The sequence below is a fragment of the Brienomyrus brachyistius genome, unplaced genomic scaffold, assembly GCF_023856365.1.
Source record: "Brienomyrus brachyistius isolate T26 unplaced genomic scaffold, BBRACH_0.4 scaffold41, whole genome shotgun sequence".
NCBI classification, from domain to species: domain Eukaryota; kingdom Metazoa; phylum Chordata; class Actinopteri; order Osteoglossiformes; family Mormyridae; genus Brienomyrus; species Brienomyrus brachyistius.
This window is the reverse complement of record NW_026042316.1, coordinates 2,433,567-2,504,323: the sequence shown is the minus strand read 5'-3', so window position 1 is coordinate 2,504,323 and position 70,757 is coordinate 2,433,567. Positions and strand designations below refer to the sequence as shown.

Below are 70,757 nucleotides of genomic sequence, written 5' to 3'. Positions count from 1 at the left end.
TTCACCATCCCTGGCCAGTTGTGTGGAAGTTAACAACACTTTAGTCAAACAACAGACTAACCAAGTCTCAAGCTTCAAAAAGGGAGCTGCTCATTACCTGAAGAAAAGAGGAACATAAGAAGTAGACTATAGCTCAGCTGACAACGTATATCACTCCCATTCCTTGCTGATGATGGGAGGTCACTGAGACGAGGTGAGAGAACTATATAGAAAGTCAGTTGGCTCCTGCTGACACCCAACAGTGTGACACAAAACGAGTGGCATTGCAGACCTCACTGCTAAATATGGAAAGAGGAGAAATATTTATGTAAATAAAATGTAGAGCATCTATAATAAAAGCACAGCTATTAGGTGCTAATGATCCAGTTCACACCCAAGATGCCTAAGCTTGCTCAGGTCATTCCTGTGATGTAACATGGACCGGCAGGTGCAATGTACTCACTGTGTGCAGTATGAACAAGATGGTTCCATACAGACAGGTGACCCCATAGAAGCGCATCTCCAGGTTAACAAAATCCTTCACTCAGACACTTATGCTCAAATGCTGTTCATAGACTTCAGTTCAGCTTTCAACACAATCATTCCACAGCAGCTGACTAAGAAACTGAGCCTGCTGGGCCTGATCACCTCTCTTCGAAATCGGATCCTGCACTTCCTTACAGAGAGACCTCAGTCAGTGCGGATCGGGAGCAGCACTTCCAGCACCAGCACACTGGGCACTGGAGCCCCCCACTGCTGTTAACTCCGATGACTCACAACTGAGCAGCAATGCACATTTTGAATCACATCAGCAACATCAGGCTGATGACAAGACTGTGGGTCTAGTCAATAAAAACGATGACTTAGCATATAAAGAGGAAGTGCGATGACTATCGGACTGCTGCAGAGCCAACAACCTGTCTCTGAATGTTGACCAAAGAGATGGTTGTTGACTTTAGAAGAACACAAAACACAGAGTGACCACTCTCTGCTGCACATTGATGGCTCATCTGTGGAGATCGTAGAGAGTACCAGATTCCTTGTTGTCCATCTGGCGGAGAATCTCACCAGGTCCTTCAACATCAGCTCCATAGTAAGGAAAGCACAGCAGCACCTCTACTCTCCACGGAAGCTCAGAAAAGCCCATCTCCCATCCTCACACTCTATCAGGGAACTGTTGAAAGCACCCTGAGCAGCTGCATCACGGTCTACTTTGGGAACTGTGTCGCCTCAGATCGCAAGTCCCTACAACAGATAGTGATGACAGTTGAGAAGATCACTGGAGTATCTCTCCCCTCCATCACGGATATTCACACCACACACCGCATCCGCAAAGCCACCACCATTGTGGATGACCCCACCCACCCCTCACATTATCGTTTCACCCTCCTGCCTTCTGGAAATAGGTCCCGGAGCATTTGGGCCTTTACAGCCAGACTCAAACAGCTTTATCCCCCATGCCGTCAGACTACTGAACTCTCAGGCACTAATCTGATACCACACACAGATACACTCATTAACACACTTTATTATTTAACTACTATTTTTTATCTTATTGTAGCCATGTTTACAGTTACTTTTATTTATTTTTATTGCTACCTCATTGCACAACCAAACTGCACCTTATCAGTATTGGGTTTACTGTGCTGTTTGTGCTCATTGGTGTCAGTTGTCCTCTCTTTTTGCACTGTCCAGCAATGTTTGCACAGTTTTTGCTCATTATGCACCATACAGTATGTTGCTAGGCTGTTATGTGTTAGTCTTGTGTTAATTTAAGTAGCACCTTGGTCCGAGGGAAACAGTGTCTTTTGTAACTGTACTATACTCAACTGTGTAAAGTTAAAAATAACATTAAAGACCTACTTGACTTGACATTTACTAGTAACAGGTGCTAAAGTGAAATGACTTGCTTCTGGGAAAGATCTCCAGCTGAAATTCTCTACAACAATTATGGGAGAAATATGGGAAGGACGCGGCGTCAGACCTGCCCCAGTGGGACGAATGTGGTTTTCCTAGAAACAGCAGCTTCAGTCCCAATCAGATAAGCCAGATGCGTTTGAAATTAGAGGAACGGGATCAGACTGGTTGCTCAGGTATTAATGTGGTAGAACTAAAACGGAGACAAATTGGAAGGTGTTTCAATTGTGGGAAAATGAGACAAAGCAGGCAGAGGAGATGCGGGTGGCAAAGAAGCATGAGATAAGGAATGCAGAGAATGTGGATGAGGGTGAGACTCCTGTGAAAACTGTGTATTGAAAATTAGGGCCACAGTATTGTCATCCATCCTGTCAGGGTATGTGGAAATACACTGAGGGTAAATGGCCTAATGCAGGAAGTGTCTTAATCCTATAACATCCAGCTGATTCAGGCTGTGGGGACAGTGTGGGACTGCAGTCTTCTGGCTGGGACCTTGAATAAATGAATGAATGTTACATTTATACAGCCCTTTTCTAAGATACACAAAGCGCTTTACAGAAGCACTGGGGAGCCACTTCATCCCAAAGGTGAGGCAGCAGGAGAGGGGGCCCAGGCAGAGAGAACAGCCAACAAGAGGGGTGCTTCCACAGACAGGACGGGGGCCCCGGCAGACCAACGCTGACGACTCCTGGGACCAAGTCAACAGAGCAGCAGTCGTCATTGTGACTCACCCTCATACATCCATCCATCCATTGTCCAAACCGCTTATCCTACTGGGTAGCGGGGGGTCCGGAGCCTATCCTGGAAGGATATGGGCACGAGGCAGGGAATAACCCAGGACGGGGGGGCCAGCCCATCGCAAGGCACATTCACACACCATTCACACACACATGCACTCCTACGGCCAATTTAGCAAGAGAGAACATGCAAACTCCACACACATGTGACCCAGGCGGAGACTCGAACCTGAGTCCCAGTGGTGGGAGGTAACAGTGCTAATCATTGCACCACCAAGCAGCCCCACCCTCATACATGATTTCTGATTTTTGATTTTAATTCCCTTTTCTGTTTTTGGCAACATATAAAGTGCTGTGAATGTCACTGTCAGATTCTCACATCATCCTCCAGTTGTCCCTTGTCACCCTGGATGCACATTGAATGTTTGGTAAATATTTTATCTTGTAGTGTTCCTGATTTTTTCCTGTGTTTTAATTTGCAATTCTCAAATTTCATGACTGGCATCCGTGGGGACGATTTATTAAACCTGCTAACTCTGCACTTCAATTTCAAACTGTTGGTAACATGTGTACATATTTTTGTCTGATCTTTTCACCACCAGGTGGCGATATAGCAACTCCAGAGTTATTGATGGCTAGAACAAAAAAAACACAGTAACACAGAGGTGTAGCTAAAAATTCTGGGCCCCTGACAGAATGTCACCTTGTGCCCCTCTATCGAATTTTACATACTGGGAGAGAGATTTGTTGAGCCATCTTCCAATCTAATCCAATCCAGCTTTATTTGAAAAGCACTTTAAACAACCTTATGGACCAAAGTGCTGCACAAAGGAATAAATAAAAACATTCATACACTTAAAAACGAAGTAAAAGAAATTTAACAAAAACCAAAACATTAAATGTGAGTAAAAGGCCATTAATAAAATTTAAAAAAATCAATTAATAAATAAAAGGCTAAGATTAAGATAAAATTTACTATTAAAATTAACATCTCACAGCGTGTCAAAGGTGAAGGAGAAGAGATTAGAAGAGATTTAAAAACGGACAGAGAAGAGGCCTCTCTAATGTGAAAAGGCAAATCATTCCACATTTTAGGAGCTGCGACAGCAAAAGCTCGATCCCCTCTAAGCTCACGCTGAGTCTTAGGAACCGTCAGGAACAGCTGATCAGCTGACCTGAGAGAGCGGGTGGGGGTGTAAGGGTGAAGCAGCTCACAGAGGTCAGGTGGAGCAAGACCATTGAGGGTTTTAAAAGAAAATAACAGAATTTTAAAATGAATCCTAAAATGTACGGGCAGCCAGTGGAGTGAGGCTAAAATGGGGGAGACATCCTCATATTTCCATGTGCGGCAGCATTTTGAACCTTCTGGAGGTGAGCAATAGTGGAGCCTCTAACCCCAACATAGAGGGCGTTACAGTGGTCCAAACTAGTAGTGACAAAAGAGTGGATTACTGTCTCAAAGTGCTGCCTAGAAAGAATTGGCTTTATTTTGGCCAACTGCCTCAATTGTAAAAAGCTTGACTTGACAACTGACCTTATCTGAGTGTCAAACTTAAGGTTGGTGTCGACTTTAACCCCTAGGTGTGTGATGACTGGTTTACAATATTGTTCCAAGGAACCTAAAATTACAGTGGATGTCAGAGGAGTGGAGTTACCAAAAACCAACACTTCTGTCCATTATCTCCCCACTTCCTTGTTAGTTACAATATTTGTTCTGCATTACTGTACTGCTTTGGAGCCTTTTGATATTAAGGTGAATAACACAGTGAAAAAAGAGACAGATGCATTGACAGCAGTTGTGGCCACACTTTGGACTGGGAGTGTAAGAGCAAAGGAAACTGAATCCACTATGTTCTGTCCTGTAAATTTTTATTAAACAACACATGACACACATACGAGTCCTGTTTTAACTTTCAGGGCTGATGGTCTGCAGCCTGGCTTGTGGTCTACAGTGCAGCGCAGGTGCAGTCACTGTGCTGAGCCCGGCGTTATAGTAACGATGCAACCTTTCACACTGACCAGTGAGAAATAACCTTGAAAATGACTGTGCTCTTTGTGGTTCTCCTTTTTTCTTACCACCAAGCAAAAGACTAAACATATTTTCTACTTATCAGTTATCAGAAATCAGAAATGTCATGCAGTAATCAGAGGTTAGACAGCAAGAATGACTTTTGTATTTTTATCTTTTGTCATTCTTTTATCCAGCGACTACTACTTCTCGTCGCGCTCTGGAGAGGGTGGGACCTGTCCCAGGAAGCACAGAGCACAGTCCCTCATGGGATGCCATTCCACACAAACAAACACAATTAAGATGGTCAGATTTGCCTCACTGTGTGATTTTGACTGATAGATGAACTAAGTCTTGTGTGTATAAAAATGTGTAGATTCTTTTAACTTTAACAATGAGATTCAGCAACATGACCTTATAGTGTTAATGACCGGTATCTTACTGGTATTAACTGAATTATGCAAAATTCTACATTATTCTGTATTATTGCACCCAAATTGTTTATACTGACTAAATGTAATTACTGACATCCTGGACATACTGCTTTTTAGGTTTGAATTTAAAATGTTAGTAGACAAATTCATGCTGTCAATAACATCTCACTTGCTCACCCCCTTTTAGATAAAAATACCCTTTGTGGTTTTTCTAGTGAAGCAGAGGGTCTGAGCTGAGGACCTGACGGTTGTGTGGTTTTCGCTCACTGAGACGAGAGACACAAACACCCTGCTCTCAGTCGGTCAGTCTTCCTGTAAAATGCGGCGATGAGACTGCTAGTGGAAAATTACTGACTGCAGCGTCAGCAACACATCTAAACAGCAGCACAAACAAAATGTTCCACAAATGCAGGACATCTGTATGCTTACAGCACACATCAGACACGCTGACCCTCAGCACTGAGCTCCTCCAGGCTCTGTGCTCTCCCCCTTCTCGTCAGTCTCTACACAAATCACTGCTGCTCCAGTGAAGATCCTGAATTTTGCAGGTGATACTACTGTGTTTGCCATCATAACTGAAGGCGATGAGTCTGCCTACAGACTGGAAGTCGTACAGCTGACCATCCAGTTCTGAACTCACATTATCCCAAATGTCCACGGGCTTAGACTCCTCTCATCATCAGGGAGGAGCGTCCCTTGGCACTGTAGAGTAGATGGATGAGAGCAGGCTGATAACAAGGCTGTCATCAATTTTATGTGACACCTCTCACCCCCCCAGCAGACTATGGAGGCCCGGGGCAGCTCCTTCAGTAAGAGACTCAGACACCCAGCGTGTGACAGAACGGTACCGCAGGTCATTGGGCCCCACAGCAGTCAGGCTTTATAATCTGCACTCTGCTCATTGAACTTTTCCCCTGTTCACTGTCTTCTGATACAGTTTCTATCTGCTGCTGATCTGCAATATTGTTCCTCCTTATTCACTGATGTGCAGTGTTGCATTGAGCCAGTGCATTATTCCCTGTGTGGCAGCTTCCTTTGGGAGGCTAATATCTGGCACATGAGCAATAATGTTACATGCAATAGGATTCTGTATAAGTTAAGGATTGTGTATAAGTTAATTTTAATATTCCTATAATATTCCTCTGTATGTAATATATTCTTATTTTTTGTTTCTATTATTACCCTATATTTATATATACATACATTTCTTTTACATTCATAATGATGTTGTTTGTCGTTTTGTGCCCCACTGCTCTTGTAACAAGCCTCAGTCTTGACTCTCCCTTTTAAGGTCTTGGCCTTAAATCACACTCGATATAGGTGGTGTCGTCCCCATCACCCTGACCAGGATACATGCTGTAAGATTAATGGATGATGTTTATCTGTGTGATGAAAAAGAATGTGAATAAAACAAAAATGTACCATTATAAATGGGAACCCTAGGATGTGTGGTGGTTAGAGATGTGGACTGATGAGAATTTTGCTTTTCTAAAGTTCTGTTGTGAAAACTGTACAGTCTGTTCCATGTACAGGGTAGTGATATGTAGCAATCATGTGCTCCATTCAAATGTCCAGCTGTATGAATAATAATGGTGGCTTGTTTGGATAAAATAACTTAGGCTGAATACTTCAAAGCGTGACCTGGGTGAGGTAGAGAGGAAACAGGGTCTTACAAGCAGCAGGTATTGTTCTCTCTGTGTGGTTTTTACTCTTTGCAAAGTGAGCCCAGCACAGTGCAGTCAGTGGGTCAGTCTTCCTGAGCTGCATCTAACCAGTGGAAACATCTGCAGCACTGCAGAGAAGCACTCAGCAGACAAACAAACCAAAACAGCTTACAGCTGTATGTCACTTTTCAATTGCATGTTGGGAAATAGACTGTAGAGTAAGCAGTCTTGATAAATGAACAGTAATGGGAATTATGCTCCTACTTTTTGTGTTTATTGTGGGGGCAGCACAGTGGCTGCGTGTACATGTGTGCCCTGTCGATGCACTGGCACCCCCACCGGTGTGGAGTCTGGCCTTGTGCCCTGTGTGGCCCACCCACCTGCCAAACTATGCATGATAAGGGGCTGGAAGATAGATGGATTATATGAACTGTAAAGTGGTAATGTCACGATCCGGGTTGTGCGGGTAATGCGCACGGGCAGGCGAGCGAGCAAGAAGCAGGCAAGGAGCCGCAAGTCGGGGAAAACTGGGGATTTATTAACGAACGGGACGGACAGGACAGAACAGCGGCTCGAAGACTCACTAGCATCAATGACGGACAATGAACTGAGGCAAGACTGGGACTGAAATAGACAAGACAACAGAGTACAGCTGGGTACAATCAGGGAAGCACATGTGGATAATCAGGGGGGCGTGGCACACACGAGGATCGGGCTCCGTAAAATCCCGTGATTCAGTCTCAGAAGCACTGGCTCCCCTGCCCTCCTTCTGAACATTATTAAAGCTACACCCTGAACCCTCTGTGTGACTGACATGAATGAGAAGCATCTTTATTCATAATCTCTGTACCGGAGGTCAGAATACAGAGTGTCATTATTCCCATCTTTCTTCTGTCTCCTGGGTTTTGGCTTCTTAAGGTTCAGGGCAGCGTAATTCAGTGTGTCCTCGTCATGGCACTGGGGAGAGAAAGATGGCAGAATTGGATGGATGGAAATCGGTTTGCTATTACTTATTTTCACAAATAGCACTTAAATGCTGATCCCAGGATGGAAATCAGTCTGAGGTTCATTTGTTTTACTGACGATTTGTAATTTGAAATATTTATTACATACTTGCTTGCGTGACCATTCCACTTTTGATATATCACTGTTCTTTTCATCTGTTTAAAATATATAACACATCAATATATTATTTAATTTCACGCGGTATCACAGTGGTCAGATAAAATTCCGAATTTTCAAGCAATCAACATCCTTTTTGTCTCAAAAATGAAAGTAAAAATGACTTCTGTCAATGTAAGTGTGCATGTTTGGATATGTGTTATTTGTTCTCATATATCATATATAATAAAATTGCTATAAAGGAGATCTTGGTAATAAAAGTTATTGATATGCAACTTATTGCAACATGTATATTTCAATAGATTTTGCAAAATATGAAAGATATAATACAAAAATGTAAATCTTACAGTACAAAAAGGTTTATATAAATAAGGTGAGATTTAATAATGGATTTTTAAACTGTGTTACTTGCAAGAGTGGTTTTAATATGAAAATTTTATCTATCATAAAACAATTTTATATTTCTATAATTTGTTAAAAACTACATTTTGTCCTTCTTCTGAGTGTATAAAGCCGGGCAGCGTACCTGCACAGTGTGTACAGGGCAGTTTACATCTTATACAAATGAAAGCAACGTTCAGAATAATGCTGCAAGATAAAACTATCAGCAAGTCAGAGTGAAGAGGATCCAGCAGCTTCTGAAAGCCTGTAACAACGAGATAGATTTCAGCATAATGATATAGAGACACATTTCCCATTTGCTTACATTACATTAGTTAAAGATCAAATTGATAATAAATTAAAGTAGATTTCTTGTAAAGTTGTAAATTTTTAACACATTTTTTTAATATTTAGCATTTTAACATTTATTAATATATTATTTAAATAATTTATTATTATATTATTTATTATTAAAGATTATTTAATTAACAATTATGTAATTAAATGTAAGTGCATATACACTTAAATTAAGAATTACATTACTTTAAATAGTATAAGAAATAAATTTATGTCCAAATAGCAAAAAAAAAGCAAAACAGAAGCAGATATACTCCCCACACTGGGTGTTACCATCTATATCCAGTTGTGTGCTGTTCCCAAACATTATCTCCCCACACTGGGTGATACCATCTATATCCAGCTGTGTGCCGTTCCCAAACAGCATCTCCCCACACTGGGTGATACCATCTATATCCAGCTGTGTGCCGTTCCCAAACATTATCTCCCCACACTGGGTGTTACTGTCTATATCCAGCTGTGTGCCGTTCCCAAACATTATCTCCCCACGCTGGGTGTTACCATCTATATCCAGCTGTGTGCCGTTCCCAAACAGCATCTCCCCACGCTGGGTGTTACTGTCTATATCCAGCTGTGTGCCGTTCCCAAACAGCATCTCCCCACACTGGGGGTTACCGTCTATATCCAGTTGTGTGCCGTTCCCAAACAGCATCTCCCCACACTGGGTGTTACTGTCTATATCCAGTTGTGTGCTGTTCGCAAACAGCATCTCCCCACACTGGGTGTTATCGTCTATATCCAGCTGTGTGCCGTTCCCAAACAGCATCTCCCCACACTGGGTGATACCATCTATATCCAGCTGTGTGTCGTTCCCAAACAGCATCTCCCCACGCTGGGTGTTACCGTCTATATCCAGCTGTGTGCCGTTCACAAACAGCATTTCCCCACGTTGGGTGTTACCGTCTATATCCAGCTGTGTGCCGTTCCCAAACAGCATCTCCCCACATTGGGTGTTACCGTCTATATCCAGCTGTGTGCCGTTCCCAAACAGCATCTCCCCACACTGGGTGTTACCGTCTATATCCAGCTGTGTGCCGTTCCCAAACAGCATCTCCCCACGCTGGGTGTTACCGTCTATATCCAGTTGTGTGCCGTTCCCAAACAGCATCTCCCACACTGGGTGTTACCGTCTATATCCAGCTGTGTGCCGTTCCCAAACAGCATCTCCCACACTGGGTGTTACCGTCTATATCCAGCTGTGTGCCGTTCCCAAACAGCATCTCCCAACACTGGGTGTTACCGTCTATATCTAGCTGTGTGCCGTTCGCAAACAGCATCTCCCCACACTGGGTGTTACCGTCTATATCCAGCTGTGTGCCGTTCCCAAACAGCATCTCCCCACGCTGGGTGTTACCGTCTATATCCAGCTGTGTGCCGTTCCCAAACAGCATCTCCCAACACTGGGTGTTACCGTCTATATCTAGCTGTGTGCCGTTCGCAAACAGCATCTCCCCACACTGGGTGTTACCGTCTATATCCAGCTGTGTGCCGTTCCCAAACAGCATCTCCCACACTGGGTGTTACCGTCTATATCCAGCTGTGTGCCGTTCCCAAACAGCATCTCCCACACTGGGTGTTACCGTCTATATCCAACTGTGTGCCGTTCCCAAACAGCATCTCCCACACTGGGTGTTACCGTCTATATCCAGCTGTGTGCCGTTCCCAAACAGCATCTCCCCACACTGGGTGTAACCGTCTATATCCAGCTGTGTGCCGTTCCCAAACAGCATCTCCCCACGTTGGGTGTTACCGTCTATATCCAGCTGTGTGCCGTTCCCAAACAGCATCTCCCCACACTGAGTGTTACCGTCTATATCCAGCTGTGTGCCGTTCCCAAACAGCATCTCCCCACACTGGGTGTTACTGTCTATATCCAGCTGTGTGCCGTTCCCAAACAGCATCTCCCCACGCTGGGTGTTACCGTCTATATCCAGCTGTGTGCCGTTCCTAAACAGCATCTCCCCATGTTAGGTGTTACCGTCTATATCCAGCTGTGTGCCGTTCCCAAACAGCATCTCCCCACACTGGGTGTTACCATCTATATCCAGCTGTGTGCCGTTCCCAAACAGCATCTCCCCACACTGGGTGTTACCATCTATATCCAGCTGTGTGTCGTTCCCAAACAGCATCTCCCCACACTAGGTGTTACCGTCTATATCCAGCTGTGTGCCGTTCCCAAACAGCATCTCCCCACACTGGGTGTTACCATCTATATCCAGCTGTGTGTCGTTCCCAAACAGCATCTCCCCACGCTGGGTGTTACCATCTATATCCAGCTGTGTGCCGTTCCCAAACAGTATCTCCCCACGCTGGGTGTTACCGTCTATATCCAGCTGTGTGCCGTTCCTAAACAGCATCTCCCCATGTTAGGTGTTACCGTCTATATCCAGCTGTGTGTCGTTCCCAAACAGCATCTCCCCATGCTGGGTGTTACCATCTATATCCAGCTGTGTGCCGTTCCCAAACAGCATCTCCCCACGCTGGGTGTTACCATCTATATCCAGCTGTGTGCCGTTCCCAAACAGCATCTCCCCACACTGGGTGATACCATCTATATCCAGCTGTGTGCCGTTCCCAAACAGCATCTCCCCACGCTGGGTGTTACCGTCTATATCCAGCTGTGTGCCGTTCCTAAACAGCATCTCCCCATGTTAGGTGTTACCGTCTATATCCAGCTGTGTGTCGTTCCCAAACAGCATCTCCCCTCACTGGGTGTTACCATCTATATCCAGCTGTGTGCCGTTCCCAAACAGCATCTCCCCTCCCTGGGTGTTACCATCTATATCCAGCTGTGTGCCGTTCCCAAACAGCATCTCCCCACACTGGGTGTTGCCATCTATATCCGGCTGTGTGCCGTTCCCAAACAGCATCTCCCCTCACTGGGTGTTACCATCTATATCCAGCTGTGTGCCGTTCCCAAGCAGCATCTCCCCACACTGGGTGTTACCATCTATATCCAGCTGTGTGCCGTTCCCAAACAGCATCTCCCCTCACTGGGTGTTACCGTCTATATCCAGCTGTGTGCCGTTCCCAAACAGCATCTCCCCACGCTGGGTGTTACCATCTATATCCAGCTGTGTGCCGTTCCCAAACAGCATCTCCCCACACTGGGTGTTACCATCTATATCCGGCTGTGTGCCGTTCCCAAACAGCATCTCCCCACACATGGCCACGGCGCAGTAGTAAGTCCCAGCATCGGAGAGGCTGAGGTTCCCCTTGGGGAGGCTGTAGACGCAGCTCCGTGTAGGAGATCCAGCCTCAGGGCTCTTCTCACACTCATCACTGCTGTTTCCGTGGCTATAAATGACTCCTGGAAGGGATTCTCCTGATCCATGTCTGAACCAGTAAACACTGTGTTCTCCTGCACAGCTCCCAGTCTCTATCGTACACTGCAGGCTCACAGAGTCTCCTGGCTGCAATGTGTCAGACACAGGCTGCTGTACCACAGTCCTGCTGTTGGAGTATTTACCTGAAAAGCAAAATGTTGATGATGACAGCGCTTTGAGAGCCACAATGGAAAACACAGATCCTGAAAAATATTTCTTGCCGATTTTAGAAATATTTTGGAATGGATGTCATGTTGTTCTATCTATCCATAAAATAAGTAACTTCTTGGAGAATAGTTGACATTCTTGTCTCTTTTTGTTGTATAACTATGTATTAGTATATATTCAGTAACACTTTACATTAACTGCACCTACATTATACATTTACAATGCATTCATATAACATTCATAATCACCATGTAATTCGTATACCTTAATATCCTAACATACCTTAACAGCTTTAATATACATTGATAACATTATATGACAACAAAGATTATATTATAACTGTAACACTGGCCCAAGAAGTGGAACGGAGATCCAGATTTGCACGCAGCCAGAAGTTTTATTGGCAGCACTAGTACGTAGCAATGAAAGGGGCTAAGCGAGGAGAATGGTCGAGGGGCAGAAGCATGTGTCCGAAGCCGAAAGAGGAACAAACACGGGACACGACAACACAGGGAAAGAGTACCAGGAGAAGCCGGTCTCAGCGGGGCAGGAGGTTCAGGTTCGGGAACGGGTCTGGGAAGAGGAAGAGGAACAGACAAGGTAAGTACACTGGGCGGACGGAACATATAGGAAGCAACGGGGAGACGATAGACAATAGATTGCTCAGCATGGCTCAATAGCATGGCTCAATACTTCGCAATGTCCCGATGGAGCTCAGTGCTTAAATACATTCCGTCATTAAGCGTTCTACGGAGCACCTGGCTGGTCCCGCCCATGTGGGCGTGATCGAGACGGGCTATTCGGTGGGTTCCGCCTGCATGGGCATGACAATAACAAACATTATATGATAAGAACAAACATTATAATTGTATAATCATATGTTTGATGTTAGTGCATGAAGGTAGATGAATTTAATTAATTTCAATGTAAAGAAATGAAGTGTGTTGTCACGCTCGGCGTCTGCGGGTGAGGCGCACGGACGGGGCGAGCGGGCAGGAAGCAGGCAAGCAGGCAGAATCAGGGCAAACGGGGATTTATTCGAATGACGCGGACTCGGGAACATGGCACGCCGACTAACATCAATGACAGACCAAGGACTCGGGTAAGACACGGACTGAAATACACAGGACTGATTGAAAATAAGCAGACACAGCTGGGTACAATCCGGGAAACACACGTGGGTAAGCAGGGGGCGTGGCACACAGGAGGAGCCGACGAGCAGGGCATGACAGAACCCCCCCCCCAAAGGCGCGCTTCACCGGGCGCGCCAGGGAGGAGGCGACAGACGGGACACGGGAACCGGGACCTGGAGCAAAAAAAAACAGAACCATCAACGAGAGACGGGAAACAGGACCGAGGCACAAAACAGGGCAAGCGACAGGACGTAAGACAGGAGCTGACAAAGGGATGGGAAGGCAGAGAGACAGATCAGGAAGGGAGAAACAGAGGGAACAGGAGGAACAAAAGGAGCGGGAGTGACGGGAGGGAACGACGGGAAACCAGGAGCGGAGCGGGGCAGAACAAAGGGACCAAGAACAGAGGACAGCGGGACAGAGGCAGGAGGAGGGACAAACACAGGCGGGACCGGGGCATGAAAGGGAGAGAAGGAGGGGGAACCAAGGGGAGCCCGAGGGAAACCCAGCGGGCGACGGGCGGCAGCCGGAGGGGCCGCAGGCGGCCGGGAGGCCGGAGCCGGAGGGGACCCCGGAGGGGCCGAGGAGACAGGGCGAGGGACCCGCGGAGGGGCCAGGGAAGGAGCAGGAGGGAGCACCGGGGAAGGGGACGAGGGAGCTGGAAGGGGCCAGGGCGAAGGCAAGGCGAGGGGGGGAGCCGCCGTAGGCGGCGACGTCCTCCGACGGGCCGAAGGTGGGGGCCCCGCAGGCGACCGAGGAGCCGCCGTCGGGGAGCCCCCCGGCGACCGACCAGGCACCGGAGGGGGGAGCGAGGCAGGGCGACGAGGCACCGGAGAGGGACCCGCAGGCGACAGCCGACCCGGAGGGCCAGGACCCGCAGGCGCCAACCGAGCCCCAGCGCAGGCGAGGCAGGGCGAGCCAGGGGGCAGGGAGGGCGGGACCCCAGCCCTGCGTCTGTGTCCCCTCCCTTTACGGGACACAGACATGATGGCCCCAGGTCGGGGTCGAGTTCGCCGGGGCGAGGGAGAAAAAGTCACTAGTGCGGTCCCCGAGGGGTCCCATTCAAGCTCCTCCACCTCTGAAGAGGTAGGAGCCAAGATGGAGTCCTCTGGGACCACCTCAGGGACTAGGGCGACAGGACTTGGAGCTGCAGCAGGGAGAGGGGGCGCCTCTGGAGCTGCAGCAGGGAGAGGGGGCGCCTCTGGAGCTGCAGCAGGGAGAGGCTGCGGGGGCGCCGGGACAGGAACACGGTCAGGCTGCGGGGGCATCAGCCCGGAAACTGCAGGCTGCTGCAGTGGGGGCGCCGGCCCGGGAGCTGCAGACAGGGGGGGCTGCGCAGGCGGTGGCTGCGCAGGCGGCTGCGACGGCTGCGTGGGCGGCAAGAGCAAAGGGAGCTCCTCAGGCTCGGCTATTGCCGCAAGTCGCGGAGGCGGCTGTCCCAGCTGTACCGCGACCCGGTGTGCTCTCCGGACCGAGGAAGCCGCTTGGGAAGGCAGCTTAGCAGCTTAGCAGCGCTCATCCATGGCATCCATCAGGGCATGACATGTGTAAAGTGTATTTTATATTTTCATGATTTTCGTGACTATCAATATCCCTCTGGCTTATGTTGACCATTTTGTTTGTCTATTTTTCAAACATTAAATAAGAAGTGTGCACCGCAAAAGGAATTACTTGGTTTCATTCGGTTTCTACTATTTATTTTCTTATGTGTTGAAAAGTAAGTTTTTCCTTTCTACCATAGCACTACAGCAAAAAGCAAGACATCATGGCAAATGCAATTATGCTTTATTCAAATAAACATGATTACATTTATTATTATATTACAGTTGATTAGCATAATATCTTCAAAGGTTTCATGATTTAATCTGCAATCTTCTGGCCTGAAATCTTTTCCTGCTACACTGAAAACTCTCTCAGCCTGTGCAGAGAAAGCTGCAGCCAAAGGGTTGGCATCCTCTGATAAACATGGTTGGCTCAGGTATCGGTGACATTATGTGAAGCTTTCATGGCAGGAATAGGCACTAGTTTGACTTTTGATGCAGGAAAAGTGTTTGGGACGTTTCTTAGGTTAGAAACTGCAGTCACTGCAGCCAACACTGACTTCTAAGGAGAGACACTCAGCTCTTCCTATGAGCAGATCCACCATGGTGCACAAAATGACAGTATAATTATTGTTTTAGGTGACACTTCAAATGTTGCATTATTTCATTCTGAATAAAATTATAATAGTGATACACAACAATGTTAATGTGCTTATGTGTAATTCATATTTAAATATTTGGCTGTATAGCTAAAAGCTATATTGTAGCTACAGTAATGTATGTATATGAATTTATTTGAATTCAAATACGTATTCATTCTGCTTCCTTAAATTCAAAAATGAATTGTAATTCTGCATCCTGTTTTCAACAGCGATTCAACTTTATTTCAGATTAACAAAATTAATTGAAATTTAAGGTCCATTCTCAAACCAGTTCTGAATGGTGCATATCCGACTCTTATATTATAGCATGTCTTTCTGAGACAATATACACTGACTGTTGAGTTAAAAAATTTTAAGAATATATTTTCTTTGTCGCCTAAGACTTTTACGCAGTAATATATATATCAACTCAAAACTGAAATGTAAACATTTTCCTTTAATTTATTTGAAAGAGGCTGCAATGTGTAACATTTTTTCAAATCTGAAGATTCCATATGGCTGAAGATTTCTGACAGCAAGCAAAATGTAACAAACTGTGAAATAATGTGATGCAGCACATGTTCATGTATAAATGTAACAAACTGTATAATGATGTGATGCGGTGCATGTTCATGTATAAATGTAACATCAGGAGGGGTCCAACACATAACTGTATACACATAACTAAATCCACTTCACACAGGTAAGATGATACGTAATGCCTCCTATTAATTTGTATTCTTGTATACTTATTTTTACATATTTCAGCCATTTATGCGTGTAATAATAATAAAAAGTTTATAATTCTAATTGGAAAGCTTTTATAAATGTTTTTGTTTAATGCTGTTTAGAAAAACATTCAAGGACCAAAGCACGCAATCTACATCAACTATCTTTGTTAATTTTATATTGATACAGAGCTCAACTGTCAAAAATGTTTGTCAAAGGACAATATTACTGACACTTTAATAAAGCAAATATGAAAATAGTTGGAATCTCATTTATCTGTGATTATGACAAAGGTTCCATTTCCAAATGCGATTTCATTATATAACAGAGCAGCGCAATAATACACTGCAGAATCTGACGGCTCCACGTTAGAAATAGTGAGGTTAAAACTCCCCTCTGCATTCAGTAAGGAGTAACGTTTTATGTTTTTATATTCCTTGTAAAATTCACCAGGTACATAGAGAAGTGCTTTCGCCATGAGCTGGGGCTTCTGACCTGACCAACAGCTTGCTAAAACCAAACTGCAAAAGAAATATCTTCTGGACGGAAGCATGTCAGGGTCACACTGTCTCCATGCTGGACCCTCATCAGGTAGCTGGGCTGAACAACATCCACAGCCAGTGAAGTGTCTGGAAAAAGAGAGAAACACAAATGAATAAACAAACAAACAAATAAATAAATAAACAAATATCATAATAATAATCAGAATACCTATTACATATGATGAAGATTAAATGGCCAAATACTTATTACACTAATCACATCGTACAGGATATATAAAAATCCCCCCAAAATATGATTTAATAGTATAGAACCCTACTAATGAAAATGAGAAGACCAAAGAGTCTGAACATCTTTGCGGTTCCACTGTTTAGAATAAACTGCTCTGCTGCTAAGTGAGAGATCATGGTCGTGGTCGGGATGAAAGGGCAGGAAACAGAGAGGAAACAGAGAGAGACACACATCAGGCTGATCTGATTGGCTGTTCACATGGGAACTTACGTAATAGTGAAAAAGCATCTTAATGTGCACTTATGTATTTGTACATAAGAAAAAACAGAAAGAATAAAACATAAGAAAATAAAGGAATCTTTTCTAATGTCTTACCTGCCTCTGCAGGCATCTGCTGTAATGTCCTCACATGCTGCATCCATGTCAGCCAGCAGGGCCATCTGAGCATGTGGCTGGCGATCGTAAGCCTTCTAACTCCATGCTGAGCAGAGCCCCTCGATCGGGTTAAGGAATGGGGAGTAGGGGTCCATGATGTTCTTTCATTGTCAGAAATTGCACCACTGTACTGTGCCCAGTCAATACATGCTTGGCAAATTAAGGTTCATGAGATGCACCTATGTAATATTACAAAAAAAATCTTGAGGAAATGCAGAGTTCTGGAGGAGATTCTCATACTGTAGATGATATGTGTTTATGTGCCATACTGAAGAAACTGTACAAATTGCTAGACATAAAACACAGGACTGGCAACTTTCAGCAGAAAATAGATGGTACGTTTTAACACCTTGATAAAAAACTTAAAATCCACAGTATGTGGGACAACCTTACAGAACCTTTAGTAGTCATTGTTCAGAACATTAACACAGATTAAAAACAATTACTATGAAAGTGCATTATTCAGTTAAGTTGTCCTTTTGTGAAGAGAAAAACTGTCTTTGAAAAAGAGAGACAATAGAACTAAGCTGCTCAGTTGGCGCCCCCTCGTGGTGAATTGAGGATAGTTCTGTCTGAACCAGCTCAGCAGGAGATTTGGTGTCAGCTGTCGTGACAAACTTCCTGCTTATTGAAGGAATCTAGCGGTTTGAAGGGCAGACATAAATAAATAGACGGTATGTACTTTTGATATATTGAGAGTCAGCCGAGACACATTTGGGGATGGCAAGAGGTTCAATATTTATTAACTTATCAGCTCCATGAATAACGCACAAAGACTCAACTTCCCTCTGTTGCCTTCTTCTACTTCCCTCCAACTATATGCTACTACTGCCATCTAATGGTTGAATCCAAGCTACTACAGTACTGCACAACATGCAACCCCGGAGGATGGTAGAGACACAGAAGGCAACGTACCGTACGGGGTTTATTGTTGGGAACACGCAAACAGAACTGGAATCAGCAAGTACAATCGGAGTCCAAAAGCCAGTTCTACAGGTGGCATGCGAGACGCGGGACAAGTACAAGAGAGAGGTCCGGGTGGATCAGGATGGTATGGGATGGAATGGCAGCAAAGCAGGCGGATGGACCGGATCGGGGTAGACAGGAGGAAGACCGCCCTGTACTTCTTATGAAAACCCTCAACAATACCTTGCATGTAATGCAGCGCCAAGCAGAACTAAACAGGGAGTTGACGTAACTCAGGTGTGGCTGCTGCCGCTGCATTCTCCCGAGGGGGGCGTGACAATACAATGAATAATGAACATCTTTAAATCGGTAAAATACGATTTACGGATATATCATTATTCGTACGCCATAATTATTTAGAAATTTGACCGACATTTTCTGACCAATAATTGTACATTTTGCTCGATTAACCCTCTCTTACCTGATAATTTCAAGTGCGCTCTCATCTCCACTGCTGTCAGTGTCTAATTCTCCTCAAGTCTCTCGGCCACGTCACGCGAGCTGGAGGCATGTTTGGCGAGTCAGATTATCATGAGAAGGAAGAGATACATTGTGTTGTTCATATGTCATTGAAGAGACCTTGTTTCATGAACAATGAACTTTTATTTAACCACCAACATCTTCCATGCAAACCCACAACCTGCTCTGTGCCGTCGGTCTCCCTACCCCTTGTCTTTACCTCCTCCCAACCCTCCAGGTCTCTCTGCTGGTCACCAAAGGTACTGCACTACATATCAACACATCCCCCTTTCTTTAAAGCAGAGAACAAACATGCCTTAACATACCAAAATATTATATTGGCATTGTCAACGTCAGTATTCCCATTTTCATCATATCATTACTGTTTTTTTTTTTACATTTCACAATGCTTTCAAATAACACAAAACTCTTTAAAAAAAATAAACGCCCTAATTTTCACACCCTGCCAGCTAACAGCTCGTTCTAAGGCAATAACCGACACCATTGCTGCCTTTATTTGTAAAAATATCCAGCCTTACGGTGTAATAGATAACTGCTCCACATCTTGGAGCTGAGGTATCACATACCACATAGGAAGTTTTTCACCAGGAAATGAATCCCTGTTCTGTATGACAAAGTGAGACCGATAGCTGAGTGCCTAAAGAGCCGCAGTAACATATGATGTCACTGCACACTACATAAAAGTCTTTATTCCTGAGCATGTGTTACTGCATTACCGAAACTGAATGTTTGGTGTACAAAACGGAGATGGGTTTTTTTTTTCTTCAATGAAGTTGATTGTAATGAAAGTTTTTATCCGTGTTTTGTTGCAATGTCTTAGCAAGTTCACCTCTTTTTCCGTCCATGGAATTTTCAATGTGGTGATGTAATCCATCTAGCAAGTTCAAATTGCCCAGCTGTCTTGGCCGCTTTTGGGACAGGTGTGCACCACAAAGTTGTTGTTGAAAGTGATTACAGTTGATCTTTTTCTGCGGAGAGGAGATGCTTGAACAGGGTCAGTCAGAAATGCCCTTTATTGACATGTTCTTTAGGGTGCTTGTGGCAAGTGCTACAAGATGACCGACCTTGAAAGTGGTGACACCTTTGCTGTGATGGTCATACCTCCACATTCCTGGGGACTGGAGGAGGTATGTGGTATGGATTGTGCTTAATGTCATCCCTCTTTGCAGTTTATCTGCATTTCCCTGTTACAGTACTTGATGAGATGGTGTGTTTGATATTTCACTCAGGTGTGTCAAGAAGTGGAAATTTTGAAAAAAACCACGGCACAAGAACGTTGTGGGCTTCTCCCATTCTTTTGAAGACGATCTGTTCATGTATATTTTCATGGAGTTGTGCAGTAGGCAGGTGAGTCCCTGACTTTTGTAGACGTCTTACTAAGGCAAAGACTTTGTGATGGATCAGGCTGCCCCTGTTTCTCCCTGCCCAGACACTTGGTGACATCCTGAAAGCTCGCGGGACTCTGATTGACCCCGAAGTCCGCTATTAAATTCAACAGCTGATATCGGGGATAAAACACATCTACCGGCAATGTTATGTCCATAGGGAAATCTAGTTCGGTATGTGTACATGCACTCACGCTTTACTCAATTCTCTGTTTAATAATGCTGGCATTTCACATGGCATTGCGAGTGTAGCTCGTCTGGATTTCTGTGTAGTGTTCATTTATCAATTTGGTAAAGTCTGCAGTTTGGCAAAGTACACACGTGGACAAAATTGTTGGTACCCTTCAGTCAATGAAAGAAAAGCTCACAATGGTCACAGAAATAACTTTAATCTGACAAAAGTAATAATAAATTAAAATTCTATGAAATTTAACTAATAAAAGTCAGACATTGATTTTCAACCATGCTTCAACAGAATTAATAAAAAAAAAAAAAACTCATGAAACAGGCCTGGACAAAAATGATGGTACCCCTAGAAAAGACTGAAAATAATGTGACCAAAGGGACATGTTAATCCAAGGTGTGTCCACTAATTAGCATCACAGGTGTCTACAATCTTGTAATCAGTCAGTGGACCTATATATAGGGCTCCAGGTAGTCACTGTGTTGTTTGGTGACATGGTGTGTACCACACTCAACATGGACCAGAGGAAGCGAAGGAAAGAGTTGTCTCAGGAGATTAGAAAGAAAATTATAGACAAGCATGTCAAAGGTAAAGGCTATAAGACCATCTCGAAGCAGCTTGATGTTCCTGTGACTACAGTTGCACATATTATTCAGAAATTTAAGATCCATGGGACTGTAGCCAACCTCCCTGGACGTGGCCGCAGGAGGAAAATTGATGACAAATCAAAGAGACGGATAATACGAATGGTAACAAAAGAGCCCAGAAAAACTTCTAAAGAGATCCAAGGTGAACTTCAAGCTCAAGGAACATCAGTGTCAGATCGCACCATCCGTCGTTGTTTGAGCCAAAGTGGACTTCATGGGAGACGACCAAGGAGGACACCATTGTTGAAAACAAGTCATAAAAAAGCCAGACTGGAATTTGCCAAACTACATGTGGACAAGCCACAAAGATTCTGGGAGAATGTCCTATGGACAGATGAGACAAAAATTGAACTTTTTGCCAAGGCACATCAGCTCTATGTTCACAGACAGAAAAATGAAGGATATCAAGAAAAGAACACTGTCCCTTCTGTGAAACATGGAGGAGGCTCTGTTATGTTCTGGGGCTGCTTTGCTGCATCTGGCACAGGGTGTCTTGAATCTGTGCAGGGTACAATGAAATCTCAAGACTATCAAGGGATTCTAGAGAGAAATGTGCTGGCCAGTGTCAGAAAGCTTGGTCTCAGTCGCAGGTCATGGGTCTTGCAACGGGACAATGACCCAAAACACACAGCTAAAAACACCCAAGAATGGCTACGAGGAAAACATTGGACTATTCTAAAGTGGCCTTCTATGAGCCCTGACCTCAATCCTATTGAGCATCTTTGGAAAGAGCTGAAACATGCCGTCTGGAAAAGGCACCCTTCAAACCTGAGACAACTGGAGCAGTTTGCTCATGAGGAGTGGGCCAAAATACCTGCTGAGAAGTGCAGAAGTCTCATTGACAGTTACAGGAATCGTTTGATTGCAGTGATTGCCTCAAAAGGTTGTGCAACAAAATATTAAGTTAGGGGTACCATCATTTTTGTCCAGGCCTGTTTCATGAGTTTTTTTTATTTTTTTATTATTAATTCTGTTGAAGCATGGTTAAAAATCAATGTCTGACTTTTATTAGTTAAATTTCATAGAATTTATTTATTATTACTTTTGTCAGATTAAAGTTATTTCTGTGACCATTGTGACTTTTTTTCTTTCATTGACTGAAGGGTACCAACAATTTTGTCCACGTGTGTATTTGAGTCTATCCTTAATGCAAATTTGTTTGTCTTTCAGAAAACTTATTTGTCAGTGACCAAATGAAACTGAAAATTGGGGATTTCGGACTGGCGATCAAGCTGGAGCCGAGGGACAAGTAGGTGTTTTTTGCAGAATTCCTGGCTAAGCTTTCAAATTTGTTTATACAGCAAGCTAAAGCACATGTGCGCTTAACGTTTTCCATTTGTGTGTGTTGTAGAGAAGTGTGTGGTACTCCATGTTACATGGCTCCAGAAGTGTGGAAACGAGAGGGACATGGAACGGAAGCAGAAGTCTGGGCACTGGGCTGTGTCATGTACGTATACCCTATCAACCCTCCTCCCGGCCAAAGATCAGCATGGCTAATAAAATCTGTCTAACATTTTAAGAAGACAAGCGTCTAACATGCATAAATATGTTTTTTTTTTTTCTACTTGAAATAGAAAAGAAAAATGAATACTGGCACACAGTTGAGAGGAATTGCTCTTTTGGAAGCACAGCATTTTTATGTCAAATGTGAAAGACCTCAAACACCTTTGCTGCCTTTCTTACTACAGGTACCAGCTTCTGGTTGGGGAAATCCCATTCGATCACGACGATCGCTGTGAAATGATAAAGAACATCAAAGAAGCTAAATTTATTCTACACCAGAACCTCGGTATTGAAGCTGGGAAACTGATGGGCAAAATATTTCAAATCGACCCACGGGATCGCCCGTCACCGCAGAATATCCGTGGCCACAAGTTCTTCACAAAGGTTGGTCCACTTGCAAACTGGTGGGATGTGGATGATTAGCTGGTCTGCTGAGGTCACTGGTATTTACCCTTCCTATAAAATTACAGTAACATAAGATGGATGGATGGATGGGATTGGTTTGCTTAACTGATGCATGTTAAACCAACACCCTAGGGCTTCACTCCAAAGACACTGCCAGCTAGTAGCTGTGATTAAGCTGCGGCGCTTTAAGCAGTAAATCGATTTGTGAAGATTTTCAACTGGTTCATGCACCTGCTACAAAAGAAGCGATCCAGAGGTAAATTCCATCAGCATAAATCACACTAGTAGATCATCTCTCAGTTCCTCAGGCTCAGACGCTTGACCTGGCAAATCCATGCTTTCTCGCAGTTGAGCCTTTACTGGAGGATGCAAAGCAGAGCAGTCTTGAGATCCCCCAGCCTGTGGAGTCACGCCAAATTGACCTGGTCGAGTTGGTCAAAGCGGTTGAGGTAAAGATGTGCTATTCACAATAGTGAATCCTTGTCCTGTCCCATCTCTGTTACCATTCTGTAGCTTAAGCTTGTCTTGGTGTTTTGCATGGATAAAGCTGGGGTATACTGAATTAGTGTCGTCCTCCTTGGACCTTGTGAATGCCATGGTAACTGAAAACTCTATTTTTCTACACAGAGAGCTGTAGAGGAAGTACTGAGTAAGTGCAGTGAAGCCCTACCATTGAGTACCTCCCCCAACTTCCTGTCCACGCCAGTTCCAGCTTTATGGATAGGGATGAAAAATGGAAAGACATACACAGAAAATAAAATGCACAACCAAACATAATACACATTAACTGAATCTGTGAGCTTCAGTTTTATACCCTTAGTTTCTCTGATTAAAACTAGATTTAAATTCCTCTAACCAATTTACCCTATTTTAGGTTTAGTTACTGTATGTTTAGACTTTCATAGCTAAATTTAGAATCAATAACCAATTACGTCAAGATTAAATTGTAATTGGCCGTAGATTAGACTTAGGGATGTTTTTAGATTTAGGTTCACCAGTTCCAATATGTTTTTTGATTACCCTTCTTAGTCCAACTCCACTCAGGTGAAGAAAGGGTAAGTATATAACAACTTAAATGAAATACAAATTAGTTACGTAAACTGCATAAAACAATTTAACAGTCCTACCACAAATCCGGTAGTTAAATGAATATGAGTTGTCAACACAAGAATCGGTTTAGTTCCTTGGGTGACTCACCATCGACATCCAACGATATTCGAATGCAGCTCCAGGAAGTTTAGGTTCCCGCTAAAAGGACCTGACCTGCGTAAGCAAACAGGTATTATAATACACTACAATATTTACTATATCAGTCACTGTCTAATCATTACAGTTATAATTAATCAAATATATGACACTATATCAAAGAAAATACTTTTACACATAATGTCCTTTTTTTTGGAGGGGGTGGATCAGGGGGGGAGGGATTTTTTTTTTATTTGATTGATTGTTTGAACTTTCAAATATGTAAAATACATATTTGAAAATACATACCGAAGAGAGCAGACCTACTTAGTACGCATCCTCAGTTCTTCCAGTTTGTTGCATTTCAAATATATTAAATGTAAGAAAGTACAAGAATGTAAATTCCTTGATCCATGTGCATCTCATAAATGCCTTCCTAACCATGGATTTGGATACTTTATGCTGATGTTTTATTCGTGAATATAAAAATGATACTATTTGAAACCAATATTCTGTTTGTCATTTCCATTCTAAATGAACAACCAAGATTTTAAAATATATATCTAGAAAGAACGTGTATTAAAACATGTTGAAACACGAGGAATTTACAAAATGCAAATCTACAAACAAGTACGAGAACCATTTTTTTTTAAGTGGGCTAATCAACAAATAACCTTTCTTTAACAGGTACTCCGGAGAGATAAGTATTAGTTACCTTTCTTTTACAGCATAAAAAATTGTACATTCACTTCAATACCGAAATGTATTGAATTATATAATACACTCAAAATACAAATATTTCTAAACCAAATTACTAAATTGTGCCTCTTTACTGCACACACGTTTAGCGAATAAGGAAAATGTACCTCTGGTCAAAATGTGCTCACGCGGCTGCTCCGTGCCTCATGGGTGACTAGTAGCAGGAAAAAACGTTCAGCCATCACAACCAATGTTGTCTCGCTCTCTGAATATTTCTTTAATATTTCGGTGTATCTCCAAAAGAAAAAACTTTTTGCTCTTTGTAATACAGCTTGTTCACCGTCTAAGAAAACTACGTGACTACATTTTTTCAGGCAACCTGGAAAAACCGGAATATTCCTGTTCTTCACTGATGAGAGGGCGTGGCTTCACTCAAGCCAATTGAGTTTAACCTCTTAAATCCCAGATGGTTTTAACTACACTATTTTTCTGCATAAAACGCATGTTACATATTCAACTGTGTCTTTCTCATCTCTTTAGTGTTGTGTCTGTCTTTATTTGAAAAATGTGCATCGTTAATGTGTTTGGCACTCTCCTAAACGTCAATAACCAGAGACAGACAAATGGGAGGAAGTAAAAGACAAACAAAAAAAGTATCAAAATGACAGTGTTGCATTTTTTTAACACAGAAAGAGTCATTTCAACTTTACTGCCACCTATGAGTTAATGGCTGCCAATGTTTGTGTTAAGTGTCTGCAAATAAGTTTAACTCCGGTATCTTACTGAAAACGCGCCGCCTTCTGCCTGCTGTTATTCCGCTAAGATATAGGCGACTCTGGTAAGTAACAGGTAAAGTTGTCGTTTAAAGTAATGCAAATGTGCATTGCCGGTTAGTAATTGTTTTACTATATCACGTTACGTCATTTATAGTTGTAGTACAGTGCATTCTGAATCCATCCTAACTAGCCATCTAGCTCATGTGAACATGAAGCAGTACCGCCTTCCAGCTTGGTTTTGCAGAGGGGTTGGTTGCAAATGCAAACAATCCCTTAATGTCCGTGTGTTGTGTTCAGATGTGAAAATAAAAGATAACTGTCAAATTCACTGTTTATGTCCTATTGTACAAGATAGCACTGTAAAATAATTTGCTATGCATATGGATGCCCTGCATTGGTACTGGGATCCCGCGGGCCCCAACGGAAATCTCGCGGGAGCGGGCGGCTAAAAATAGACAGCGGATCCCAAGATTATTGGCAGGATGGAGAATGTAACTGATGTCATTTATTTTGTGTTATATATTCGTGTTTGTTCTGAGCCATTGTATTAAGTTGTGATGTTCAGCTAGTTTGAATGTATTTCTTTGAAATTGGGTTCAGGGTTATCTTTTGTTTTTAAGCTGATCTTGTTTGTTTATAATGATATTTAAACGTTTGTTGTATCAATTTGGTTATTGTTTTTTTTAATAACTGCAGATATTTGCACATTTGATTAGTTTTTGGGCTCAGTTTACATTTTTTCGTGATTTTTTGTTGAATTTGTTTTATTTATTCAGTTCTTGTTCTGCTGGAATAAGAATTGAATGCATATAAACTTATTTAATCATACAGTATATCCGTTAATGGATCTGCGGGTGCGGGCGGGATTGGACAGAAATATTGCGGGGGCGGGTGGGAGTGACAGAGACAGCCTGTGAGAGCGGGTTAAAAAAAAAACAGTCCTGCGCAGGGCTCTAACACTAGTGTTTGTTTTTAGTTCTTGATGCCCCCAGTCGGTAGCCCATGTATGTAAATATGTGGGTAGGATAACGGTTAAACCCCCCGATTCCCATGCAGCATTTGATCACAATTGATTGCATTCATGCTGGGAGGAGTCATCCTGTCTTAGCAGAGTCTCTCCTGAAGCTGTGTGTCAGCTTATTCTCCAGGTCTGACTAGTTTTTGTGTCGCTCCCCACACTTCTGTCACAGTAGATAGTCCTGCCTACCATGCGGCTTAATTAATGAAGCGGCTCTTTCCTTGCATCTAATAAATGTAGCAGCTATTTACTTGCATCTCTCACAGAAGCAGATGCTCCCTTACATTTGATCTACTACAGTTTTTTATAAGGTGTTTCCTTTGCTTTTGTCAGCCCTAATTCCCAAGTTTCTTTTGCAGTTTTTCCTGATATCTCTGCCACAGCTTCAGCTTCATTTTTTGCAGCCTCTCCTACACTGTCTGCTCTGGCTGCAGCTTTGGCTCCTTCAACCTCCCTCCTATAGCTCCTGCTGCAGCCAAAGCCCCCACAGCTACACCCACTATTCCTACTACTGCTCCTACACCTAATGCCCCAACCGCCTCAGCTTCTGCAGCTGCTGCCCCAAATGCCCCAGCTCACTCTCTCTTTCTCGTCTCTTGATCTCAGACTCCTCTGCTTTCTCTCCCCTCTCCTCCATCTCTTCTTTTGTCTTTTTTCACCTCCATCGCTATAGCGTCTGCTATTACCTGGAGTGATTTATTTGTGTAATGACAGGGAATCCTTATTCCCTGGCCTGCTATGTAGTTCAATGGGTTGTTTGAGCAGCTTAAAAGTTGACACCCTTCCAGGCATGGAAGAAGGCTGGACTTTGGTCTGTCTCACCTCTTTGTTTTAGGGTTTTATTTTATCATTGGTTTTTGGTGTATCCTGCTTGTGTCTTGTTTTTTCTGTGATAGCATAACATGGCACAGGCAAGGAAAAGAGTATAAAGTCTATATTCCTAGTATTTCGGTTTTGATTTTTTGTCAAGTGAAAGTCTTTATGACCATATATATGTGTGAGTAATTTGGTGATTATTGGTGGCTGTTTTGGTAATATGATGAAGACTGATGAAGTACCAGTACAGACTCTGTTTTGGAAAGGGGGGGGGGGGGGTTAATTGACGGAGACTGCTACATTCACTCACCTGGAGATAATGAGACTGAGGATTTAATGGGAATTCTGTCTTTTATCACGTGTGTATCTTCCTGGTCAGGATTGCGATGTTGATTGCTGTGTAGACTTTCTTATTGGTGCCGTGCTGTGATGAGCTGGAATGATTTATTGCTTTGAGAGCGTAACCTACCTTATTTCACGTGTGCTGTGCTGTTTTATCAGATGCCCTTAGTGTATGCGTGGGAATTGTGTGCTGCGAGGCATCCAACGTGAGCCCATTGATTAATGAAATAATTGAATAATAAAGTATTGTTATCGCCTCAGTTTCCCTGATTCTGAGTGGAGTATTCTGACCTACTGGACAAGACCGGGGTATAATTAAAGGTGGTGGCAGCTTAACCTGTTGTTTACCGAGGTTTAAATATCGCCCTCTAGTGGCAAGGAAAATCTATTACAGTACATTTAGTCACGTTAAGCCTTTTCCTTATAACATTTACATTTACAGTATTTGGCAGACACCCTTAGCCAGAGTGACTTACATAAGTGCTTCAAGACGCTGCGATGAATTTTTCCGATACTAGCTCAATAAGGACCCAAGCTATGAATACCATCTATCCGAACACTGTTAAGAAAGTGCAACAATTTTTTTTTTTTTGTACATATACACACACTCAAATGTGGGTTATAATGGGCGTCAATGGAGGGGAAAACGCTTAACGTAGTATAAAGTCCATATTCCTAGCATTTAATTTTTTTTTTTGTCAAGTGAAAGTATTTATGACCAGATATGTGTGTAAGAATTTTGGTGTCGCTATTTTGGTACATTAGACCACATTAACCCTTTTCACATTAAGCGTTTTAGAATGTCCCCAAATAAGATGACGGAACAGAAAGTGGAAACGCTGCTGCTTTGAAAAAGTCTACTGCTTAGAAAAATTTAAATAATTGCGTTACATAAAATGCACAGAAGGCTCGTGCATGTGAACAGGAACCTTCATTCCCAATAACATGTGAAACAGCGACCCTGAAGTCACACATTACGATGGTCACAAAATACGATGCAACACCTGCAAGGAGCTACCCAGCTCCGCCTGGACCCTTTGGAAATGCCAGACGGCGTTTTGGCCAGAGCGCACCGCGTACATTCTTTGTTGCTCTCGCGATTTTCGTTCTGTTTCATATAAGTATCTGCTGCTCAATGGTTGCCCATCTTCTTGCCCGAAGCGGGGCGACGCTGCTACGCCCCCTGCTGACCGAGACAAGCCAAGAAATATGAGCGCAGGACCAGTGTCACCGACAGAGCGGTATCACCACCATCCTGCGTAAAATGTCAACGTAGATAATGTGAGAATCCTCAGCACTACAGCTAAATATACGTTGGGACCTCATTCAGACCGTGCATGTGATATACACGTATGCTATACTTACACACTCAGTTTTCTGGCACAGAAAGGGAGGCAGGACGCCAGGAAACAGGAAAATGCAGGGTTTAATTAAAGCGAAAAGGAATGAACAAGCAGCAAACACAGATTGACAATATAATGACTAGTCTAGGGAAACAAACTGAAACGGGAACTAAATACATTGAACCAATGACAGGAATGAACATGTGGAATCCACACGGGGTAGATGAGGGGGCGTGGCCACATGGGAGGATCCGATGAGTGGGGAATGATACTTTCCTTCACAAAACGAATATGAAATTCTCTATTCTACTTTAAACAGGTGTCAGCTGAGGCCCAGCACTGTTTCAAAGTAAGAGATTTTTGTTGATCGTTTAATGATTAACAGTACTATAGTGCTTTTGAATACCAGTGATTGTTATGGCATCTGCTGCCAGGAAGGGTCTCAAGGCACTGGGTCCAGTGTATAACCACCCCTTCCAAATATAACCTTTTTCTGTTGCTGTGCTGTATTTGGTGCCAGTTAATCTTTGTCAAGAAGATACACACACTGGCCACACAGTTGCAGCACATTTGTCTGCTGTACCCTCATGATCCTGGGGGCGGCATGGTGGTGCAGTGGTTAGCACTGTTGCCTCACACCTCTGGGACCCTGGTTCGAGTCTCCGCCTGGGTTACATGTGTGTGGAGTTTGCATGTTCTCCCCATGTTGTCGTGGGGTTTCCTCCAGGTACTCCGGTTTCCCCCCACAGTCCAAAAACATGCTGAGGCTAATTGGAGTTACTAAATTGCCCGTAGGTGTGTATGTGTGAGTGAATGGTGTGTGAGTGTGCCCTGCGATGGGCTGGGCCTCCATCCTGGGTTGTTCCCTGCCTCGTGCCCATTGATTCCGGGATAGGCTCTGGACCCCCTGCGACCCAGTAAGAAAAGCAGTTTGGAAAATGGATGGATGGATGTACAAATGAATTAAATTATTTTGGAAAATGAACAACAGAGAATAAAAAGGTATTATCTGCATTTTACTGTGGTGCGCTCATAGCCATGTGATCAAATCTGGCCAAACCTGGCAGCTTCCCATGATTGTCAATCAGATCTGAATCTGCTGCTCTGGATGATAACAGGCCAGAGGATCTTTAGCCAGAGTCATTTTGCATTTATGGTTGATCTATGCAGGGACCAAGTGAGTTCAATGCAATGCAAAAACATGAACATTACATTTTAAGAGCCATATAGACATTCAAAATGATGATCTTTAAGGCTGCAAGCCATTATCACTGAAACATCACTGCGCTTTTCAGTGAGTTGTGGCTCCTTTGCTCAGTGCCGAGATGGAGGGGGGCACTCAGGAGCACCTTGATGGGAGAACTCCAGGACTGGGGCTCCACAGGCTGACCCCAAAGGGCCCTGCTGTCCCTCGGAGCCGGGAAATGCTGAACGTGGCCCCTGCTCTCAGTCCATGAGCTGGGCACACACAGCATATGTCGCGTGAAACATACATGTACATAAACACACATGTGGTGTTAAACACTTATGTGCATAAATATACACGTCATGTTAAACATACATATAAGCTCCTAAATATTCTGATATTATGACAGCTGATATTTGGAGAGGCAATCTCACCTCCTCTGTCCATGAAGTCCGTCGCTCTGACTGGGAGGCTCACTCTGGATTTCAGTTTGGGCTGGATATTTCTCCCCACAGGCAACAGCCTGCAGGGCCCAGAGAGGAGGCAGTGCCACCAACTGGCAAAACAGAGGTATGGCAGAGATGAAAGGTGCATCAAATCTTACAGCAGTCCTGACCAGTCGTGAAGGTCATTAAATATTAAGTGTGTATTTCTCAGAAACTGGAATGGAAATTTCACTTGAACTGCTTAATTACACAGGCATCGCACAGGCTGGGGCGGTGTTATAAATGTTAGGGAAACACACACACAGAGACACACATAGATATCAATACATTTGTATTCATATCTTTATGGGGACTCTCCATTCATTTCTATTGGCAAAATCCTAATCCTAACTATGACAACCTTAACCCCTACCCAGCCCTAACCTTAACCATAAGTAATACGGGACTTTTGGTATTTTAGTTCATCAATTGCATGGACAGACTTTTTATAACATTGAGTTTTCCATTGTGGGAACTGGAAAAATGTCCTCACAAGGTCAAAGTAACAGGTTTTCTCTCTCTCTCTCTCTCTCTCTCACACACACACACACACACACACACACACATAGTCTACTTAAAAGCTGAACTTACCTGTTAAATTACATTGGGACAGCTGACAGAATATTGATATTCTCAGAAACAGCACCTTAATCATTCTAGTAAAATGTCAAACAGTTTGGTGTCTGGGTGCTATGTGACCCAGATCATAACTGTAATACTCCTGTGTCCTGACATGCAGACACTCACAGCACGGCATCTGTGCAGGGGGCTGATGACAGCCATTGGCAGCTGATGATGGACACACTGCAGGCTGCAGAGAGCAGCCCGCCCACACAGCGATGGACCCGAGCAGCAGCTGGTGGCGTGTGCGGTGCCCGATATGAACCAGCACATGCAGCAGACACTTTTACAACATGTGGTTAGAGGTGAGACAACACAGATCACAGGCGTATCAAACCTTTGCAGTTCGTCCAGTTTGTGCAGCACTGTTGCGCCCCCTGTTGCTTGGAGGACTGGATGCGGTTGAGTAATGCTCCCTTTTCCACTCTCTGGTGCATATGTTAAGTATTGGTTAGGGGTCTGGTCGCAGTAACACAGGTAGGAAACTGAGTCAACTTTTTTTTTATTTGAACTAATAGGTGTTAGTGAAATGCATGACGTAATATGCTACTGGAAAAACATTGATAAAGCAGATAAAACAACAGCGGCAAATGGACACACTCACTGCAGTCTTCTGTTTTCTTGCATGACCTCCTGCAGCAAGAGGACCCTCTGTTGGAGGGTCAGTTTCAACCTTCCCTAGCAGCTCACTGCTGCCATCTACAGGTGGGAAGAGTCTTTAATGAATTAATTTATATAACAATCAATTCAGCTGCACAGTTTCACAAAAAAAAAAAAAAATTTAAACATACAGCAGGCAGAAACGGGTACAGAAGATCTTCTGGCCGATTCTTCCACTGAGGAAAGATGTTGTCGAAGCAGCATGTTCTCCCTGCGCAGCAAACAGCAGTAAATAGTGGCATTACTCGTGATTTGTGTATTCAGATACCATCCTTCACCCCAAAATCTGCCGATATTATACTTTGCCTTTTTTTTTTCAAGAGTGAATAACAAAATAAAATAAATCACATAAGCAGGTTCAGCTAAGCTCATAATGACCGATCCCAGGAACCAAACCTGAGCAGTTGCCAACACACCGCGGAGCCAATTTAGACTCACCAGTCAACCTATCCTGCACGCTTTTGGATTGTGGGAGGAAACTGGAGCCCCTGGCAAAAACCCCCACGCACATGGGGAGAGTGTGCAAACTCCACACAGAGAGGACCCAGGACCAAACCCAGAACCTTCTTGTTGTGAGGCAGAAGCACTAACCACCATGCTGCCCACGATCATTACATCGCATGTACAGTAATAATGCTGAGAGTTGCTTCAACTTAATTACACTGCAGAGACGTAAACTGTGCCTTATTGGCCCTTAAGCTCATAATCTCTTGATTTTCCTTTGAGAAGAGGCTTGGTCAGGCACCTGACAACTTGTTGCAACAGTCTCCTACAGTATGTATTCCATACCTATTATATCAGCCATTAATGCCACATACGAGTATAATTCTGCATACACTGTTATGGTCCATATAAATAACTAGATAATTTTCAATAATTAAAAATAAGAACCATATAGTATATAGTGTTGGCATGGTGGCCTCCCATTTCCAGGTATACAGGCCACTCGAACCCCAGCCATGTTCTGTGTGTGTGTGTGCCTCTGTGCCTGTCTGTATAGACATTGCATGTCATGAATACATCACATTAGAGATGGATTTATACCAAAATTTTGACTTTGATACTGATACCAGCTTTGGGATCTTGCTATTAAAGCTAAATCAATAATGTAAAATATTCCCATTTAAAAGTTATGTTGCCTTGAAATAAACAGGTTGATTTATCAATTGGGGTGGCATGGTGGTGCAGTGGTTAGCACTCTTGCCTCACACCTCTGGGACCCGGGTTTGAGTCTCCGCCTGGGTCACATGTGTGTGGAGTTTGCATGTTTTACCGATGGTGTCGTGGGGTTTCCTCCGGGTACTCTGGTTTCCCCGCATGGTCCAAAAACATGCTGAGGCTAATTGGAGTTGCTAAATTGCCCGTAGGAATGCATGTGAGAGTGAGTGTGCCCTGCAATGGGCTGGCCCCCCATCCCGGGTTGTTACCTGCCTCGTGCCCATTGCTTACGGGATAGGCTCCGGATCCCCCGCGACCCAGTAGGATAAGTTTGGGAAATGGATGGATAGATGGATATACAGACAAATTAAGTAGGTTTTTACATATATAATGACAGCATACAGTTTTTAAAAGATAGCAAAATTCTTCTTGTGTGCATCCATCCATCACTTTTGTTATTCACAATGTTCAGAGATCGCATTGTGAGGGCAACTTATGCTCCTCCCTCCACTCAAAGTCAGCTATTTGTGAAATAAGAGACAGAACATTTGAATTCACAGCTTGTCTTTTTGCTCCTTTCTCCACCTTGAAGCCCCTTTCTGGGTTAATTTGGTGATTTACATATCTTTTCAAGCATGTAAATGCACTGTCACAAAAATGGCACTTAAATGCTGCAAACTTGACATCTCAAAATGTTGAAAGAACAGTTGCTCATTACAATGAACTTACTTTGACATTGAGACATTGACATTCATGATCATGAAATAAAAAGCTTGCTGTCAGAGGTAGGGGAAGAAGATGTGCAATTGTATTTCAGACAGCTGTACAATTTTAAAATAGTGTCTATAGCAATGTTTACATATTCTTTAGTGTCAGGTTCGCCGCGGGCGCTGGGGAGCGGGTGATCGCTTAGGCAGGCAGAGGGAGCACCTGCTCGGGCTGCGCTGGAGCCGCGGGCAGAGGGAGCGCCTGCTCGGGCTGCGCTGGAGCCGCGGGCAGAGGGAGCGCCTGCTCGGGCTGCGCTGGAGCCGCGGGCAGAGGGAGCGCCTGCTCGGGAGCGGCGGGCAAAGGGAGCGCCTGCTCGGGAGCCGTGGGCAGAGGGAGCGCCTGCTCGGGAGCCGCGGGCAGAGGGAGCGCCTGCTCGGGAGCGGCGGGCAGAGGGAGCGCCTGCTCGGGAGCGGCGGGCAGAGGGAGCGCCTGCTCGGGAGCGGCGGGCAGAGGGAGCGCCTGCTCGGGAGCCGCGGGCAGAGGGAGCGCCTGCTCGGGAGCCGCGGGCAGAGGGAGCGCCTGCTCGGGAGCCGCGGGCAGAGGGAGCGCCTGCTCGGGCTGCGCTGGAGCCGCGGGCACAGGAGGCGGCGGCTCGAGCTTCGTAGCAGGGGCCGGGGCTCTCCGGATCTGGATCAGCCTCCTGAGGCCCTCTACTAATCTCTCCAGATTCTCCTGCAGAGAGGCGGGAGGGGATGCAGCGAAGTCACGCTGTAGCTGCGCAGCGAGCTGGTCCTCCTCTGGGAGCCTTGTATGGCCGGCTCGTCCATTACCCTCCAATAAAGTCCCTGGAGGGTGAAGTATCGATTCGCGAGGGCCGCGTGCGTAACTGGAACCACCAGCGGAGGCGCAGCGGTTGCAGCTGGCAGAGGAGAAGGGAGTGCCTCAGGCTGGGCGGCTGCAGGCGGCGGGACCTCCAGGTCCCGCACAGGAGAGACGGGCGTGGCCCCTTTAAGGGTGCGGGGCACCCGCGGGATAGCGTCCCGCACCACTCTGGCCCCTCTATTAGCCAGCCTCTCGGGCCGGAAGTAATACCGCTCGAGGGGCGGCTGCAGCTCCTCGGTGACCGGCTCCCGTTCATGGAGCAGGAGGAGTTCCTCCTCCTACTTGCTCCCAAAGCCTGGCGAGAGAGGAAGCTCCCAGGCTGATCGTCGGCTCATCGGGTCTCCTTCTCCTCTGCTTTCTCTTCTTGTGGTCCGTCATTCTGTCAGGATCGCCGGTTAACGGGTGCGGCGAACAGGTAGACAGACGGGCAGGAAACAGGCAAGGCAGGCAGGCAGGATACGGGGAAAAACGGGGATTTATTTCGGTAACGGGGACTTGGAAACATCTGACGCAGACTAACATCAGTGACAGACCAGGAACCAATGTAAGACACGGACTGAAATACACAAGGCTGGGCAAACATAATCAGACACAGCTGGGTACGATCAGGAAAGCACACGTGCGTGGCACACACGAGAATCGTACGAGCTGGGCGTGACAATTTAGTAAGTCTTGTCAGTTCTCCTTATGAGATATTCAGCTTGTGCGTTTTTGAAAAGCTTGATATTATATTAATGTTTGGATGAAGAAATAATTCACTGTAAAAATAAATGTTTTCAGTCCAATATCAGATTGTGGCTTCAGAGTTTAAGGAAAACCTGGACAAAGCTGTTGAAAGATGTGAGAACCTCCTGATACTAGCTGGATGTCTGCAAAGCATCACTGTCAGCAATAAAAACGAACTGGTGCAAGACATCATTAATTGGTTTGTCCTTCAGCACAAGGACACACTTTGAAAGGTGTGTTCCTCATTATGTATTATCCATGTTCAAAGTTTTTAGGCCATTCAAAATTAGTGGTTTTTTTCCCTATTTTATAGGTTCCAGGATGGTCTTTGTTGCCGTGGACTACTGGATGCTATCCAGAGCCATCCAGGCGTATTCAGAACAGTATTTACAAAGATCAACGAAAAGCTTGAGAGTATTGAACAGCTGTTTACAGAACAAAGGTCTGAGCGAGGGAGCGACACATACGAAAATGAAGCCATCTGCCATTGGAGAGACTATCTCTTGGATGCTAAGAGTAAGTATTCCTCAACCACAATTAGAACCAAACTTAGAAGGATGTGGAATTCTAAAGAATGATAATTCTTCATAAAATCAGCACTCTATCCATCCATCCATCCATTTTCCAAACCGCTTATCCTACTGGATCGCGGGGGGCCCGGAGCCTATCCCGGAAACAATGGGCACGAGGCAGGGAACAACCCAGGATGGGGGGCCAGCCCATCGCAGGGCACACTCACACACCATTCACTCACACATGCACACCTATGGGTAATTTAGCAACTCCAATTAGCCTCAGCATGTTTTTGGACTGTGGGGGGAAACCCCACGACGACATGGGGAGAACATGCAAACTCCACATACATGTGACCCAGGCGGGGACTCGAACCCGGGTCCTATGGAATATTATTTAGTACTGTATAACATAGAATACAAGTATTATGATATTATTAAAAAGTATGCCAAATATCCATGATGTAATCATTACAATATAAACATTATAATGTAATCAACACAATGTAATCAACTGAGTATGTATTTGCACCTTTTGTTAGTCTGAGATTCTGTTAGCTACTTTATGTTAGTCCTGAATCTATGAATATTCACTTTTATTAGCGTATATTTTATCACTATGTTAAAGGACAAATATATTATCAACCTTTTAGTTAGACAATGTGTAAAAGGCTGAAACTGCCTAGGTTTACTACTGAAGGAAGGGATTCGCCTGAGTTCACGGCTGAGTATTTTTAAAAAACCAAGTGGAGCTGCTCACGCCACCATTATGTTCAGCCGAGAGACCAAACGGTAAAAGAAATGATGGACAAACTTATCACCTAGGGGTGTGGATTTAAGGGAAAAAACAATTATTGTGAATGGCTGAAGGAATGATGATGCTTAAGTGACGAGATATTGTTAAATGATAAGAACTTATAAAAATTTGTGTAAAACAGTACTGGACACACTTTTACGTGTCTAGCCTTGGTTGTAACTTCATTGTTGCAATAAAGACTGAATTCTGGATACTGCACAAGCGGACCTCTGACTTCTGATTTGGCGGAGAAGGAGAAATAACCACGACAGTCCCAGAGGTGTGAGGCGACAGTGCTAACCACTGCACCACCATGCCGCCCCCTATCAGCACTCTAACCACATATATTTAAGTACCATTCAGCCTTATTTACTTTATACATGAAGCCTGGCAAAAGCAGCCAGCCTTTACGGACACTGGAGGACATCCTTATTTTTGCCACCGGAAGTGACAGCATTCCAGCTCTTGGCTGTAACCCTGCACCTACACTTGATTTTCTTCATCATTCTTCAAGGTTCCCTCAAGCCAGCACTTGTTCAAACATCTTAAAAATATCATGCCATGCCTCATATGAAGATTTCAAATGCGACATGGACTTTGGAATTAAGAATTCGCCTGGTTTTGGAATGGCTTGTTTACGCGTAGTTGATGTTGCATTGTATGAAATTTTTACAGTTTAAAACCCAGCAGTATTCTTCACTAACACTACTGGTTCACAGATTCAAGAAAGTTTTTAATAACTGAGGCTTTGTTATTGGTGCCAGCTTTTAGATACATGATTTTTCTGCTGTATCCACCAATTCTGTCACGCCCGGCTCGTCCGCTCCTCGTGTGTGACACGCCCCCTCATTATCCACGTGTGCTTCCCTGATCTTGCCCAGCTGTGTCGCCCAGTCCCGTCTATTTCAGTCCATGTCTTGTCCGTCATGGATGTTAGTCGATGTCAGATGTTTCCTGGTCCCTGTACCGTGAATAAATTCCCGTTTTTCCCCGTATTCCGTCTGCTTGCCTGCTTCCTGCCCGTCTGCCTGCCCGTGCGATCACCCCCTTCACCGGCGATCACAACAAATTCCTCCTTGGATTATAATCCTCCACCTATTAAAAAATAAAGAAATCATTTAATATATATATATTTTATATTAATTTTGTAACTATATTAAGATGATCTGGTCAAATTGAAGCAGCAGTTTGATTTTCAGTAATAGAAATGTTCATAATATTTATGTAAATTGTTTATTACTAACTTGATTAACTTGTGATTGCCATCAACGTGCCAGAGTGCCCATGGCGATGGTACACTATAGCCTCCTCACTTGATGGTGTTAATTGTCAGGCCCCTTAAGAAAACACCAATGGGATTGACAGCCCTCATAACTTCCCTTAGCCTCTTTTTCTGCACCCTAAATTTTGAAAGACATAAAAAAGATGAATTGGTAATTCAAATTACTACAGACAGTAGTGAATGTACAGTATGTGCTGCAGTTACCTGCATACGTTCTGAGGCAAGCAAATATATATATATTTATAAAAAACTAAATTTGTTGTTTGATTATAGACAAATATGGTTGATGCTTAAGATTTATCTAAAACTTACCTCACTCCCATACTGCAAAGAAACCCTGACACGTTATTGTAGCCTGAATCTGGAAACTCTGTGATCACATTTGTCACCAGGTTATGCAGGTCTTCCTCAGATATTGATAAGTGCTATGGATTGAAAGTCCATGTTCTTCCATTCTTCTGTGGACAGTTCTTGTACTAATACCCAACATTTCTTCTATCTGTGGAACTGAGAAGTTATGGTCCAGGAAAAACTCCAGCTGATCTTTGGTGACATTAATTTTAGGTTGACCTCTAGTACCTGTATGACTTGGTGTTACAACAAAACCTGTGCAGACATTTTTGGGTTCACAGTTCAAGAGCAGCTTTGCTCTTGACAAGTTTTCTAAAACTAAATCAGTTTCACGTTTCAGAAAAGATCTGATTAGAGTAGTTTCTATCTGTTCTATTCTATAGTAAATAAAATCACTGTCATCAAGAATTGGATTCTCAAGGTAGCGGACTGTGTTTTTAAGGACATCTGCAATACTGTCCAAATAATCTTGAGGAAGCCCTTGGAATCTGTAACAATGTAGAACATATTATTAATTAACACCAGTATACCCCCACACTGCTTAATTACTGAATTTACGTCTCCAATCACCAAATGCTGCCAAATTATGGGAAATAGATTTTCCTGCTATTATTGGGAAACTATTCATTGATATAGCTTATACCAACATTCCAGATTAACGGTGTGAAATGAACTTAAGAATGCAAATCCTTTTCCCAGGAACAAAAATTAGACTAGGCCAATGGGTGAAGAAAACAAAGACAAATATAAACCTAATGTCAGTGTATTGTCATTGAGGTTTTGTACTCAGGCACCTCGCTGTAGACAAAAACAGAGACAGAAGTAAACACTGAGGCTCAGAGAAATAATCCTTATTCTTAGATGGACATCAACAGAGTTTGCCTTTCAGCGGGTACAGATTTATTCATACTTTATCCAGCGATGTAAAATATCTGAGCTGTGTCTTCAGGTGCACTTATGCTTGTCAGGGTTTTGAGGTGCTGGAGTCCATCCCAAGAGGCACAGCACTGGAGGACAGGATGCAGGTCCACTTCTAGGCTATTAAAGGTACCACGCAGCCTGTGTACATGCCATTGGACTGCCAGAGGAAACCCACGCCACGGTCAGCAGAGGTGGAATTTTAACCCTTTTAACTTGACTGGTGAGGCAACAGTGTTACTGTTGCCTAGTTTATATACAGACGAAGATAGAGATGCTTTATTGTCATTGTAAGTACAATGAGATTTAGTTTGGAACACGCCAGCAGATGCACAGTAAACTTACATTTAAATAGAATCCGAGGCATAAAACAGAATCAGAAAATAAATGATGTACAGACACTGTACATGTATAGAATCATACACACACACAATACGGTGCTGGTAAGTTGGTGGGTGAGCAATTCACAGAAGTAGAGCTTATCAAGTGTTTTAAATGCACATAAATATGGATATTGCACATGTGGGGTATTGCATCAGAATGTTTGAGATCAGTGCTGTGAGTTCAGAAGTGTGATGGATGTGAGGTAAAAACTGTTCCTCAGCCAGTTTGTGTCTGCGTACAGGGTTCTGCAGCATCTACCAGATGGCAGAGGTGTAACAAGTTTGTGTCCAAGGTGGGTTGGGTCGAAATTGTATTGATTTTCTCAACTTTGTGGTATTTATGAGAGCATCGAACAGGATAGTGAAACCCAGCTCTGTAGTTACCGTGATACCACCCTAGGGGGCACTGTTGCACTGTTACCACTGTTACTGTATACAGAAAATTAAACTGCACTTGGAAGGAATGTTTTTATGGTTTTATATACTGCCACATGTCATTGCTAGCGGATGGGACAAAGACCTGCCGAGGTCACCCTTGACAAATATAGTGGCCTTCTGTTTTACAGGTAGATGGAGGCTTTCTGTTTAATAAATTGGGGGCAGTTCTTTGTTTTAGAGGCATGCAGGTAAAGGTTCTGTTTTAGAGGTAGATGGAGGCTCTCTGATTTATAGGAAGGCGGAGGCTGTTTTATAAATGGATGGAGGCTCTCTGATTTATAGGAAGGCGGAGGCTCTGTTTTATAAATGGATGGAGGCTCTCTGATTTATAGGAAGGCGGAGGCTCTGTTTTATAAATGGATGGAGGCTCTCTGATTTATAGGAAGGCGGAGGCTCTGTTTTATAAATGGATGGAGGATCCCTGATTTATAGGAAGGCGGAGGCTCTGTTTTATAAATGGATGGAGGCTCTCTGATTTATAGGAAGGCGGAGGCTCTGTTTTATAAATGGATGGAGGCTCCCCGTTTTAGACGCAGGTTGAGGCTCTCTGTCTCAGAACCTGACTCTCTTTTACCTGACAGTCACGCTGGCTTCCATCTCACCAGGAAGCAGAGTGACAGAGTGACACCCACTATATAAGTGACCCACAATCGGAGCCCGATGCCAGGGTGACACAGCCAAAAAGGGATGTGTCAGTAGAGGCAGAAATCAAATTAAAAATGAGCAAATTGTGTGCCGTGCGACACAGTGCTGCCGGCAAGCTTATGTTTCCGGTTTCATAGGAATTTTCATTTCTATTTATAAGCTTCATAATTATTTTGTGCTAGTCTAATACATCATACATAGACAGGTGCAGTAAAAGATGGTCTTAGAAACTCGATTAAGTGACAAACTTCTGATATTTGTTGATAAAAAAGTTTGTGAGAGAAAGCATTTTTTGTGCTTCCGGATCAAGGCGTCACTTAACTGTAATAAATCAACAAATATTTTAACCAGTAAGGTATAATTTAAAGCCGTATACGTAAATGTTAGTGAACACCTTAGTAAGTAACTGTTAATTAGGTAATACTTGCTGTTATATGTGTACAGTAGCTTTGTAGCTTGTGTAGCTGTACTTAGCTGTCCCAGTAAGATTACACAGTAAGACATGAATGTTCATGCGATGTTCCAGTGAAGTAAAAGGGCATCTTAATTTACATAGCAAATTATTTTATACAAAATAACAGCTTTTTCTGAGTTAGCAAGGGCAGCCCGTCCCTGAGCAGTATGGGGTTAAGGGTGAAGTCATTTTGCCAGCAGTGAGAGTTGAACCAACAACCTTCTGATCACAGGCATAGCATCTTGACCCACTGAGGTGCACAGCAGCACACCCCTCGACGGTCACCTTTCACACCAAGAGTTTGTGCTGTGACTTCATATCACTGGAGGAAAATTGTCCCTCTGTTCTCCTCACTCTGAGATCTGAGATGTACGGTAATCACATGAAGCTCACTGCCGCTGTCCTCCTGACCCACCATTAATCAGCACACATAAGAAATTAGGAAAAAATGAGGATTTGCCTTTAAAAGGCTTGTGATGAGATACTATTTGACGGACAGATAATTGACAATAATGACTTTCAATGTCTTTTTTATTGATTTTGAAGACAAAAAAAATCTAGAATTTAATGTATTATCTCTTGCTCTATTTTCACACTATACTCTCTCATATTGGCACATTAGTGATACACACACACAAACACTGTTTCCCGTTCCTTTTGAAGGTTACTTGATGTCTTCCTACGATTCATGAGAACCTGTCGGATAAGTTGACGGTCATCTCTGCCATTAGAATGTCGCTTCCGCCCTTTACCTGGCTGGTTTCTGGTCGTTCCCAGTGTCTCCTCAAATTGTTCCTGGGTACTGCTGTCTCAGAAATTTTGAACCTGGAAGCAACCTACTGCTCAGCGTAGCCAAATCACACAGATGTTACAGCACGTTCTTCGCCACTGCAACAGAAAGGAAAGTCCACTCACCTCTCTCGTGGCCCTTCTTGCCTTCGGAGTCAGTATTGAGTGATATGTCTGCTGTCTGAGGTTGGCCTTTTTGGGTTGCTGAGTAGTAAATACTTTGGAGGGCAGGGGGTGGTTTTTGTGTGTGGGGGTGGGGGAGCATACACATGATTCTGCAGTTTGAGTATGCTTCCCATCACAACGCCAACACTGTAATAAAGCTTACTGCCGTTACACTGCATTGATGTGATTGAGGAGCAGGGGGCCAGTGGGCATGGGGGAATTTATTTTTATCTGGCATTATTTGAAAATGAACCGCTGGCTTTAACTCAAAGCCCAGGGTTCCCTAGGAAAGTTCACAGAAAGCACAGTGTCTTTGTTGAGAGTTCAAGTCTAAGACTGGGTCTGTTTTAAGGACTAGTAACTCAGGTGGCTCAACTGCATTTTATTTATCTATGTCTTAAAATATCACGTTTATATGTCTCTATTTATATTCTATTTATCATTCCATTTGCTCTATAACCAACGAGAACGATATTTCACCTCAGTGGATCATACAGCTGAAGAACAGAATAAAAATACTTTGCTGGGTGTTTGTTTTATCAATGACTGTAGTGACTGAAATCCCACTGTGGAGAGAAATGCAATCCTGAGGCCCCGCCCCCGATCATGTGACCCAGTAAAATCAGTTAAATGTGACTGAAATGTCAGTCACTGAAAACCTGTAAACTTTGACAGGTAATAGCACTGCTGCATTCGTGTGGCAACATTTGAAAAACCCATGAAAGCCACGTTTCGCTTTGACCTCACAGTAAGGCAGCTGGGGCCTCCATAATTACAACATGAATGAAAAGTGACACCTCGACAGTGAATATTACACCTGTGCCATTCCGCAGGCTTCAGGCATCGTTCGTCTGAGAATAACAATGTCAGGTTTATGTGTCGTGTCAGAAGGGTGAAGGTTATAATGAAATGGAATGTTAAATCCCTATGCTCTACTGTTTAACCTTCAGGCAGAAAGTGTGCAGCATCTATAAAATGTCTGAAATATGCGTTTGTGTAACGACCAAACAACAACAACAACAAAAGATCAGTTTATTGATAGCAAAAGTTTTTGCATATAATTAGCTTACATATAAATCCCATGGGGGCAGCATGCTGGTGCAGTGGTTAGCACTGTTGCCTCACACCTCTGGGACCCAGGTTCGAATCTCCACCTGGGTCACCTGTGTGTGGAGTTTGCATGTTCTCCCCATGTCGTCGTGGGGTTTCCTCCGGGTTCTCCGGTTTCCCCCCACAGTCCAAAGACATGCAGAGGCTGATTGGACTTACTAAATTGCCTGTAGGTGTGCGTGTGAGAGTGAATGGTGTGTGAGTGTGCCCTGAGATGGGCTGGTCCCCCCATCCTGGGTTGTTCCCTGCCTCGTGCCCATTGCTTCTGGGATAGGCTCCGGACCCCCCACGACCCAATGGGATAAGTGGTTTGGAAAATGGATGGATGGATAAAACCCATACTTATGGAATGATTAAAAGATGAGGTTCTGTATGTTTTCATTAGACTAATGCTGTTTGACTTTCCACACTTGGCAGCAGCCTTTGCAGGGAATATGCACACACTATCCTGGGCAAAGTGGAGACATCATCACCATCCTCACCATCATCATCATCACCATCACCATCAAAGGCTGTGTTTGAAATGTCCACTCGTCCACTATATAGTTAGTCACTTTGAAATGCTGCTCAAATTCTCAACTATATATTTCACCCACTTTACAGTGCACTGCAAAACAGTGTGAGGCACACCAAAATGCAGTGTATAGAAACTGTACCCTACGTCTGTCGACTTAGACCATCATGCATCATGCCTGTCACGTGAGTGTTGAAACCATATTTGAGAAACTTATCACGGTCTGAATTATAACCATTAACCGTTGTTAAGTAGCTTGCACATTAAATACTTGCATGTGTGCTTACATAGTGGTAGGGCTACCACTGCCTTAAAAACTCATTTTATTGTATTTGATTGCTTTACATGGGCAAAGCTAACACACAATAAATATAGTGTTGAATATTAATATAAAATACCATAGTTACAGCTGCAGTCCCCATCGTGCTTGTGTAGGTGGATACAGTGCAGTCAAGTACATTAATAACAGAGTTACATGTACAAATTTGCATTATAAAGTTTTGTTTTATTTTTACTTAAGCGTTGTGAATGAATGTCAATTACAATGAGGACTTGTCCAAAAATAGCAACGTTGGTGCCCATGTTCTGGTGTGTTTTGTATTACAATTAGTACAACTAGTACTATCACAAAATATATAACAAATCAACAAGTACATTTTTCAGCGTTGTAGTTTGACACTATATATTGGGATATTCTGGCATTTCTTTCTGTGACAGAGATAGCAATTACAAATTTCTGGTGCATAATTATGTAGCAAAATTACAAAATAACATCCCCCTAGTGTACGAAGTACATCCACCGTTATCTGCCTTTATCCTCTAGCGAATGTTCTATGTAGCGAAAACTATAGAGTGAGTGAATGAGCAAACAAGCGGACGTTTTGAACACAGCCGAAGTCCAATTTGAGTATTTTCTGGAAAGAGGCTCTTGTAGTTCTTCTTGTTCTTTAAAGTGGATCATTAATTAAAATCATTTAGAAATTGTGTCTGACAATAACTCATTTTATTTAATGGCTCTCCCCCATGACATAGCTATGACATAAACACTGTCTTGCGGAGCATGACTCCCTGGACGGCCAAGGTGCATATTTTAGGTCCTGGAATGAGACACTGGGTACTTCACACATGACCATGGGGTCAATGCGTTGAATTGGGGAGGCGGGGGGTTAGACTTGGCCAAGTATAGGAAGAACAGAACAGAGATTCTTGTCATACCAGCCACTGTGTCACCAAGGAGGGTCGGGGTCAAGGGCCGTGAGTCTAGTAGACATTGTCACCAGGCAAGTCGTTAAAGCCAGTACTACACGCATGCAGCTGACACGCATGGCAATGGTTTGGGCTTGGTGGGGGGGGGGGGGCTTCTGTATATCAGAATCAGAAGGCTCAGGATTCGTAGCTCTGTTACATACAGTGTTCAAAAGTTTGGACACACCTCCTGTTCTTTGTTAATCAACAGGACAGTGACCCAAAACACGTCTCCTGGCTATGTGAGGAGAGTGATGGAACCAGCCAGCACAGTCACCTGGGCCAAACCCAGCTGACACAGTTTGGGATGAGCTGGATTGGAGAGGAAAGGAAAAGCATCCAAAGAGTGTCCAGAATGTTCTACTGGCTGCCAATCCTGGGTTGTTCCCAGCCTCGTGCCCATTGCTTCTGGGATAGGCTCCGGACCCCCGGCGACCCAGTAGGATAAGTGGTTTGGAAAATGGATGGATGGTTCTGACTGACACCAGGTGAAGTGGGAGGTACGACCCGCTTTGGTTTCGAATGAGACGGCAGAACGAGTGCAGACACAGACGGATGGATTTTTTTGGCCATTGTACCATTTTGGGTATGAACTGCTTTCCAATCACAGCTTGCTTTATATATGTATTTAGAACCCTGTTAAAAGTAAGACACTGAATTTATCACTGTTAAGTACTTGCTTACCTTTCACCAGTGATGCACATTTCTATCAATTAAATGAATGTTAGATTTAACAGACAATTTCATAAAAAGCGACATTTTTGAGAAAGCAGGGCCAAACAGTGCCTGGAGTAACGGGGGGTTAAGGGCCTTACGGAGGGGCCCAGTAGTGACATTGAACAGGTGACCTTCCCATCATAGACATAGCATCCAAACTCAATGAGCCAAACAGCGCCCCCACTGGATTGCTATGTGTTTTGCAGCTCAGGTGATTTTTTTTCCTATATGTTGATTTAAATGTGGCTGGTATTACTACACCATGAAGCTTCTCCTCTTCCTCAACACCCTCTTCATGGCATCAGGATGCTGGTTACCCATGGAGACCCTGGAAGTTTGGATCAGGAAGGAGGCAAAGGGCCAAGCGTCCTATGGCATATGCAAATCACTGCAAATCACTGCAAATCACTGCGTGCAGTGTGCAGAGGTTAGGTGACACATACCATCCTGTAGCTCAGAGATGGAGAAAGGGAGACAGCTGTTTGGTCCTGGAGAGGAAATACATAAAACCTCACAGGAAGCAGGAGTATTTATCAGGGTCTCACAGCCTCATTCTGCCCTCCTAGACATGTCTATCTACCTGCCTGTCTGTCTGCCTGCCTGTCTATCTGCCTTCCTGTCTCTCTATTTCTCTACCTGCTTGCCTGCCTGCCTCTCCATCTGTCTGTCTATCTATCTGCTTGCCAGTCAGTCTGTCTGTGTACCTGCCTGCCTGTTACACTGTGGACACCTGCTGCATTCACAGCCAGAGCGCAAATACCAGAGTAAACGACTTTAATATCTAAGAATGTTCCTTGCTGATCATGACTATTGACACAACATTGGATAGTGAAGTTGACTGAAGAGTAACAGCTTCCCGCTGTTACCCTTCAGTTACCAATAAGGGTACACTCACTCAGTGTGGTCTTTTCCAGTGCAGACCTCCTCACGTCGACCTCCAAGAGACGAGCTCATGTCTTTACCACTGAATTAGCTTCAGCCCCCAGGCCTGTTTCATAAAACATTTACATTTTCACTTACAGCACATATGTCCCCGTTATATAATTTCCATTTTTCCATTTTCATTTAGTCTACATGTATATATCATTAATCATTACTCCATCCGGGAATTTTACATGTCATATACTAACATACACTGTACATATGCGCATCAAAATAATTTTTTCACCAGCTTCTGGGAAAAACAAAATATATAAAAAGATAGATTATCATAACTAAGACTGAAATAACAAAAAACCCATAAAATATTACAGTAAAACGAAAGTGATGACGATGATGATGATGAAAACCCTTTATTGCTGTTGCAATATACCATGTCACTAGTCACGAGTACCAGCGTAAAACAGGCCATCAACCGACCATACATGTACACAAACATCACAGTAGGGGGTAGACAGGTCGGGAGACAGGGGCAAACAGAGAGAAGAAAAGAAACAGAATAACGTGAGGAGAGAGGAGGAGAATAAAAAAACAGCCCCCAGACTGTACTCCAGTGGGGAGGACATTGTAGGAACCGAAAAAAACACCTCAGCAACATAAGCACATGGTCACTACACCTTACAACATAAAATGACACAACTTGCAACAGGTGAGGGAAATGGGGAGGAGGAGGTAGTCCAGCACAGACAGACAGCCATCCGGTCCTGCAGCCACGAGGGCGCTGGTCACAGACCCGCCTGTTCACGCTGGGGGTATGAAGCGGCAAAGGCGTCGGATGGGGGGGAGGGTGCAGTCAGTCCTTGGGATTGGTCTCACTGTCTGGTTCTTCTGGGGGAGTTGTTAGTTCAGCAGCGGCCTTGGCCGAGGCCGGTGCTGATTGGGGGGAGCCAAAACCTGATAGAATAGGGTTGTTTGGGTTTCCGGGCGAGAAGCTGTAATCTCCAACTCCCCTAATGTCCACGCTGGTCTCAGCCATCCAATAATTTTTGCAAAGCTGTGAGCTTCTCCATGATGTTATCCAGTTTCACAGTCTGAGTGCTAACAGCTCTGCCCACTCCATCAATCATTCCGGCCAGCCTAGTGGGGCTTTGAGCGGCTGTCACCGTCTTCTTCAATCTTTGATAAACCAGGGCAATGCTTAATCCAATCAGCATAATACCTGTAATCATGGTTCCGAATAGGTAGATGTCTTCAATGTCCTCCACGGAAAGAGCTGCCAGGCACACGACCCTCCACCGCTCCCATCCGTCCATCGTGTAGCCAGCAGCATACGTTCCTGCCAGACAGGTTCCCCCGACCCTAGGCTTCTCATCGAGAAGATGGTGTCAATTGCGTTGAAAGACCAGCTGATCAAATCCATCGTTTTACGTAGTTTGGAGAGCAGGGCTGAGAGAGTCTCTCAAGTATAAGACAGTAGACTAGACGAGACGAGAGGAGCAAAGCAGGGAAGATAAGGGGAGGGAGAGGGAGAGAAGTGCGACCGCCTCCGCTGAGAGCCATGCATGTTCTCCCCATGTCGCCGTGGGGTTTCCTCCGGGTTCTCCGGTTTCCCCCCATAGTCCAAAAACATGCTGAGGCTAACTGCACTTGCTAAATTGCCCATAGGAATGCATGTGAGAGTGCATGGTGTGTGAGTGTGCCCTGCGATGGGCTGGCCCCCCATCCTGGGTTGTTCCCAGCCTCGTGCCCATTGCTTCCGGGATAGGCTCCGGACCTCCCGCGACCCAGTAGGATAAGCGGTTTGGAAAATGGATGGATGGATGGATGGAATGTGTATACATAATATTTAGTGTAGTAACTGCTTCTGGCCAACAGGGGGCCACAGGCAAACGTGTGATTTGAGTGGTGACAAATGCTGCTGCTACAGGTCATGGTCGGGCTCCTGCAATCATCCATCCATCCATGCATGGAGGAGAGCACCAACTTTTATGGAGGAATAAGAATCATTTCCTCTCTGCCCGCTTGACTGGGCTTGATAACTGGTCACTAGAACTGGCATTGAGGAGGTACCACGGCTCATCTGACATGCCCCTGCACCCTTCTGTGCCATCTGTGCAAGGCTGCGTTTTTTTATAACCTCTATGCAATATTTCTGAAGCCTAACCAAACCCCACTTCTTCCTTCCTACCACGGAATACAGTGCAGCACTACACACTGGACTACAGTCTATCAGGCAACACAGGGCACAAAGCTGGGTTCACCCGGGACCATCATGGGGCAAACCACCCTCCAGGCACTTTGGAGATACCCATCAGCCTCACTGTATGTCTTTGGACTGCAGGTGGAATCTAGAACTGCCAGATCCGTGCGTGAGAGAGAGAACATGCAAACTAGGAACACACAGGTCAGAAACAGGAACCAAGGTTCCTAAAATAAACTGGAGAAATGGCTCAGTGATTTCTTCCATCAGTAACTGGCATGCTGTATAGACAGTTCTCTGTATCGAAACTCAACCATAATCTGCGCCAAACATCCAGAAATATCCGCACTAATCACATCTCTTGTTTGCATCACTGACTGAGCTTGCAGAAGAGACCGTTGGAACGTACCAACTCCAATGAGGAACATAAAGTAAGCTTCAGTTGTTAGTATGGCTATGGACTAGCTTCAAGTAGTTGCAACTTTTCCTCCTTAAAAGTAATATTACTGGTCCTCACGCTGTGGGTGTCTTCAGGGAAGGATCTAAATCTATATTTTCTGGGGGTGCCACTGAATGTCCATAGCTGGACAAATAATCATGCAAAAGCATTTATTTCCTATTATGAAATTGCTCAAGTTTGTTTTATTAATGTATTTACGAAAATGAAATTGTGCAACTTTTAAAAGAATAAGGGCATACATACATGTGGTAGTAAATATTCAGTGATTCTCATTTAGCATTTTGAGTCCCAGCTGTGAGCCTCAGAGCCCCATGTGTCTCAGGGTAAAGCAGATGCTATAAATCCTTTGGCTGTACAGCTGTCATGTTCTATTTGTGAGAATAATGTGTACAAAGAAGAGTGGAGTCAAAATCAACAAGCATGCAATGACATTAAACACCCAGATTACCTGCTAATCGCATACAGAAATGCCTCAAATTTAACCAAGGACGACATGTTCCAGGTCATTTTTCTGTCTGAAGAAATGCATGTAGACGCAAAACAAAACAAAAACGTTAAACTTTCTGGATGCTCAAATACTTGCACTTGGCGAAATGGCAGAGCTAATTGAAGTAAAGGAGTGTTACGCGATGACATTTCGAATCCATCGCTCATTGAACCTGGAGAACATGGATCCAGAAGGTAATTAATAATTAAATGATAATAAAGTTGTAGCCACCGGTATGTGACAAACGAAATGAACGTCTGCATTGGCCTAATACTTGTTAGTTGATAAGTAGCTGATAAGTAAAACCTTTGAGTTTCGAGGTAAAATCACAGACCGGTTGAATAGTTCAACTTTTATCTACAGAAACCAATGTATTTTGTACTGCAAAGGGATGCACTGAAGTTTTAATATGAGAAAATGTAACGATGCGATAGGAAATGCTGTTCGGTATACTCCCCTTCACCATGTTTAAATAATAAAAAAATAAAAAGTGCCAAAAGTGCAGGAATAAATGTGTTTCATTTAATATTAATTCACTTGGATATTTGTGAGAGTAAGCGTATTCATGGATGTTGTCTTTTTAGCTTTATGGGTAATTCTCACAATTTTATTTATCCGACAATCGGAAGCCCGTAGACTCATTTTAAACTTATTTTGTAGTACAGTGTTTATCCCGTTATTGTCAGAGCCCATGTTCTTATATATATATATATATCTGTGTTCCATTTTGTCGCAGTTCATGAGTTTGTGGAGGATAAGTTCATCTCCATTCTGGTCGTGAACTTCGAGAGCAGCTCACTGACAATGGAGAACTTCCAGTCTCTGGCCCTCAGTGTCCCTTCATTTTATTGGCGACTCACTGGGGAGCAGTTGGATCCCAGTCTATTGCGCATAGCACCTGCACGGCTGGAAGTAGTACATCATGGTGCAGAGACTGGTATCCAGCATGGGAATGGAGAGTCACCAGCTGAGGAGAATGCCCATTACGGACAGGGGCTGCCGTCACCCAGCTCTGCAAGGGAGGCTTCCCCTGCAGCTCCAGCATCCACGACTGAGGATGCTGATGGACTCCTCGAGGCTCATCCCTTGGCCTGGGGTGAAGATGAGCCCTTATCTGTGGCTTCTGAGGTTGAGCCAGAACATGGTGAATCCTCCAGCTCCACCTTCTGGATCCCCGCGGGCCCTAACAGCACGTGGCAGCAGGTTGAGATTGAAGGCCAGACCTTTCTGCGCAAGCTGGATGAGCTCAGCCTTCCTCAGGGATTTTGGAGCATCACGGACTACGCTGATGATCACACCATGGTCATGTCCGTGCATGTCTGCGTGCATGTCCGCAGTTCTCTGCGGACATGGAATGTGAGGCGGGAGGAGAGGCCTCCTCACAGGCCCGCTGGCACCAGTCAGAGGAAGCGTAAGGCCAAGCCCGACGACAACAGTGGCTCCAGCTCACCTCCGCCACGCAAGAGGCCCATGCGCTTATGATTGTATTCCACGTTTTTACACTGTGAGTTACATTTACAATTTAGTCAGTTACTTGATAAATGACCAAATAGTAGTTGCTGCGGTATATATTGTATACGTTTGCTGAACTGGAGTTTTGTGCGTCCTTACAAAGTAATAACTGTAAGCATTCTTTAAGTATGAAAGAGTTTGGGGCATTGTCATCTGAAGGAGACGGCCCCGTGTCCCCATAATTATAACTTTATACTATATTTCTGCATGACTGAGTATTGAATGAGTACCTGGTACTCGCATCACATATTTACCATTTATATCAGTCTCCAAAGTGCTTAGAGAGTTAAGGCTGGTCTTGGTTAGTTCTTAGTGATTGAGCTTTTATTCTTCTGTAATACTCCCCAAGTCCCTCACTCTACTCAATCTCTGTACTCTTTGGTAGTGAATGAGTCATTGTCACTAACTGCAAAAGTTTATGGATATTAAATGGCAAACATAATGCAGACATATGTAACATAGTGTGGTGTTTGCAGTAAGTTGGGCTTAGTGGAAAAAGCCCAATTACTAACCCTGACTTCTACTTCGCAGGCAGCCCCAAGTCGCGTCCCGGCGGGCAGGCGGCCCAAAGTCGCGTCCCGGCGGGCAGGCGGCCCAAAGTCGCGTCCCGGCGGGCAGGCGGCCCCAAGTCGCGTCCCGGCGGGCATGCGGCCCCAAGTCGCGTCCCGGCGGGCAGGCGGCCCCAAGTCGCGTCCCGGCGGGCAGGCGGCCCCAAGTCGCGTCCCGGCGGGCAGGCGGCCCCAAGTCGCGTCCCGGCGGGCACGCTGCCAGAAGTCAAGTCCCGGCGGGCAGGCGGCCCCAGGTCAAGTCCCGGCGGGCAGGCGGCCCCAGGTCAAGTCCCGGCGGGCAGGCGGCCCCAGGTCAAGTCCCGGCGGGCAGGCGGCCCCAAGTCAAGTCCCGGCAGGCACGCTGCCAGAAGTCAAGTCCCGGCGGGCAGGCGGCCCCAAGTCAAGTCCCGGCGGGCAGGCGGCTCCACCCAGCGGGCACGCTGCCAGAAGTCAAGTCCTGGCGGGCAGGCGGCCCCAAGTCAAGTCCCGGCGGGCACGCTGCCAGAAGTCAAGTCCCGGCGGGCAGGCGGCCCCAAGTCAAGTCCCGGCGGGCAGGTGGCTCCACCCAGCGGGCACGCTGCCAGAAGTCAAGTCCTGGCGGGCAGGCGGCCCCAAGTCAAGTCCCGGCGGGCACGCTGCCAGAAGTCAAGTCCCGGCGGGCAGGCGGCCCCAAGTCAAGTCCCGGCGGGCAGGTGGCTCCACCCAGCGGGCACGCTGCCAGAAGTCAAGTCCCGGCGGGCACGCTGCCAGAAGTCAAGTCCCGGCGGGCAAGCGGCTCCACCCGGCGGGCACGCTGCCAGAAGTCAAGTCCTGGCGGGCAGGCGGCCCCAAGTCAAGTCCCGGCGGGCAGGCGGCCCCAAGTCAAGTCCCGGCGGGCAGGCGGCCCCAAGTCAAGTCCCGGCGGGCACGCTGCCAGAAGTCAAGTCCCGGCGGGCAGGCGGCCCCAAGTCAAGTCCCGGCGGGCAGGCGGCCCCAAGTCAAGTCCCGGCGGGCACGCTGCCAGAAGTCAAGTCCCGGCGGGCAGGCGGCCCCAAGTCAAGTCCCGGCGGGCAGGTGGCTCCACCCAGCGGGCACGCTGCCAGAAGTCAAGTCCCGGCGGGCACGCTGCCAGAAGTCAAGTCCCGGCGGGCAAGCGGCTCCACCCGGCGGGCACGCTGCCAGAAGTCAAGTCCTGGCGGGCAGGCGGCCCCAAGTCAAGTCCCGGCGGGCAGGCGGCCCCAAGTCAAGTCCCGGCGGGCACGCTGCCAGAAGTCAAGTCCCGGCGGGCAGGCGGCCCCAAGTCAAGTCCCGGCGGGCAGGCGGCCCCAAGTCAAGTCCCGGCAGGCACGCTGCCAGAAGTCAAGTCCCGGCGGGCAGGCGGCCCCAAGTCAAGTCCCGGCGGGCACGCTGCCAGAAGTCAAGTCCCGGCGGGCAGGCGGCCCCAAGTCAAGTCCCGGCGGGCAGGCGGCCCCAAGTCAAGTCCCGGCAGGCACGCTGCCAGAAGTCAAGTCCCGGCGGGCAGGCGGCCCCAAGTCAAGTCCCGGCGGGCAGGCGGCTCCACCCAGCGGGCACGCTGCCAGAAGTCAAGTCCTGGCGGGCAGGCGGCCCCAAGTCAAGTCCCGGCGGGCACGCTGCCAGAAGTCAAGTCCCGGCGGGCAGGCGGCCCCAAGTCAAGTCCCGGCGGGCAGGTGGCTCCACCCAGCGGGCACGCTGCCAGAAGTCAAGTCCCGGCGGGCACGCTGCCAGAAGTCAAGTCCCGGCGGGCAAGCGGCTCCACCCGGCGGGCACGCTGCCAGAAGTCAAGTCCTGGCGGGCAGGCGGCCCCAAGTCAAGTCCCGGCGGGCAGGCGGCCCCAAGTCAAGTCCCGGCGGGCAGGCGGCCCCAAGTCAAGTCCCGGCGGGCACGCTGCCAGAAGTCAAGTCCCGGCGGGCAGGCGGCCCCAAGTCAAGTCCCGGCGGGCAGGCGGCCCCAAGTCAAGTCCCGGCGGGCACGCTGCCAGAAGTCAAGTCCCGGCGGGCAGGCGGCCCCAAGTCAAGTCCCGGTGGGCAGGCGGCTCCACCCAGCGGGCACGCTGCCAGAAGTCAAGTCCTGGCGGGCAGGCGGCCCCAAGTCAAGTCCCGGCGGGCACGCTGCCAGAAGTCAAGTCCCGGCGGGCAGGCGGCCCCAAGTCAAGTCCCGACGGGCACGCTGCCAGAAGTCAAGTCCCGGCGGGCAGGCGGCCCCAAGTCAAGTCCCGGCGGGCAGGCGGCCCCAAGTCAAGTCCCGGCGGGCAGGCGGCCCCAAGTCAAGTCCCGGCGGGCAGGCGGCCCCAAGTCAAGTCCCGGCGGGCACGCTGCCAGAAGTCAAGTCCCGGCGGGCAGGCGGCCCCAAGTCAAGTCCCGGCGGGCAGGTGGCTCCACCCAGCGGGCACGCTGCCAGAAGTCAAGTCCCGGCGGGCACGCTGCCAGAAGCCAAGTCCCGGCGGGTAAGCGGCTCCACCCGGCGGGCACGCTGCCAAAAGTCAAGTCCCGGCGGGCAGGCGGCCCCAAGTCAAGTCCCGGCGGGCAGGCGGCCCCAAGTCGCGTCCCGGCGGGCACGCAGCCAGAAGTCAAGTCCCGGCGGGCAGGCGGCCCCAAGTCAAGTCCCGGCGGGCAAGCGGCTCCACCCGGCGGGCACGCTGCCAGAAGTCAAGTCCCGGCGGGCAGGCGGCCCCAAGTCAAGTCCCGGCGGGCAGGCGGCCCCAAGTCAAGTCCCGGCGGGCAGGCGGCCCCAAGTCAAGTCCCGGCGGGCACGCTGCCAGAAGTCAAGTCCCGGCGGGCAGGCGGCCCCAAGTCAAGTCCCGGCAGGCACGCTGCCAGAAGTCAAGTCCCGGCGGGCAGGCGGCCCCAAGTCAAGTCCCGGCGGGCAGGCGGCCCCAAGTCAAGTCCCGGCGGGCAGGCGGCTCCACCCAGCGGGCACGCTGCCAGAAGTCAAGTCCTGGCGGGCAGGCGGCCCCAAGTCAAGTCCCGACGGGCACGCTGCCAGAAGTCAAGTCCCGGCGGGCAGGCGGCTCCACCCGGCGGGCACGCTGCCAGAAGTCAAGTCCCGGCGGGCAGGCGGCCCCAAGTCAAGTCCCGGCGGGCAGGCGGCCCCAAGTCAAGTCCCGGCGGGCAGGCGGCCCCAAGTCAAGTCCCGGCGGGCAGGCGGCCCCAAGTCAAGTCCCGGCGGGCAGGCGGCCCCAAGTCAAGTCCCGGCGGGCACACTGCCAGACGTCAAGTCCCGGCGGGCAGGCGGCCCCAAGTCGCGTCCCGGCGGGCAGGCGGCCCCAAGTCGCGTCCCGGCAGGCAGGCGGCCCCAAGTCGCGTCCCGGCGGGCAGGCGGCCCCAATTCGCGTCCCGGCGGGCAGGCGGCCCCAAGTCGCGTCCCGGCGGGCAGGCGGCCCCAAGTCGCGTCCCGGCGGACAGGCGGCCCCAAGTCGCGTCCCGGCGGGCAGGCGGCCCCAAGTCGCGTCCCGGCGGGCAGGCGGCCCCAAGTCGCGTCCCGGCGGGCAGGCGGCCCCAAGTCGCGTCCCGGCGGGCAGGCGGCTCCACCCCAAGTCGCGTCCCGGCGGGCAGGCGGCTCCACCCCAAGTCAAGTCCCGGCGGGCACGCTGCCAGAAGTCAAGTCCCGGCGGGCACGCTGCCAGAAGTCGCGTCCTGGCGGGCAGGCGGCCCCAAGTCGCGTCCCGGCGGGCAGGCGGCCCCAAGTCGCTTCCCGGCGGGCAGGCGGCCCCAAGTCGCGTCCCGGCGGGCAGGCGGCCCCAAGTCAAGTCCCGGCGGGCAGGCGGCTCCACCCCAAGTCAAGTCCCGGCGGGCACGCTGCCAGAAGTCAAGTCCCGGCGGGCACGCTGCCAGAAGTCAAGTCCCGGCGGGCACGCTGCCAGAAGTCAAGTCCCGGCGGGCACGCTGCCAGAAGTCAAGTCCCGGCGGGGCACGCTGCCAGAAGTCAAGTCCCGGCGGGCCAGGCGGCCCCAAGTCAAGTCCCGGCGGGCAGGCGGCCCCAAGTCAAGTCCCGGCGGGCAGGCGGCCCCAAGTCAAGTCCCGGCGGGCAGGCGGCCCCAAGTCGCGTCCCGGCGGACAGGCGGCCCCAAGTCGCGTCCCGGCGGGCAGGCGGCCCCAAGTCGCGTCCCGGCGGGCAGGCGGCCCCAAGTCGCGTCCCGGCGGGCAGGCGGCCCCAAGTCGCGTCCCGGCGGGCAGGCGGCCCCAAGTCGCGTCCCGGCGGGCAGGCGGCCCCAAGTCGCGTCCCGGCGGGCAGGCGGCCCCAAGTCGCGTCCCGGCGGGCAGGCGGCCCCAAGTCAAGTCCCGGCGGGCAGGCGGCCCCAAGTCAAGTCCCGGCGGGCACGCTGCAGAACTCGCGTCCCGGCGGGCAGGCGGCCCCAAGTCGCGTCCCGGCGGGCAGGCGGCCCCAAGTCGCGTCCCGGCGGGCAGGCGGCCCCAAGTCGCGTCCCGGCGGGCACGCTGCCAGAAGTCAAGTCCCGGCGGGCAAGCGACTCCACCCGGCAGGCTCGCTGCCAGAAGTCAAGTCCCGGCGGGCAGGCGGCCCCAGGTCAATTCCCGGCGGGCAGGCGGCCCCAGGTCAATTCCCGGCGGGCAGGCGGCCCCAAGTCAAGTCCCGGTGGGCAGGCGGCCCCAAGTCAAGTCCCGTCGGCCACGCTGCCCCAAGTCACGTCCCGGCGGGCAGGCGGCCCCAAGTCGCGTCCCGGCGGGCAGGCGGCCCCAAGTCGCTTCCCGGCGGGCAGGCGGCCCCAAGTCGCGTCCCGGCGGGCAGGCGGCCCCAAGTCAAGTCCCGGCGGGCAGGCGGCTCCACCCCAAGTCAAGTCCCGGCGGGCAGGCGGCTCCACCCCAAGTCAAGTCCCGGCGGGCACGCTGCCAGAAGTCAAGTCCCGGCGGGCACGCTGCCAGAAGTCAAGTCCCGGCGGGCACGCTGCCAGAAGTCAAGTCCCGGCGGGCACGCTGCCAGAAGTCAAGTCCCGGCGGGGCACGCTGCCAGAAGTCAAGTCCCGGCGGGCCAGGCGGCCCCAAGTCGCGTCCCGGCGGGCCAGGCGGCCCCAAGTCGCGTCCCGGCGGGCCAGGCGGCCCCAATTCGCGTCCCGGCGGCCCCAAGTCGCGTCCCGGCGGGCAGGCGGCCCCAAGTCGCGTCCCGGCGGGCAGGCGGCCCCAAGTCGCGTCCCGGCGGGCAGGCGGCCCCAAGTCGCGTCCCGGCGGGCAGGCGGCCCCAAGTCGCGTCCCGGCGGGCAAGCTGCCCCAAGTCAAGTCCCGGCGGGCAGGCGGCCCCAAGTCAAGTCCCGGCGGGCAGGCGGCCCCAAGTCAAGTCCCGGCGGGCACGCTGCCAGAAGTCAAGTCCCGGCGGGCAGGCGGCCCCAAGTCAAGTCCCGGCGGGCAGGCGGCCCCAAGTCAAGTCCCGGCGGGCAAGCGGCTCCACCCGGCGGGCACGCTGCCAGAAGTCAAGTCCCGGCGGGCAGGCGGCCCCAAGTCAAGTCCCGGCGGGCAGGCGGCCCCAAGTCAAGTCCCGGCGGGCACGCTGCCAGAAGTCAAGTCCCGGCGGGCACGCTGCCAGAAGTCAAGTCCCGGCGGGCACGCTGCCAGAAGTCAAGTCCCGGCGGGCACGCTGCCAGAAGTCAAGTCCCGGCGGGCACGCTGCCAGAAGTCAAGTCCCGGCGGGCACGCTGCCAGAAGTCAAGTCCCGGCGGGCAGGCGGCCCCAAGTCAAGTCCCGGCGGGCAGGCGGCCCCAAGTCAAGTCCCGGCGGGCAGGCGGCCCCAAGTCAAGTCCCGGCGGGCACGCTGCAGAACTCGCGTCCCGGCGGGCAGGCGGCCCCAAGTCGCGTCCCGGCGGGCAGGCGGCCCCAAGTCGCGTCCCGGCGGGCAGGCGGCCCCAAGTCGCGTCCCGGCGGGCACGCTGCCAGAAGTCAAGTCCCGGCGGGCAAGCGACTCCACCCGGCAGGCTCGCTGCCAGAAGTCAAGTCCCGGCGGGCAGGCGGCCCCAGGTCAATTCCCGGCGGGCAGGCGGCCCCAGGTCAATTCCCGGCGGGCAGGCGGCCCCAAGTCAAGTCCCGGTGGGCAGGCGGCCCCAAGTCAAGTCCCGTCGGCCACGCTGCCCCAAGTCACGTCCCGGCGGGCAGGCGGCCCCAAGTCGCGTCCCGGCGGGCAGGCGGCCCCAAGTCGCGTCCCGGCGGGCACGCTGCCAGAAGTCAAGTCCCGGCGGGGCACGCTGCCAGAAGTCAAGTCCCGGCGGGGCACGCTGCCAGAAGTCAAGTCCCGGCGGGCCAGGCGGCCCCAAGTCGCGTCCCGGCGGGCCAGGCGGCCCCAAGTCGCGTCCCGGCGGGCCAGGCGGCCCCAATTCGCGTCCCGGCGGCCCCAAGTCGCGTCCCGGCGGGCAGGCGGCCCCAAGTCGCGTCCCGGCGGGCAGGCGGCCCCAAGTCGCGTCCCGGCGGGCAGGCGGCCCCAAGTCGCGTCCCGGCGGGCAGGCGGCCCCAAGTCGCGTCCCGGCGGGCAAGCTGCCCCAAGTCAAGTCCCGGCGGGCAGGCGGCCCCAAGTCAAGTCCCGGCGGGCAGGCGGCCCCAAGTCAAGTCCCGGCGGGCACGCTGCCAGAAGTCAAGTCCCGGCGGGCAGGCGGCCCCAAGTCAAGTCCCGGCGGGCAGGCGGCCCCAAGTCAAGTCCCGGCAGGCACGCTGCCAGAAGTCAAGTCCCGGCGGGCAGGCGGCCCCAAGTCAAGTCCCGGCGGGCAGGCGGCTCCACCCAGCGGGCACGCTGCCAGAAGTCAAGTCCTGGCGGGCAGGCGGCCCCAAGTCAAGTCCCGACGGGCACGCTGCCAGAAGTCAAGTCCCGGCGGGCAGGCGGCCCCAAGTCAAGTCCCGGCGGGCAGGTGGCTCCACCCAGCGGGCACGCTGCCAGAAGTCAAGTCCCGGCGGGCACGCTGCCAGAAGTCAAGTCCCGGCGGGCAAGCGGCTCCACCCGGCGGGCACGCTGCCAGAAGTCAAGTCCTGGCGGGCAGGCGGCCCCAAGTCAAGTCCCGGCGGGCAGGCGGCCCCAAGTCAAGTCCCGGCGGGCAGGCGGCCCCAAGTCAAGTCCCGGCGGGCACGCTGCCAGAAGTCAAGTCCCGGCGGGCAGGCGGCCCCAAGTCAAGTCCCGGCGGGCAGGCGGCCCCAAGTCAAGTCCCGGCGGGCAGGCGGCCCCAAGTCAAGTCCCGGCGGGCAGGCGGCCCCAAGTCAAGTCCCGGCGGGCACGCTGCAGAACTCGCGTCCCGGCGGGCAGGCGGCCCCAAGTCGCGTCCCGGCGGGCAGGCGGCCCCAAGTCGCGTCCCGGCGGGCAGGCGGCCCCAAGTCGCGTCCCGGCGGGCACGCTGCCAGAAGTCAAGTCCCGGCGGGCAAGCGACTCCACCCGGCAGGCTCGCTGCCAGAAGTCAAGTCCCGGCGGGCAGGCGGCCCCAGGTCAATTCCCGGCGGGCAGGCGGCCCCAGGTCAATTCCCGGCGGGCAGGCGGCCCCAAGTCAAGTCCCGGTGGGCAGGCGGCCCCAAGTCAAGTCCCGTCGGCCACGCTGCCCCAAGTCACGTCCCGGCGGGCAGGCGGCCCCAAGTCGCGTCCCGGCGGGCAGGCGGCCCCAAGTCGCGTCCCGGCGGGCACGCTGCCAGAAGTCAAGTCCCGGCGGGGCACGCTGCCAGAAGTCAAGTCCCGGCGGGGCACGCTGCCAGAAGTCAAGTCCCGGCGGGCCAGGCGGCCCCAAGTCGCGTCCCGGCGGGCCAGGCGGCCCCAAGTCGCGTCCCGGCGGGCCAGGCGGCCCCAATTCGCGTCCCGGCGGCCCCAAGTCGCGTCCCGGCGGGCAGGCGGCCCCAAGTCGCGTCCCGGCGGGCAGGCGGCCCCAAGTCGCGTCCCGGCGGGCAGGCGGCCCCAAGTCGCGTCCCGGCGGGCAGGCGGCCCCAAGTCGCGTCCCGGCGGGCAAGCTGCCCCAAGTCAAGTCCCGGCGGGCAGGCGGCCCCAAGTCAAGTCCCGGCGGGCAGGCGGCCCCAAGTCAAGTCCCGGCGGGCACGCTGCCAGAAGTCAAGTCCCGGCGGGCAGGCGGCCCCAAGTCAAGTCCCGGCGGGCAGGCGGCCCCAAGTCAAGTCCCGGCAGGCACGCTGCCAGAAGTCAAGTCCCGGCGGGCAGGCGGCCCCAAGTCAAGTCCCGGCGGGCAGGCGGCTCCACCCAGCGGGCACGCTGCCAGAAGTCAAGTCCTGGCGGGCAGGCGGCCCCAAGTCAAGTCCCGACGGGCACGCTGCCAGAAGTCAAGTCCCGGCGGGCAGGCGGCCCCAAGTCAAGTCCCGGCGGGCAGGTGGCTCCACCCAGCGGGCACGCTGCCAGAAGTCAAGTCCCGGCGGGCACGCTGCCAGAAGTCAAGTCCCGGCGGGCAAGCGGCTCCACCCGGCGGGCACGCTGCCAGAAGTCAAGTCCTGGCGGGCAGGCGGCCCCAAGTCAAGTCCCGGCGGGCAGGCGGCCCCAAGTCAAGTCCCGGCGGGCAGGCGGCCCCAAGTCAAGTCCCGGCGGGCACGCTGCCAGAAGTCAAGTCCCGGCGGGCAGGCGGCCCCAAGTCAAGTCCCGGCGGGCAGGCGGCCCCAAGTCAAGTCCCGGCGGGCACGCTGCCAGAAGTCAAGTCCCGGCGGGCAGGCGGCCCCAAGTCAAGTCCCGGTGGGCAGGCGGCTCCACCCAGCGGGCACGCTGCCAGAAGTGAAGTCCTGGCGGGCAGGCGGCCCCAAGTCAAGTCCCGGCGGGCACGCTGCCAGAAGTCAAGTCCCGGCGGGCAGGCGGCCCCAAGTCAAGTCCCGGCGGGCAGGTGGCTCCACCCAGCGGGCACGCTGCCAGAAGTCAAGTCCCGGCGGGCACGCTGCCAGAAGCCAAGTCCCGGCGGGTAAGCGGCTCCACCCGGCGGGCACGCTGCCAAAAGTCAAGTCCCGGCGGGCAGGCGGCCCCAAGTCAAGTCCCGGCGGGCAGGCGGCCCCAAGTCGCGTCCCGGCGGGCACGCAGCCAGAAGTCAAGTCCCGGCGGGCAGGCGGCCCCAAGTCAAGTCCCGGCGGGCAAGCGGCTCCACCCGGCGGGCACGCTGCCAGAAGTCAAGTCCCGGCGGGCAGGCGGCCCCAAGTCAAGTCCCGGCGGGCAGGCGGCCCCAAGTCAAGTCCCGGCGGGCAGGCGGCCCCAAGTCAAGTCCCGGCGGGCACGCTGCCAGAAGTCAAGTCCCGGCGGGCAGGCGGCCCCAAGTCAAGTCCCGGCAGGCACGCTGCCAGAAGTCAAGTCCCGGCGGGCAGGCGGCCCCAAGTCAAGTCCCGGCGGGCAGGCGGCCCCAAGTCAAGTCCCGGCGGGCAGGCGGCTCCACCCAGCGGGCACGCTGCCAGAAGTCAAGTCCTGGCGGGCAGGCGGCCCCAAGTCAAGTCCCGACGGGCACGCTGCCAGAAGTCAAGTCCCGGCGGGCAGGCGGCTTCACCCGGCGGGCACGCTGCCAGAAGTCAAGTCCCGGCGGGCAGGCGGCCCCAAGTCAAGTCCCGGCGGGCAGGCGGCCCCAAGTCAAGTCCCGGCGGGCAGGCGGCCCCAAGTCAAGTCCCGGCGGGCAGGCGGCCCCAAGTCAAGTCCCGGCGGGCAGGCGGCCCCAAGTCAAGTCCCGGCGGGCACGCTGCCAGAAGTCAAGTCCCGGCGGGCAGGCGGCCCCAAGTCAAGTCCCGGCGGGCAGGTGGCTCCACCCAGCGGGCACGCTGCCAGAAGTCAAGTCCCGGCGGGCACGCTGCCAGAAGCCAAGTCCCGGCGGGTAAGCGGCTCCACCCGGCGGGCACGCTGCCCCAAGTCACGTCCCGGCGGGCAGGCGGCCCCAAGTCGCGTCCCGGCGGGCAGGCGGCCCCAAGTCGCGTCCCGGCGGGCACGCTGCCAGAAGTCAAGTCCCGGCGGGGCACGCTGCCAGAAGTCAAGTCCCGGCGGGGCACGCTGCCAGAAGTCAAGTCCCGGCGGGCCAGGCGGCCCCAAGTCGCGTCCCGGCGGGCCAGGCGGCCCCAAGTCGCGTCCCGGCGGGCCAGGCGGCCCCAATTCGCGTCCCGGCGGCCCCAAGTCGCGTCCCGGCGGGCAGGCGGCCCCAAGTCGCGTCCCGGCGGGCAGGCGGCCCCAAGTCGCGTCCCGGCGGGCAGGCGGCCCCAAGTCGCGTCCCGGCGGGCAGGCGGCCCCAAGTCGCGTCCCGGCGGGCAAGCTGCCCCAAGTCAAGTCCCGGCGGGCAGGCGGCCCCAAGTCAAGTCCCGGCGGGCAGGCGGCCCCAAGTCAAGTCCCGGCGGGCAGGCGGCCCCAAGTCAAGTCCCGGCGGGCACGCTGCCAGAAGTCAAGTCCCGGCGGGCACGCTGCCAGAAGTCAAGTCCCGGCGGGCACGCTGCCAGAAGTCAAGTCCCGGCGGGCACGCTGCCAGAAGTCAAGTCCCGGCGGGCACGCTGCCAGAAGTCAAGTCCCGGCGGGCACGCTGCCAGAAGTCAAGTCCCGGCGGGCAGGCGGCCCCAAGTCAAGTCCCGGCGGGCAGGCGGCCCCAAGTCAAGTCCCGGCGGGCAGGCGGCCCCAAGTCAAGTCCCGGCGGGCAGGCGGCCCCAAGTCAAGTCCCGGCGGGCACGCTGCAGAACTCGCGTCCCGGCGGGCAGGCGGCCCCAAGTCGCGTCCCGGCGGGCAGGCGGCCCCAAGTCGCGTCCCGGCGGGCAGGCGGCCCCAAGTCGCGTCCCGGCGGGCACGCTGCCAGAAGTCAAGTCCCGGCGGGCAAGCGACTCCACCCGGCAGGCTCGCTGCCAGAAGTCAAGTCCCGGCGGGCAGGCGGCCCCAGGTCAATTCCCGGCGGGCAGGCGGCCCCAGGTCAATTCCCGGCGGGCAGGCGGCCCCAAGTCAAGTCCCGGTGGGCAGGCGGCCCCAAGTCAAGTCCCGGCGGGCCAGGCGGCCCCAAGTCGCGTCCCGGCGGGCCAGGCGGCCCCAAGTCGCGTCCCGGCGGGCCAGGCGGCCCCAATTCGCGTCCCGGCGGCCCCAAGTCGCGTCCCGGCGGGCAGGCGGCCCCAAGTCGCGTCCCGGCGGGCAGGCGGCCCCAAGTCGCGTCCCGGCGGGCAGGCGGCCCCAAGTCGCGTCCCGGCGGGCAGGCGGCCCCAAGTCGCGTCCCGGCGGGCAAGCTGCCCCAAGTCAAGTCCCGGCGGGCAGGCGGCCCCAAGTCAAGTCCCGGCGGGCAGGCGGCCCCAAGTCAAGTCCCGGCGGGCACGCTGCCAGAAGTCAAGTCCCGGCGGGCAGGCGGCCCCAAGTCAAGTCCCGGCGGGCAGGCGGCCCCAAGTCAAGTCCCGGCGGGCAGGCGGCCCCAAGTCAAGTCCCGGCGGGCAGGCGGCCCCAAGTCAAGTCCCGGCGGGCACGCTGCCAGAAGTCAAGTCCCGGCGGGCAGGCGGCCCCAAGTCAAGTCCCGGCGGGCAGGCGGCCCCAAGTCAAGTCCCGGCGGGCAAGCGGCTCCACCCGGCGGGCACGCTGCCAGAAGTCAAGTCCCGGCGGGCAGGCGGCCCCAAGTCAAGTCCCGGCGGGCAGGCGGCCCCAAGTCAAGTCCCGGCGGGCACGCTGCCAGAAGTCAAGTCCCGGCGGGCACGCTGCCAGAAGTCAAGTCCCGGCGGGCACGCTGCCAGAAGTCAAGTCCCGGCGGGCACGCTGCCAGAAGTCAAGTCCCGGCGGGCACGCTGCCAGAAGTCAAGTCCCGGCGGGCAGGCGGCCCCAAGTCAAGTCCCGGCGGGCAGGCGGCCCCAAGTCAAGTCCCGGCGGGCAGGCGGCCCCAAGTCAAGTCCCGGCGGGCACGCTGCAGAACTCGCGTCCCGGCGGGCAGGCGGCCCCAAGTCGCGTCCCGGCGGGCAGGCGGCCCCAAGTCGCGTCCCGGCGGGCAGGCGGCCCCAAGTCGCGTCCCGGCGGGCACGCTGCCAGAAGTCAAGTCCCGGCGGGCAAGCGACTCCACCCGGCAGGCTCGCTGCCAGAAGTCAAGTCCCGGCGGGCAGGCGGCCCCAGGTCAATTCCCGGCGGGCAGGCGGCCCCAGGTCAATTCCCGGCGGGCAGGCGGCCCCAAGTCAAGTCCCGGTGGGCAGGCGGCCCCAAGTCAAGTCCCGTCGGCTACGCTGCCCCAAGTCACGTCCCGGCGGGCAGGCGGCCCCAAGTCGCGTCCCGGCGGGCAGGCGGCCCCAAGTCGCGTCCCGGCGGGCACGCTGCCAGAAGTCAAGTCCCGGCGGGGCACGCTGCCAGAAGTCAAGTCCCGGCGGGGCACGCTGCCAGAAGTCAAGTCCCGGCGGGCCAGGCGGCCCCAAGTCGCGTCCCGGCGGGCCAGGCGGCCCCAAGTCGCGTCCCGGCGGGCCAGGCGGCCCCAATTCGCGTCCCGGCGGCCCCAAGTCGCGTCCCGGCGGGCAGGCGGCCCCAAGTCGCGTCCCGGCGGGCAGGCGGCCCCAAGTCGCGTCCCGGCGGGCAGGCGGCCCCAAGTCGCGTCCCGGCGGGCAGGCGGCCCCAAGTCGCGTCCCGGCGGGCAAGCTGCCCCAAGTCAAGTCCCGGCGGGCAGGCGGCCCCAAGTCAAGTCCCGGCGGGCAGGCGGCCCCAAGTCAAGTCCCGGCGGGCACGCTGCCAGAAGTCAAGTCCCGGCGGGCAGGCGGCCCCAAGTCAAGTCCCGGCGGGCAGGCGGCCCCAAGTCAAGTCCCGGCGGGCAAGCGGCTCCACCCGGCGGGCACGCTGCCAGAAGTCAAGTCCCGGCGGGCAGGCGGCCCCAAGTCAAGTCCCGGCGGGCAGGCGGCCCCAAGTCAAGTCCCGGCGGGCACGCTGCCAGAAGTCAAGTCCCGGCGGGCACGCTGCCAGAAGTCAAGTCCCGGCGGGCACGCTGCCAGAAGTCAAGTCCCGGCGGGCACGCTGCCAGAAGTCAAGTCCCGGCGGGCACGCTGCCAGAAGTCAAGTCCCGGCGGGCAGGCGGCCCCAAGTCAAGTCCCGGCGGGCAGGCGGCCCCAAGTCAAGTCCCGGCGGGCAGGCGGCCCCAAGTCAAGTCCCGGCGGGCAGGCGGCCCCAAGTCAAGTCCCGGCGGGCACGCTGCAGAACTCGCGTCCCGGCGGGCAGGCGGCCCCAAGTCGCGTCCCGGCGGGCAGGCGGCCCCAAGTCGCGTCCCGGCGGGCAGGCGGCCCCAAGTCGCGTCCCGGCGGGCACGCTGCCAGAAGTCAAGTCCCGGCGGGCAAGCGACTCCACCCGGCAGGCTCGCTGCCAGAAGTCAAGTCCCGGCGGGCAGGCGGCCCCAGGTCAATTCCCGGCGGGCAGGCGGCCCCAGGTCAATTCCCGGCGGGCAGGCGGCCCCAAGTCAAGTCCCGGTGGGCAGGCGGCCCCAAGTCAAGTCCCGTCGGCCACGCTGCCCCAAGTCACGTCCCGGCGGGCAGGCGGCCCCAAGTCGCGTCCCGGCGGGCACGCTGCCAGAAGTCAAGTCCCGGCGGGCAAGCGACTCCACCCGGCAGGCTCGCTGCCAGAAGTCAAGTCCCGGCGGGCAGGCGGCCCCAGGTCAATTCCCGGCGGGCAGGCGGCCCCAAGTCAAGTCCCGGCGGGCAGGCAGCCCCAAGTCAAGTCCCGGCGGGCAGGCGGCCCCAAGTCAAGTCCCGGCGGCCAGGCGGCCCCAAGTCAAGTCCCGGGCGGCCAGGCGGCCCCAAGTCAAGTCCCGGGCGGCCAGGCGGCCCCAAGTCAAGTCCCGGGCGGCCAGGCGGCCCCAAGTCAAGTCCCGGGCGGCCAGGCGGCCCCAAGTCAAGTCCCGGGCGGCCAGGCGGCCCCAAGTCAAGTCCCGGGCGGCCAGGCGGCCCCAAGTCAAGTCCCGGGCGGGCAGGCTGCCAGAAGTCAAGTCCCGGGCGGGCAGGCTGCCAGAAGTCAAGTCCCGGGCGGGCAGGCTGCCAGAAGTCAAGTCCCGGGCGGGCAGGCTGCCAGAAGTCAAGTCCCGGGCGGGCAGGCGGCCAGAAGTCAAGTCCCGGGCGGGCAGGCGGCCAGAAGTCAAGTCCCGGGCGGGCAGGCTGCCAGAAGCATTTCCAGATTTAGACGGGTTTCCTATTTTTTCTATGAATTAATCCATCGACTATTTAACCAATTGGTTGATTCACTTAACGCAGTAATTCACTTGTAACAGCGGGAGCTGATATGCAGGTGAGGGGAGCCAGAGATATTAAACACGGTTTTTTAAATTCGGTTATGGGAGCACCACATGCAGCTGTTTTGGTAGATAATGGAAGCAGGAAGTACTTTTTGTAAACTAAAAATTTATTGTGGGTAAACTTGGTATAAAGATGGTGGAGTGACAGTACTTTTATGTTGATTTAAAGCCTGACGAGTTTATTAGCTATAGTTTTAGTGGACTTTTAGTCCAGTTTTTTTTTCATTAGTTTCCATCTTTCAGTTTTATTTTGCAGTAATATCACTGGTCCCAAACAATCCCAATGCATACACACACATACTGGTACTGTCAATCAATGTATAATAAGTCAAGCTGTTTTAGGTGAACCCCATAATGTCCTGTAATAAAGCTTGTGATGAGATATCCCTCTTGTTTCTCCTTTGCAATGTGGTTATGTATAAAAACATTCAGGAAGGAATCTTATCTGTATTCTTCACTTGATGTGGGTGTCACTATTTCAGTGATGGGTCTTTATTGTAAATATTTAGGTGTTTGTCACAAATACAGATGGATAGATAATAATTACATTAATTATTTAGGTAATACACAGAAGAAATGTGATTGAAAGGAGATTAATGTGATGTAACATAGACCGCCAGGCGTAATGTTCTCGCTGTCTGTATGGGACCATGTTGTTCTTACAAGTGACCCCATAGAAGCACATCTCCAGGTTTTTAATGTTTACAGTCTTCATATCTAGATCAGCATCATTGCTTAATTTCAAAATTGCACGTAGGAGCTGCACAGTGGTTAGACCTGTTGCCTGACATATGTGGGAGGAAGGTTCAAGTCATGTCTGTGGATCTTGCATGTTCTCCAGGTGTCATGGGATTTCTTCCGGTTTCCCCCCACAGTCTAAAAATATTCCAAGGTTAACTGGAGTTGCCAAATTACCCATGTCTGAGTGGTGTGTGTGCCCTGTAACAGGTTGGCACCCCATCCTGGGTTATTCCCTGTTTTGTGCCCATAGCTTCCAGGATAGGCTCCAGACCCCTTGTTACCTTACACAGGAAGTTCACCATTCCTGTCCAAAGCTTTGAGGAAGTTACAGGATCCCCGCGGATCTTTGAAAAGTATCAAAGTCTGTTTTTCCCCCCTTTTTTTTTTTTCCCACGCACGTCACTGCCTATAGCACAGGGGGCAGTGTGTACCCGATAGGCCTATATGCACGCCATAGACAATGAAGATATAGTGCTGCATGTGCGTAGCTGGTGTGTAGCAGGTTTCCCTTAAAATGGTAGAAATGGTAAATGCAAATGATAAGTACTGTGGCTGGTTGAAAAAGACGACTAATGTCTAAAAAGCGCAATACAACCTTTGTAAAAAAGTTATCAAACTGGCAGCAATGGGCTCTAAAGCCATCGATGCACATATCAAGGGAGAGAAGCACAAATATTTTGTCAATAGTCGGACAACTGTCCCCATTCAGTTTTTTACCAGTATTGGCATTGCAAGCACAACCTCTACAGATAGGCCTACACCCGTTTTGGCAGTGTCTCCGGATCCCACAACAAGTAATGCATTCAGTACATTCTCCTCAACCGACACTGAAAGCAGAAGTGCTATGGGCTTTGCCAAAACATTCACTTGTGGTAGGGATAAAACCGCTTTTCTTGCATGATTTGGACTCGCTCCATATATTAAAAGGGAGCTTCGTTGTCATGTTTGACGTAAGTATGAACAGGACCATCAAAAGAAAACAACTGGATGTGCATGTCAGGTATTGGGTGAATTATGAGAATGGCTCTCGAGTGCAGTCCTGGTATCTGGGATCACAGTACATGAGCCACTCCACCGCTGAAGACTTACTGGAGAAGTTTAAGGTAAGCCATTCAATAACATTTAAACTCATTAACGAACCCACTCTGAGACGACGAGCGAAGGAGAAGAAAGAGCAGTTGGTGGTCTTAAATGCAGATACTGCATAGACAAACAGGCGCACACATACACAAGCATACGTTCCCACCCTCATGCACACATAAACAAATATTTACACATTCACCCAACATAGAGAGATGTACACATACTCTCACTCCCCATATATACTCTATGTGGACCCCTATTTTTTCCTCTGGCGAGGAGACCAGAAGACCACCCCGGACCCTGCAGCAGCCGAGAAGCCCACCAGCCCAGACCCCGACCGGACGGCCAGCTCTTCCTCTCAGCCCCCAGCTCCAAATGTCGAACAGAGAACGGGGGTGTGAAAAGACCCCATGCCCCCCTTCGCCCACTCAGATGTGGTGTTGGTGCATGTTCTAAAGTGCTTTTAAAACGGGAAGGGCATGGCGCTAACTACCCCCTGCCAACCAACAGCTGGTGTTAGCTCAGCCCCCCCGGCCCAGCCGGAACCCCAGCCCGGAGGCAGAGCGCCCCCAGAACCCCAAGCCCGCCCCGGATTCACCAAGGAGCAGCGCTGCTGCCAGGCCGGTAACCTACGTCCGCCGGCACAGGCTCCCCCAGCAGCTCCGCCTGCAGCCACCAGAAGGACCCCACCCAAGAGCCACCAAAGCCCCACCCAGGCCAGGATCGCAGTCGCAGTGCCGAACCCCCCAGCAACCCACCCCCAGGGAACCCCCAGACGGCCCGAGACAATATGCCCCCCACGTACAACGACAATGACCAAAGCGGGACAGAACCGTGACCCCCCACCCCCACTAGGTGATGGAGCTGATCAAAGGAGCACAGAGAGATTGATCTAGTGTGGCAGCAGAAGCTGTATCAAGACTAATATGGTTCAACAATCTGTCTCTATATTGGTCGATATAAAATTTTTTTTTTTTTCCAGTTCATAAGGACAGTCTTCTAGGCAATGCATAAGGCGGTGAAAGCCATGTGGATTGTGTTAAAATCTGTACTGACGCCATCTAGGTCACCCAACAAGCAGACTGAAGGAGAGGCTGGAATGGTACATTTCAGACATTTTAAGTCTTCACAGATCCTGCGCCAGAACATCTGAGTAGGTGGACAGAACCAAAAAGCATGGATGTAACTTTCAGGTGTATCGCCTTGACAGTGTGAGCAGATGTTAGAAGACGTAAAACCCATCCTGAACATCCGATGCCCTGTATAGTGCACTCTATGCAGGATTTTGTATTGTATTAACTGTAAACTGGAATTTCTAATCAGTTTAAAGGTTTTTAAACATATCTTAGACCAGAAATTGTGGTCCCAGCTGACTGATAGATCTGCCTCCCATTTTGCAATGATTCATCCATTTTAGAAAGTGTCCTGTATATTTTAGACAGTAATTTGGGGGGTTTTAGATTAAGGAATTCTGCCACACTTTGTGGTATTTGTAATTTGATTTGATTAGACCTTAATTTTTTTTTACTATAGATTTAACTTGTTGATATTCTAAAAATCTATTCTTGCTAATCCCATATCGTTTAACTAATATGTCAAAGGGAATAAAGTCTATTCCTTCAAATATATGTTCCAAGTATTTAATACCTTTACAACTCCAATCTGGGAAGTTTATCAATTATTGTTTAGTAGTACGTCAGGGTTGTTCCAGATGGGAGTACGCTTGCATGGGATTAATGAAGACTGAGTCATTTTTAGAAACTCCCACTATGCTGTCAGAAAAGAGCTGATACTGATGCTTTTGAAGCATTCCTGTCGTTTTGATGTTTGAGCTAATGAATGGTAGATCCGAAATCTCTATCTTATTGCATAATGCCTGTTCTACGTCTGGCCAAGGCTCATCTAAGAGGGTATGTTTTAACCACCCTGAGATGTTTTGGAGCCTGTTGGCAAAGAAATAGTGGTGAAAATTAGGCCGATCTATTCCTCCTTTGTCCTTAGTCCTTTGCAGTGTTTCTAAGCTAATACGTGGGGGTTTATCTTTCCAGAGGAATTTAGAGATGGCGGAGTCCAGAGATCTAAACCAGTCAGGTGATGGTTTACTCGGGATCGTTGCAAATAAATAATTAGTTTTTGGCAAAGCCATCATTTTTATTGAGGTGACCCTTCCCATAAGTTATATGGGTACAGACTTCCACCTGACCAGATTATCCGCTACTTTATTTAAAAGTGGGAAATGGTTTAGTTTAGTTAAATCTGCCAGCCTAGGTGTAACATTAATACCTAAATATTTTATATCTCCAGACGGCAGTGGAGTGGGAGAATTATTCTGGAAGGAGCAATTAATTGGAAGAACTGTAGATTTCAACCAATTTATCGAATAATCTGAGACTCTTGAGAAAGAGTTTATTAATGTAATCACCTCAGAAAGAGTGGTTTGTGAATGCTGGAGAAAAAGTAACACATCATCCACATAAAGACTTACCTTATGTTCTACATTCCTGCGTTTAATGCCTTTAATCACTGTAGCCTGTCTAATTGCTGCTGCTAGTGGTTCAATAAAAATCGCAGACACTGAGGGGAATAGAGGACATCCCTGCCTGGTGCCCCTCTTCAGACTGACCAAACATCCTCCAGTTTCTTTCGTCCTGACACATGCTGTTGGGGAACGATGTAATATTTTTAACCAGTTTATGAAAGAGTTTCCGAAACCAAATTTGCATAAAGCTGCAAATAAAAAATTCCAGTTACTGTAACTCTATCGAATGCTTTTTCTGCATCTAGAGACAATATTGTAATTTGAAGGTTTTTATTGCATGAATAGTCTATGTCTAGATTGAGTAATCTACGTGTATTTGTTGATGAGTGCCTCCTTTTATGAAACCAGTTTGGTCAGGATGAATTATGAGAGGGGTTAACTTCTCTATTCT

The 70,757-nt window shown here is 50.1% G+C and overlaps 1 protein-coding gene and 4 long non-coding RNA genes across 6 annotated transcripts; 1 reads left to right on the top strand and 4 right to left on the bottom strand.

Moving 5' to 3' along the window:
• Positions 1 to 7,256: 7,256 nt before the first annotated feature.
• On the bottom strand, positions 7,257 to 8,584 carry LOC125722674 (uncharacterized). Its single transcript, XR_007386507.1, has 3 exons — positions 8,388 to 8,584; positions 7,853 to 7,899; positions 7,257 to 7,696 (listed from the first exon to the last, which is right to left on the bottom strand). It is a non-coding gene; the product is annotated as an uncharacterized LOC125722674 (long non-coding RNA).
• A 13,471-nt stretch (positions 8,585 to 22,055) lies between these two features.
• On the bottom strand, positions 22,056 to 25,196 carry LOC125722672 (uncharacterized). Of its 2 annotated transcripts, XR_007386505.1 has the most exons (4): positions 24,926 to 25,196; positions 24,072 to 24,137; positions 22,804 to 23,586; positions 22,056 to 22,699 (listed from the first exon to the last, which is right to left on the bottom strand). It is a non-coding gene; the product is annotated as an uncharacterized LOC125722672 (long non-coding RNA). The 2 variants fall into 2 exon arrangements; XR_007386504.1 differs by having other exon boundaries at positions 22,056 to 23,586; positions 24,926 to 25,195.
• A 5,521-nt stretch (positions 25,197 to 30,717) lies between these two features.
• Positions 30,718 to 31,976, bottom strand: LOC125722676 (uncharacterized). Its single transcript, XR_007386510.1, has 3 exons — positions 31,950 to 31,976; positions 31,683 to 31,773; positions 30,718 to 30,795 (listed from the first exon to the last, which is right to left on the bottom strand). It is a non-coding gene; the product is annotated as an uncharacterized LOC125722676 (long non-coding RNA).
• Positions 31,977 to 46,273: 14,297 nt separating this feature from the next.
• Positions 46,274 to 48,022, bottom strand: LOC125722675 (uncharacterized). The gene is made up of 3 exons (XR_007386509.1): positions 47,897 to 48,022; positions 46,694 to 46,786; positions 46,274 to 46,286 (listed from the first exon to the last, which is right to left on the bottom strand). It is a non-coding gene; the product is annotated as an uncharacterized LOC125722675 (long non-coding RNA).
• Positions 48,023 to 49,884: 1,862 nt separating this feature from the next.
• On the top strand, positions 49,885 to 51,947 carry LOC125722668 (uncharacterized). The gene is made up of 3 exons (XM_048998874.1): positions 49,885 to 50,018; positions 50,561 to 51,328; positions 51,868 to 51,947. Exons 1-2 carry the CDS (start codon positions 49,931 to 49,933, stop codon positions 51,304 to 51,306), a joined length of 834 nt encoding a protein of 277 aa, XP_048854831.1. The 5' UTR covers positions 49,885 to 49,930; the 3' UTR covers positions 51,307 to 51,328; positions 51,868 to 51,947.
• Positions 51,948 to 70,757: the final 18,810 nt, after the last annotated feature.

Bases quoted from the DNA above. Each gene is read 5' to 3' on its own strand.
- LOC125722668 (XM_048998874.1), top strand. From the start codon at position 49,931: ATGGCAGAGCTAATTGAAGTAAAGGAGTGTTACGCGATGACATTTCGA. The intron at 50,019-50,560 runs GTAATTAATAAT...ATTTTGTCGCAG, and splicing joins GGAGAACATGGATCCAGAAG to TTCATGAGTTTGTGGAGGAT.